Below are 72,089 nucleotides of genomic sequence, written 5' to 3'. Positions count from 1 at the left end.
TAGCTGTGTCAGGCAATGCTTCTCTACCCACACTTTTCTGAAGTGTGGATATTCCCAGCCTGTTCCCGGTTTTTTCCTCCTGAGTCAGAGAAGAATGGTCCTCATGTGGGGTGCTCCACAGGATCATATAAATCTCAGGGCAGAGAGGGAGTGGAGAGGGGGAAGTCAAGCAAGAAGAAGATGGCAGGAGAGCCAGAGCCCTAGCAGCCATAAAGGAGGAGTGAAGTGTCTTTCAGGAACGTGGATGTGACCAGAGACCATCCCATCACAGGGAGCCAGTTAAGAAGGACAAATAGTGTATTCTCTCTCAGGTGCTACTCCTAATTTTTCGAAGGGATATAAAATCATGTATGTAAATATAAAATAAGAGTATATGAAAAACTATGTAGGTTCTAAAGGGAGGGGAGAGAGAGGGGTTGGGAGGGTTTGAGGGAGAATAAACCTAACATACAATAGATACAGGATGCAGTTTCCCAACTTCATGATTTAAGAATTCTTGCCTTTAATCCTAGCACTCAGGAGGCAGAGGCAGGTGTATCTCTGTGGGTTGGAGGCCAGCCTGATCTACATAGGGAATTCCAGGGTTACACAGTGAGACCCTGGCTCAAAAAAAAAAACAAACCAACCAACCAAACAACAAAATCCACCACAAAAATTCCAGACTTCTTTGTGTGTAAGTACATGTACAGTGTGTGCATCCCATATATGTACAGGTGTGTGCACTCCTACACATGCACAGAGGCCTAAGAAGGACACTATGTTCAGCTTTATCACTTTCCATCCATTCTTTTGAGGCAAGGTATCTCACTGAAACTGGAGTGAGGTTGGTACCCAGCACCCTCAGAGATCCTCTTGTCTCCACACCCCTCTCCTAGCACTGGGCTCACAGGCATACATAAAGGCTATGTGGATGCTGGAGATTTGAACCCTGGTCCTCGTGGTTATGCAGCACTAGTTACAGCCTGTACACATTTAAAATATAAGGGCTCAATTTAAAGGCTGGCGTTCTTGCCAAGTGGAGGTGTATGTCTATAAACTTCAGCATGTGGGAACCTGTGGCAGAACCGTCAGATAGACTCCTCCCGCTTTTTATGGCATTGTCTCTGACTGAAGCTCAGGGTGTGGTTATGTTGCTGGGCTTTGTCCTTCTACTTTGCATTGTTTTAGGAAGAAATGCTTGAGAGACAAGAGGCTGTGTGTTAAAGTAGACATTAGTACCTTCACCCTCATGAGATCCTGGAGATTTTATGTGTGTGAAGTGTATGTATGTATCTATGCTTACATCGTGTGCGTGTGTGTCTGTGTGCATGCGTGCATGTGGAGGCCAGGGATTGATATCACTGTCTATCTTTTTTTTTCTATCTTAGTTTTTGAGACATGGTTTCTGAATGAACCCAGAGTTCACTGTTCCTGCTGGGCTGTCTGACCAGTAGGCGCCAGGCCTTCCCTGGCCCAGTGATTACAGCTGCTGCTGCATCCTGCTTCTCACATAGGTGATGGGGATCAGAACTCAGCTGCTTGTGTTACACAGCAAACACTTCACTGAGTCAACCACTTCTCCAGCACTGCACAAGAATCTTTGTAGAGGACCGCGAGGGGTGCACCCACACACGGAGACAATGGGGATGTCCTATTGGGAATTCACCAAGGCCAGCTGGCCTGGGTCTGAAAAAGCATGGGATAAAACCGGACTAGCTGAACAAAGCAGACAATGAGGACTACTGAGAACTCAAGAACAATGGCAGTGGGTTTTTGATCCTACTGCACATACTGGCTTTGGGGGAGCCTAGGCAGTTTGGATGCTCACCTTACTAGACCTAGATAGAGGTGGGCGGTCCTTGGGCTTCCCACAGGTCAGGGAACCCTGATTGCTCTTCGAGCTGATGAGGGAGGGGGACTTGATCGGGGGAGGGGGAGGGAAAGGTGAGGCGGTGGCGGGGAGGAGGTGGCGGGGAGGAGGCAGAAATCCTTAATAAATAAATAAATTAAAAAAAATAAAAAAAGAATCTTTGTAGAACACTTCATACCCAAACCATGTCTCCCAAACAGAGAAAATCTTAGGGAAACTGAGGTAAATGAGGAGGTTTTTATTAAGAGGAAAAGAGATGCAGGGGCAGTGTTTTGGTTGGGTTCACCATAGGGACAAAACCAAGGGGATGAACAAGAGCAGAATTTATTAACCAATCTTTACAACAGTAACAAAGCCAGGTGGTGGTGGTGCATGCCTTTAATCCCAGCACTCGGGAGGCAGAGACAGGCGGATCTCTGTGAGTTCGAGGCCAGCCTGGTCTAAAAAGTGAGTTTCAAGACAGCCAGGACTGTTTCACAGAGAAACCCTGTCTTGATTCCCGCTCCCCCAAAAAGAAATAAAATAAAAAATATAAAAAAATAGTAACGATAGCCAAATCACATTGGAGATGCTGAGAGTCCCATAGAAACTAAGTCTACAAGGTGGATGCCTCAGTGGTACCAATCTGGTGTTGGAAGCCTGGAAATTCCTGGAGAGCTTTAGGTCCCTGCTCCATGATGAAAGCTGGAAGACGCTGACTCTGTTGTCAGTGATGGAAGCAGCAGCAACAGCAACAGGTAAATCAGTTTGGTGCAAGAGGGAGGCCTAATGAGCAATGGGCGGCCACATGTCCCTCTGACACACCCTCGTTATCTGGGCTGCTTCCCTCATCAATTAAGGCAATCAGAGAGGTTCTTTAGGGGAGGCTTCCTCCTCATGGCCATATGTATCAACTGTCATAGGCTGCTGAAGGTCTTTGTCAGAGTCCCCACCACTTTCCTTCTGGAGTAGCCAAAGGTAACAGCTGACTTCGCCTCTTCGGGCGGTTCCTGTCATTTCCTGGAGAGTTCACGATTTCTTGCAACATTCTTCCTGAAAGAACAAACTGTGCAAGTCCCCGCCTTGCACTTGGATGTTGGAGATGCCAGATGTTTGGACTCTGAACTAGTCAGAGATGATGGATTAGATTCTGTTCTGGTTTTGGGACTGGTGCCTATCAAGGCCTTTTCCAGTAGCACTCCCCATGAGCAGCTTGCTCTGTCAGTTATCCAAAAGCCATTTCCTTTTTCTCAATATGTACAGTTCTTGGCAAAAGGGAGCAGAAAAAGAACAGAGAACAAACAAAGTCGCACATTTGCAATATAGAGCTGACGTAAAATAGAGACTGGTTAGATGGCGGAGTAAGCAGAGCCCAGCTGTGCAAGTATGAGGACCAAGGCTCAGATCCCTAGCATCCACCCAGGGCAAAGCTGGGTGAGGCGGTGAGTTTCTGTAATTCTAGTGCTGAGAGGGGACAGGTGGGGCTCTGGGATTCCCGGCCAGCAGGCCGAGCCGAAGCAGTGAGGTGCAGGTTCAGCAAAATTCAGGCTCAGGAAGAGACCTGTCTCAAAGGTGGAGAGCAGCTGAGGAAGACACCTGACATTGGCTTCCACTCTCCACATGTACATGCATGAACGTGAACATGTCCACATAAATATATACGCATCATACCCACCCCCATACACACAAAGAGAGAGGGACAGACAGAGAGAGGGAAAATAATCTAAACTAGGCTGGCATATAAGGAGAGAGTGTTGCCATTATTTCTGAGGCCAGGTTTTGTTCAGTTGGTGTCATAAAACACTGACTAAAATCAACTTAGAGGAAGAAAGGGTGAATTTTGTTATTGTTTCCAGGTCACAACCTATAGCTGAGGGGAGTCAGGGCAGAAACTTGAAGGTAGGTAGGTTTGCTTGCTATTCCATGGAGCATAACCCCTCTTCCCACCAGGAAACTCACCCACAGTGAGAAAGCCCAGCAGGAGCTATATAAGAGCTGCAGGTTCACTGGCCGGCTCTCTGGCTCAATCTCAGGCTTAGTTAGCTTTCTTATACTGTCCTGGCCCAGCTGCCTAGGGATGCTGCCACCCATTGGTGAGAGAGGAGTGTTGAAATCTCCTACTATTAGTGTGTGGGGTTTGATGTGTGATTTGAGTTTTAGTAATGTTTCTTTACATATGTGGGTGCTTTTATATGAGGGGCACAGATATTCATGGTTGAGACTTCATCTTGATGAATTGTTCCTGTTATGAGTATAAAGCGTCTGTCTCCATCTCTTCTAATTGATTTTAGTTTGAAATCAATTTTGTTAGATACTAGGATAGCCACACTCGCTCATTTCTTAGATCTGTTTGATTGGAAAGACTTTCCCCAACCCTTTACTCTAAGGTAATGTCTGTCTTTGAGGTTGAGGTGTGTTTCTTGTAAACAGCAGATTGTTGGATCCTGTTTTCTTATCCATTCTCTTAACCTGTGCATTTTTTTTTTTTTTTTTGGTTTTTCGAGACAGGGTTTCTCTGTGGTTTTTGGAGCCTGTCCTGGAACTAGCTCTTGTAGACCAGGCTGGTCTCGAACTCCCAGAGATCCGCCTGCCTCTGCCTCCCAAGTGCTGGGATTAAAGGCGTGCGCCACCACTGCCTGGCTTAACCTGTGCCTTTTTATAGGTGAATTGAATCCATTGATATTAAGCAATATTAATGACCAGTGGTTGGTAACTCTGGTTATTTTTTGATGGTAGTGTTTGTGTGTTTCCCTCTTTGAGTTTTGTTGGTGGAGGGTTATCAGATGTCTGTGCTATTGTGGGTGTTGTTAGCTTCCTTTGGTTGAGGTGTTCCTTCTAGAACTGTCTGTAAGGCTGGGTTTGTGGATACATATTGTTTAAATCTGTTTTTGTCATGGAATATCTTGTTGTCTCCATCGATGGTGAATGAAAGCTTTGCTGTGTATAGTAGTCTGGGCTTGCATCCATGGTCTCTTAGTGTCTGCAGCACATCTATCCAAGACCTTCTGGATTTCATAGTTTCCAATGAGAAGGCAGGTGTAATTCTGATAGCTTTACCTTTATATCTTACTTAACCCCCTTTTTTTGCAGCTCTTAAAATTCTTTATTCTGTATGTTTTGTGTTTTGATTATTATATGACAAGGGATTTTTTTTTGGAATCCTGTCTATTTGGTGTTCTGTAAGCTTCTTGTACCTTCATTGGGATATCCTTCTTTATGTTGGGGGAGTTTTCTTCTATAATTCTGGGCCTTTGATGAGGAGTTCTTCTCCTTCTTTTACCCTTATTATTCTTAGGTTTGGCTTTTCATAGTGTCCCAGATTTCCTGGATGTTTTGTGTTAAGAATTTGTTGGATTTGCTGTTTTCTTTGATCAATGAGTCTATTTACTCTATAGTATCTTCAGTGCCTGAGATTCTTTCTTCTATCTCTCGTATTCTGTTGGTTATACTTCTCTCTGTGGTTCCTGCTCATTTACCCAGATTTCCCATATCCAGCCTTCCCTTGGTTTGTGTTTTCTTTATTACCTACCTCCATTTTGGGCTTCAAGTCTTGCACTGTTTCCTTTACCTGTTCCATTGCTCTTTCTTGATTTTCTTGGGTATCTTTGAGGGATTTATTAATTTCTTCTAACTTTTTGTTTGTCTTCTCTTCTATTTCTTTAAGGTAGTTTTTCACTTCCTGTTTAAAGTCTCCATCATTTTCATAAGGTTACATTTAAAGTCATTTTCTTCTACTTTTTCTGGGTTAGGATGTTCAAGTCTTCCTGTTGAGTGTTTGCTGGATTGTGGTGTTACCATGTTGCTTTTCAGGCTGTTGGAGGAATTCTTGCATTGGCACCTACTCATCTCTTTTTTCAAATGAGGCCAGTAGAGTCTTGGCGTCTTGGTAAATCCTTGCTGTGACTGAGTACTTGGGAGTTTTTCTTGGTCTGACCTCTCTTAGATCTCCTCAGAACTGGAACAGGCTCTTAGATTCCCCTCAGCACTGACACAGACAAGGGTCTCAAGTACCTCACAGGTGAAAAGGCAGGCTCTCCAGTCCTCTCAGCAAGGGAGCAGGGTCTCTTGCAGGTTTCCAAGGACCTAGTGGAGGAAAAGGCAGGCCTGGGGGCAGGGTGAGATGGGAGAAAGGGCCCAGCAGCAGGAGCACTCCCCACTTGTAACACGAATGGGGGCCTGTTTGTTGTTGGGGTATTTGTTCCACCAGGTACCCCACAACTGTTTAGCTCCAAAGAAAAATCACACATAAATTATAAGCTGATTGACTCATTAGCTCTAGTCTCTCACTGGCTAACTCTCACATCTTGATTAACTCATTTTTTTTCTGATCTATGTTAGCCATGTGGCTCAGTACCTTTTTCAGTGGGGCAGATCACAACCTTCTGCTTAGGTGATCTGGGCAGGAGTGAGAGGAATCAACTTCCTCCTTTCCAGAATTCTCCTGTTCTCATTGTATCATTTCTACTTCCTGTCTGGTTTTCCTGCCTATACTTCCTGCCTGGCCAATCAGTGTTTATTTAAAACATGATTGACAGAATGCAGACAATTCTCCCACACCACCCGCTGGCTTTTTGGTCCCCTCAGCCCTGCAGCAGGGTTTTCTGGGGGTTCCAAGGAGCTTGTGAAAGAAAAGAATTGCTTGGGGGCAGGGTGGGATGGGGTAAAGAAAGTCAGCAGCAGGAACATACCTCCCTGGATGGTTAGAAAAGCTTAGGGAATTGTGGGTTCCTGGGTTTCGTCTCCCTGGAAAGGTCCCAGAGAATGGTACTTCTGGCTGTCTGGCTGTGTGGCCACCGACTTACCTCTTTCGTCCCCTCACCATGGGAGCAGAGTTTCTTGTAGGGTTCTAAGGACCTCACAGACAAAAAGGCGGGCTTGGGGGCAGAGTGGGATGGGAGAAAGAAGGCCCAGTGGCAGGAGCACTCCCCTCTGGCTTTCAGGTCCCCTCAGCCACAAGATCAAGTCAGACAAAATCCCATCTTGGACTTGGGAGGGTATCATGAAGCCCCCCCCCCCCCCAACTAGCTGAAAATGTATGTGCAATTTTAGGCTTCTGAGGGAGGAAGAGTCTTTTTTCTTCAGATATTTGGACCCTGAAAAGCTATCCATGCACTGGTAGATGGTTCTAAACCCATGCTTATACAGCCAAGCACTAAATGGTGTCAGCTTGTGTTAAAAAAAAAAATGAAAAAAAGCACATGTAGCCGGGAGGGGAAGTGGTGGCAGGGATAGAGGGGAATTGGAGGAAAAGGAACAGTATATGTATGTGTGAAATCATCAAACAATAAAACAATTAATAGATGAAGAAGAGGATAAAGAGTAGAATCAGAGGAAGATAAAAAGAAGAAAGAGAAAGAGACAAATTTAAAGGAAAGGGTGTGACAAGAAATAACTCCTAGGTATGTGCCCAATGACCTACTTCCTCCAACTAGGTCCCATCTCATAACTTCTTTTTTTTTTCCCCTGAGAGTTAATGGTTTGTTTAGTGTATGTTACATGTTAGTCACAGACTTAACCACTTAGTCTCTCTGATGTGTTGTGGTAACACATACAGTATGGTCCATATTTAGAGAGATCAAATAACACATCTCATAGGAACAGCAGCATTACAAACCATCTCATAACTTTTAATTCAGCAACAAATTAATCAATGTACTAATACTTTTGTCAAATTAAAGTTCTTATTACTTAATTACCTTTAGAGAAGCACCTCTGATCACTGCCGCTGCACTGAGTACCAGCATTTAATATAGACTTCTTTCAAGGATGTTTATTATCTGAGAAATAAAGCTCCAAATGAAGGCTTTTTAAGGGAGCTAAAGTAGACAGATGAGCCTTAAAGGAAGATATGGAGCTTCAGTGGACAGTGGGTAGAATGGCCACCTGATGCTCAGTGTCTTTATCATCATTTCCCTATATTAGTTTTTCCATCTACTTCAGTATTTTTGGGACAACTTATCCCAGTTTGGATTCCTGTTACTATGATAAAAAAAATACCCTCCAAAAGGAACTTCCTGGGGGAAGGTGTCTTACTGGATCACAGTTCCATGTTTCAGTCCATCAGAGCAGAGAGTTACAATGGCATGAGCTTTCAGAGATTGATCACGTCACATCCACAATCAGGAACAGAACGGTGAACACATGAATGGTTGTAGTCAGCTTGTTTTCTACTCTTTCACAGTTTGGAATCCTCTGCTTAGGGAATGGTGGGTCTTCTGACATCAATTAAGACAATCAACACAAGACATGGACACAGGCCAACCTGATTGAAACACTCTCTCACTGAGACTGGTGATTCTAAAATTGTCGACAGAGGTTTCTTCCCGTCTGGTCCCACAGCTGTTTAGCCCCAAAGAAACACACAGAGGTCTACATTAATTATAAATTGGTTGGACAATTAGGTCAGGCTTCTTATAACTCTTATAACTTATATTAGCCAGTAATTCTTGTCTGTGTTAGCCACGTGGCTTGGTACCTTTTATCAGTGAGGCATTCTCATCTTGCTTCCTCTGTATCTAGGTGACAACTGCAGACTGACTCTTTCCTCTTCCCAGAATTCTCCTGTCCTGGGTTTCCCTGCCTCTACTTCCTGCCTGGCTACTGGCCAATCAGCATTTTATTAAAATAATACAAGTGACAGAATAAAAGACCATTTCCCACAGCATAGAATGTGTAAAGTTGACAATAAAAACAAACGATCACAGAATTGATCTTCATCTCTTAGGTCAGTCCCTCCAATTCTTCAGAAAAATTTATTATTTCTCTGTAAGTTAAACATTATTCCACTCTCTCAGTGTGTGCAGTGCAAAGTATGCACACATGTACAGTGCGTGCTCAGGGTGACAAAAAGAGAATGCCAGGTATCGTGTCCTCTCACTTTCCAGCTTATTCCCTTGAGATTGGGTCTCTGACTGAACTTAAAGCTTTGCTGGCAGCCAAACAGTCTCACTCGACTCCTGTCACCAAACATACACACACACAGTGCCTGGACTACCGATGTGGCCTCACCCTTTCTTCTTCATGGAAACTCAGATCCACTCTTACCCCCCTGAAGCAACTCCCCAACTCTTAAACAGAACTTTAAAATATCAAGATTAGCAGGTCCCTGGCCTGTTCTCTGATGTGATCTGAAGACCATTACAGGTTCTGAGATCTGAAGATCTAGAGAAACATTCTGACAAAGCAATCTTGTGGCCAGGATTTATCTATTTCCTTTTCCTGTAATACTCCACACCAGCAGTTAGACTGTCTATCACTCACAGGCAGTTTTCTTTAGAATTTACAATCTTGGTGAAAGGGAGAGACAAGGAATTATTTTAAAAGGTCAATTTGCAAAGCAGAAAGGATCTAAAGAAGGGTAGTGTAATCCACGATGGCTCTGGTGTTATCTGAGTTATACAGGTGACAGACACAAGTTGGACAACTCTGGTGTGTTGTGTTTTTTTTGTCCAATTATATTTTATCATATTTTCTTTTATTTTTATCCCCTAGAAGCCTTTTTGTTTTCTAATGAGACAGAAATGGAGTGAAACCGTATAAGGGGGAGGTGGGGAGAAACTTGGAGAAGTAGAGGGAGCAGAAATGTGTAATCAGGATATATTGATTAAAAATCCATTTTAGATAAAAGAAAAAAGTGAAGATGTAGTGGGGCTGTACCTTTAATTCAAGCAATTTGGAAGGGGGGCAGGCCAATCTGTCAGTGGCCAACCTAAACTACATAGCAAGTTCTAGGACATTCATGGCTACATAGTAAGAATTATTCTCAAAAACAATAAAGAAGGAGGGTAGTGAGGTGGTAGAGGGAACTCTCAGGAGTTAGAAGAAGAGTGGCAGTAGGATGAGATAAAAACACATTGAATAAAAGTTTCAAAAATTAATTAATGTATTTTTATTTGACGGTGGGGTGCATGCAAATGAGTGTGCAGATGTGTGCACTATATGAGCACATACAGAAGTCAGAAAAAGACATCATGTCTCCTCTGCTGTTGCTTCCTGCCTTGTTGCCTTCAGACAGGGTCTCTCACTGAACTGGAACGTCACCATGTGAGCTAGTCTCCCTACCCAACAAGCTTTCAGACTTCTGTCTCTACTTTAACCCACAATGTAGTAGTTACAGGCACCTGTAGGCATACCTGGCTTTGTATGTGGGTGCTGGAAATTCTAACTCAAGGCCTTATGCTTAGGACCAAGCACTCTCACATATAGATCTATCTTCCCTGCTCAAATAAAATTTCTATATTGGATAAATGAATGATTTATTTGTTCCCAACAAAGGTGAGCCAGTTGACTAAATTTTTGTCCTATTGTAGGGGTGGCCAATATGTAGTAACTCTCAGTCTGTAAACATTCTTCCTTACATCTTTGATTATCTGGTAAAAATATGAAAGTCCATAAAATGATTGGTTTGATTTATCAATTTGACATAATCTAGAAACACCTGAGGAGGGAATTTTAAGGTTATTGATGTATTGATTAGGTTAGCCTGTGTATATCTATGGGGATTGTCTTGACTGCAAGCATTAAAAAATGAGGGAAGACCCAGTCCACTGTGAGTGGCACCATTCCCTATGTGGCTGAGTAGTCATGAGTGTGCTCATTCTCTTTCTGGTCTTGACTGGAGGTGACTAGCTACTTCAGTCTCCTATATCCTTGTCTCCCCCACAATTATGGACTGTAACCAGGAACTGTAAGCTGAATAACACTTCTTTTCTATAAGCCTCCTTATCTTGGGGTGTTTTGTCATAGCAATAGAAATAAAACCAGTACAGTTTGTACAACAAAGACATAATTGAAGGTTAACTACTCAGAAGGCTTGGGAGTTAAGTTACTGCTAAAGAAAATTTTTTCTTGCAGCTAGACTGATAAACAGTAACATTTGTTGGCCATAGAGAACATGCTCTTGGGATATTTTTCCTCTTGAGTTGTCCAGCGTCAATATGAGGGTTTCTTCTTGTTTTATTGTATTTTGTTTCATCCTGTTTGATTGTTACCTCTTGGAGGCATGCTCTATTCTGAAGAGGAAAGGGAGGGGAAGTTGATTTGGGGGATCTTGGGGAATGAGTGAGGGAAACAGTGGCCAGGGTGTGTTATATGAGAGAAGAATCTATTTTCTATTAAAAATGTGTAGCCTTTGCTATGAAGCACCACAATAAGCAGCATGGCTTGATAACACTAAGCGAGCAGTAGGGGCACGAATACCTTGACAACCAACAGCTCACTAATTGGACTTGAGACCCCTTAAAAAGAGATAAACCATGCCTGATATTGGAACCCATCCACTACCCAGGGCTAGTGAAATCATATATCTTTGAGTAAAAACTACAACCAAAACTTTACCAAACCATCATAATACCTAACTACACTCTAAGTATTTGTTATTATGCCCATGGATAATGTAGTTCTTACCCCTCATCAAGGAAAGTCCTCAATGTAATAGACACTGACCATTAAAGAAACCACAACCAACCAAAATGCATAGTTGTGGAGCCCAGTCCCAAAGGATGCATCTACAGAAACAAACAAACAAACAAACACAAAACCCTGGACCTAATGCTCAGGGAACATCATGAAAGAGGGCCATAAATATTGTAAGCGACCAGAAGAACAAGTAGTTTGTTGTGAGGTTATGTCTCCAAGTGATGTCAGAAGTTATACACATAAAGTCTCACAAACACGACCACCTAAACATGAGCTGAACAGGTACAACAACAGACATGCCAAAGTGGATTGAGGAAAGACCATGAGATCTCAACCCTGATCAAAGTACTAGAGGCAAACTAATGAATACTGTGAGCAGAAGAAATAGTCTCAATAGAAGAGCTCACCAATTGGTTATCCAAGACCAACTACTCAGCCTTGAAACCATATACACAACTAATATTAAACAAACTGAGAAGGTTATATTCATGTATTTAGGAATATGTGTATATGTATATATGATATTTTTTGTAAAAATAATTAAAGAAAAAGAAGCTGTGAGTTTGAAATAATCAAGGAGGAGTCTATGAGAGGATTTGGAAGGAAAGAGGGGAAGGAAAATGATGCAATTGTATTATAATCTCAATTTTTTCTTTTTTTATTTTTTTCATTAAAAAATTTCCACTTCCTCCCCTGCTCCCATTCCCCTTTTGCTTCCCCACTTCCCCTCCTCTCTCCCCCTTAAGAGAGTCTTAAGAGAGGACAGGGTACCCTGGCCTGTGGGAAGTCCAAGGCACCCCCCCCACATCCAGGCCAAGGAAGGTGTGCATCCAAATAGACTAGGGTCCCCAAAAGCCAGTACATGCAGTAGAAACAAGTTCCAGTGCCATTATCAGTGGCTTCTTAGTCAGCCCCCATGTTAGCCACATTCAGAGAATCCAGTTTGATCACATACTCATTCAGTCCCAGTCCAGCTGGATTTGGTGAGCTCCCATTAGATCAGGCATACTATCTCAGTGGGTGGACCAACCCCTTGCGGTCCTGACTTCCTTGCTCATCTTCTCCCTCCTTCTACTCTTCAGCTGGACCTTGGGAGCTCAGTCCAGTGCTCTGATGTGGGTCTCTGTCTTTATCTCCATCCATCACTGGACAAAGGTTCACATTCATCTTTTTGGGTCTAGGTTATCTCACTCAGGATAGTGTTTTCTATTTCCTTCCATTTGCATGCAAAATTCATGATGTCATTGTTTCTTACTGCTGAGTAGTACTCTAATGTGTATATGTGCCACACTTTCTTTATCCATTCTTCCCTTGAGGGGCATCTATGTTGTTTCTAGGTTCTGGCTATTACAAATAATGCTGCTATGAACATAGTTGAATAAATGCTTTTGTAGTATGATTTGGCATCTTTTGGGTATATTCCCAAGAGTGGTATTGCTGGATCCTGAGGTATATTGACTCCCATTTCCCTGAGAAACCGCCACACTGATTTCCAAAGTGGTTGCACAATTTTGCATTCCTGCCAGCAATGGATGAGTATTTTCCACACTCCACGTCCTCTCCAGCATAGGCTATTATTGGTGTTTTATATTTTAGCCATTCTGACAGGTGTAAGATGGTATCTCAAAGTTGTTTTGATTTGCATTTCCCTGATAGCTAAGGAAGTTGAACATGACCTTAAGTATCTTTTGGCCATTTGAACTTCTTCTGTTGAGAATTCTCTGTTCAGTTTGGTACTCCATTTTTTAAATTTGGTTATTTAGAATTTTAGGCCTTTGTCTGATGTGGGGTTGGTAAAGATCTTCTCCCATTCCTCTTTGTCTTAATGACTGTGTCCTTTGCTTTACAGAAGCTTTTCAGTTTTAGGACATCCCATTTATTCATTGTTAAATGACAAATCTTTACAGTGTACAAGAGCATTATCCCACACTTACTCCCTTTTTTTCTTTTGAAACTAAGAACACTGAGTTTAATCGCCTTTGATTAGATTTTTTCCTGACCATTATTCATAACAACTTGTAATCAACAAGCTAAAAAGACAAATATGTATAATCCACTTTTTTGGGGGGGGAATGTGATGTAGTTTTCTAGGTTACTTCCTGATGATTGGGGGTATGGTGTGGGACCATGGTCTGTATTGTGTCAATTATATTTTAAATAAATGCTGATTGGTGAGTAGCTAGGCAGGAAGTATAGGTGGGACAACCAGACAGGAAGTAGAGGTGGGTCAATGAGAACAGGAGCATACTAGGAAGAAGAAAGCTCTTTCTGCAGTTCTTACCAGCCAAAGAAGAAGCAAGATGTGACTGCCTTACTGAACAAGGTATTGAGCCATGTGGCTAACATATGTAGTAATAGGAATGGCAGGGCTGCGTCCCCAGCACCCCAGCCACCTGGCTAGCTTATGCCCTGAAATAACAACACACAAACTGTATTCATTCAAATACTGCTTGGCCCATTAGCTCTAGCCCTTACTGGCTAATTCTGATATCCCAATCAACCCATCTCTAATAAACTGTGTAGCACCGGTCTTACTGGGAAAGATTCAGCATGTCTGACCTGGCGGCTTGCTTCATCGTGTTTGCCTCAGAGAGCAGAGCTATCGCGTCTGCCCGGGAGAGGGGAGCATGGCATCTCTAAGCTCACTTCCTCTTCCTCCCAGCATTCTGTTCTGTTTACTCCATCCACCTATGTTCTAACCTATTAGGGCAAGCAGTTTCTTTATTTAATTAACCAATGACCTTCCTCCATCAAACATATACCAGAATAATGGGCTAATATAAGTTACAAGAGTTAATAAGAAGCCTGAGCTAATGAGCCAATCAGTTTATAACTAATGTAGACTCTGATTTTTTGGGACTTAATGCTTGTGGGAACTGGGCAGAAAGAAAACCCCAACAACAGGGGTACTGATAGTCTTATGGGCATCCAGAGAAAATTTAGGATCATGGTCTAGTCCTGAATGGAATATTCTGCAAGACTTGATCATCTCAACCAACAGCCTTGAAGGTGTTCTGGATGCAGAATTCAGAAAAAACTGCAACAGAGTTGCATCCATTCTCATTGGTGATTTTTCAGGGGTGGGGGTCTTCTTCAATCAAACCTTACTTTTCTTAACCAAGAATGAATCCATAGCCTCTCATTTCCTGTTGAAAGAAAAACAATTCTTTTTCTCCAAAGTAACATATCTTTTGACTGAAATTTTGAAGTCAAGGTATTTTCAAAATATATAGGTTGGATTAATCCACCAGCATTTATAATAAAATGTCTTTTAGCTGCTGTTGATCCTTCCTCAACAGTCAGATTCAAAGACAACACAATAACATATGGTATCCACATTATCTGTGTATTCCATCTTTATGTGACATTTTAAAACTCTAATTCTTTTATTTTTAATTTTTGTTTTCTTTTTAGACAGGGTTTCTCTGTGTATCTTTGGCTGTCCTGGATCTCACTCTATAGACCAGTTTGACCTCTAACTCACAGAGATCTGCCTGCTTCTACCTCCCAAGTACTGGGATTAAAGTCATGTGCCATCATGCCTGGCTATTCTATTTCATTTTTAGAGGACTTTCTCTATCCTTTTTCTTTTATCTCCCAAGCCTACATATATTTTGAAGCACACTATAAACTGCTTACAGTTTTTTCTTTACTGCATATCTCTATTTTTTTCTGACCACATGAGTCTTTATTCTACCAAGCGGCATGGCTAGGATTAAGGCATCAGCTTTGATGGCAGGGTCTACCCCATTTCTTGGATTTCTGAGAGTCTAGCTTCATGATGGAGGTACTGGTGGGAGTCACGTTTATTGTCACAACTCTGTGAAGTCACTATGTCCATGCCATCACCAAGAAGCATGCTACTAGCTTCTCATAAAAATCATTTAAGTGTTGGGTAGCAGGGCCTCTTAAAAAATTTGCATTTTTTTGCCATTAATGCTGAGTCAGGAAGCCTCTCTTAAAGGAGTTGCACCTCTGCTTGCTACCAGCAAAAAGAAGTCACTGGAGAAAAGAAGGTTACCAAGAAGTTCCACTTGACTCTGTTCTTGTCTTTCTAGAACTCTTTAAAAAAAGTTTCTCAGGCTTTATAGACAGAAGTTTTTGTCCCACTCAGCCACACAACCATTTAGTCCCAATAAACACACAGACACTTATATTGAATTGAAACTATTTGGTCTATTGCTCAGCTTATTACTAACTGGCTCTTAAAACTTAAATTCATCCATAATTCTTATCTATGGTTAGTCACAAGGCTTGGCACCTTTTCTCAGTAAGTCATTCTCATCTGGCTTCCTCTGTGTCTGACTTGCAACTTTCTCTCTGCATTTTCCCTTTCCAGAACTCTCCTAGGCTGGTCACCACACCTATACTTCCTACCTGACTATTAGCCAATCAGTGTTTTATTAACATTCTGTTTCTGAGGTAGCAGGACTACAGTCATGTCCACAGCTCTATCACTAGGTTGGAATTGACTCCTCTTCTCAGGAGATCTACATAATTACAAACCAAGGGGCAGCTTATCCTTAGCTTTTTGTTAGGGCAGCATCAGCCTGTCTGAAAGGGTACCTGACTGCTCCAGAAACTATGGCCTGAGATCCTAGCTGGCACACCATGTAGAAATATGGGCCTATAGAATATTTACCCTTATTTGGGAGCAACTCTGGGCTGGGGTGGACAACACAAAAAAGGAGAAATGGAGTTGTGTACCTGCTTTATTCTCCCTCTCTGTTTTCTACAATTGTATTAAGAGCAGCTTCCTTAAGTTCTGATCAGTCTCACTTGTCACTGGGAGGGACTCTACCTTGTGTTTCTTTGAGCTGACTTTTGTCATGTATTTGATTGCAGCAATGAAGAATACTTAAGCCATAAACCACCTTCATAGCCCTCCCCTAAATTCATGGAAAATCCTGCTGGGTCAGATGCTCAGTACCTCCCTCCAGTCTCTTCCGGTCCTTGTTCAGACTTCCCCTTTTCTCTTTGTGAGTTCAGATTCAGAGAGTGAGGAACCGATGTGTGGAAGATAAAAGCTGATGTAGCTGGCAGTCAAGAACACTGAAGCACAGCAGCAATGATGACCATCTATGTGGAAGCAAACAAGCAGCAGCAGCAGCCAGGATTCCTGGGTGAGGTGGGGAAGGGGCTTGGTAGTTTGGTGGGTCACAGCTTGGATCTCAAAGTGTTCACATCTGATCTCCACATGCAGTTACACAAGTGTGCACACATACACACATACATATACATACACTAGTGTGTGTGTGTGTGTGTGTGTATTCATGAACTCTGGAGACAAGCCTGGGTCAGGAGCCAAGAAGAAGCAGAAGTCTTTTCTTAAACTCTTGGATCCTGGAGAATTGGGGTTCTCTGGGTTACTGAATCCAAAGGCTCAGGCCTAGAGACTGGACTCTGATCTCCAGAGCACCAGAAAGGTGAAGGCTGGAACCTGAATTGCCGTTCTGTTTTCTGGGGCAGAGGTGATTGGCAGCCTTGTTGTGAAACAGCCCCTCTCCCACAGGGTGGCTGAGCCATAGAAATGGGCTCCTGATGCTGCATCTGTTCTCCATCGTGCTCCTGACTGGGCTGCTGGTAGCTGTTCTTGTTCAAGGTGAGGCAGGGATGGGATTTACAATTCTGTGGTCTGGGCCACTTACTGTGCAGGGGTACTGAGCACTGAAGAGGGAAAATGTTGAGAGTGGGTCATATTGCAGTCTCCAGGGACTTGCCCACACTGGAGCAGAAGAGCGAGGGTTGGGGAAGGGGAGGGAGAGGGGCCCTGATTCTTTTCTTGTGGTTCAGTCATCTCTGTGCCATTTTCTTCTGTTTAAGTGTGATGAAAGGCATTCTGCTGTGGGAATTCAGTGCAGGCTGTAACACACAATAAGTGTTTTATAGTTTTAGTTTCTGGTTTCTTTTGGTGTAGGTTTCAAGAGCCCCAGCTCCCCAGGGAATGAGAAAATCTATAAACAATTGATGCAGCTGAAGGTTGGAGTGGGTAAGTGACCAGAAATCAGGCCTCCAAGGGCCTACAAAGGTCTTTTGTGAACACATTACATTTGAGGCACTGGCACTGGCCCTCTCCAGGCCTCAGTTTCCACTTCTGTGGGAACTTGTTGTCTCAGTGGGTAAAGTGCTTGCCATGCAGAATCTGAGTTCCAGGCACAGAATCTATGTATTGAACAAGAAGGCGTGGGGATGCACGCTTCTACTTCCAGCACTGGGGAAATGGAGACTGGTGGATTCCCTCAGGCTCACTGGCCAGCCAGCTTAGGGTACTTAATACACTTTTACACGCACACATGCATGTATCAATGCAATAAGCAAAGAAATTAATAGGAACACAGGACAACAGTCAGGGAATGATTTTGTGGTCTCAGGGAATGACACACACAGTAGGTGCTCAGTATTCACAGAGGTCGGACAAATCAGCAGCACTCAATGTCTCCAGGGCTGTGCACACAGTAGGCATTCAGAGTTCACCCTGGCCATGGGCACAGTAGTCAAGATAGTTACCCGGCCCTGTTTGGATCTCTGAAGTTCCTACTTCCTCCAGGACACACTGTCAAGTGAGGGAAGGCTAGAGCAGATGCGGGATCATGGGCACCCAAGTGTGGATCCCCCCTGATTCACCTCCCCCAATAGACAGCCTTTGCCTTCCTTGCCCTTGGGATTGGAAATTCTTCAATGGAAAGTGTTACTTCTTCTCCAAGTCCCAGCGTACCTGGAATGATTCCGTCACTGCCTGCCAGGAGGTAGAGGCCCAACTAGTCATCATTGATAATGACGAAGAACAGGTATGCCTGATGGGCTTCCTCATCCCGGGACAGGGCACTGGCTGAGTGTGATTGAGTGTGAATGTGATGGTTGGCCAGAATGGGCTTCTGGTTAAGATCTGTCTACTGCACTTGGAAAGGGGGAGAAGAGGTGGGAGTGAGGGTCCCTGTCACCCTCTGAGTGGCTGCACCAAGTCTGAACATACTTGAATGCATCAGAACCTAGCTATCTATATATATGAATAAAAGCATCTTAAAGGGGCTGGAGGGATGACCCAGTGCTTAAGAATACTTGCTGTTTTTATGAGGACCCCAGTTCAGTTTCTAGCACCCATGTGGGCCGTCCACAACTATCTGTAACTCCATCTCCAAGGGTTCCATTGCCTTCTCTGGCCTCTGTGGGCACCTGCTCTCACGTGTGCATCTACCGGCACATGGACACAAACACATAATGTGAATAATAAAAATAAAATTTTTAAAGGCAACTTAAGGGAAAGACAAATTTCTTGGCTCAGTTCTGTGTTTTGGGCTGGGGGAGTCACATCCACAGGAGCCTGAGTGATCCAGTCACATGTTATCCACAGACAAGAAGCAGAGAATGATGAACACTGGCGCCCAGCTCACTTCCTCTATTTTCCATAGTCCAGGATCCTTGATCATGAAATGGCTCTGCACACAGTTAAAATGGGTCATCCCACTTCAATTTATCTGCATAATACCCCACAAGTGGGTCATGAGGTGGATCTCAGAGGTGGATCTTTGTTCTGTCAAGTTGACCATTGAAACTATCACCTCATCCCATGTAGATGCTAGCTAGGAGACAGCAAATTGCTCCCTTGCTGGAAAAATACCCGTGTGTATATTTTGTCAGTTTCTCTGGTATAAATTGTGCAATCACTTACTCATGGGTTGCCACGTGACAGAGATAATGTTGCTGCACACCGCTAGCCATCCCGAACACATTAGACCTTGTGGGTGAGTCTGTGTGGGCATGCTCATCACAGGTAGAGGTCACACATTCAGGAACATGTGTGCAACCTCCAGCTGTGGAAAAACTGTAAATCAGACATCATCTGGCCATAAGATAAAGTTACAGGAGGGACTCAGGGTCCAGAGCATGCCTCAGGGGTTCCTCTCAGGTGTGAGTCAATGCTGGGGAACTACTAGGTGAACACATGGGGAATGAAGTAGACATCCTCTTGACTTCTCTCCTTCCCTTCCAGACATTCCTGAGTGCGATTTCTGAGAATGAGGTATCTGCCTGGCTGGGTCTCTCCTATGTGAAAGAAGAAGGCATTTGGAAGTGGGTAGATCACTCACCCATGGACGACAGGTAGCCCCAGGAGCCCAGAACATCACAGAGAGTGGGATGGGGCTGTGAAACTCTGACCCCAGCTGTCCTCCAGGTTCCTTGCCACACTTTTGCTCCCTTAGGCTTAAGTGTCAATGATATTCATTGAGAGCGGGGGGGGGGGAGGTTCTTCATATCCATATTGGTGAGTCTTTTAAATTCCAAAAGCAGTTGGCAATTTGTTTGGATTGTTTAAATACAGTGTATTAAATAACTAAGGAGGGAGAAACCTCAGCCAATAAAGTGTTGGCTTCGCAAGAATGAGAACCTGAGTTTCATCCCCAGAACCTTCTTTAAAAAGAGCTGGTGTCACATAACACCAGCAGTTACTTGAGGATGACGAGGGTTGGTCATGAGGCAAAACGTGAAGGAGATGTTATCAAGAGACTGTGGGAAAAGGGTTTACCACACAAGATCTGAGTTCATATTTCCAACACCAACATTAAAAAAAAAACTGATATGTTCACATGGACCTGTAGTACTAGTGCTGGGGAGGGAATTTCTTTCTGAACAATTCCTAGATCCTATTGGCCAGCTAGTTTAGCTTCATCAGTGAACTTCTGGTTCAGTGAGGAACCCTTTCTTTAAAAATACAATGAGGAGGCTGGTGAGGTGGCTCGTTTGGTAAAGTGCCTGACAAGCAAGTATGAGGGCCTGAGTGTAGCTCTCCCACAAAACACCACCACCACCACCATCACCACCACCAACAACAACAACGACGACAAACCAAGGCCATAGCAAGCATCTGTTATCCTAGCACTGGAGAACACAGACAGTCAGATCCCTAGAGCCAACTCTGACTAGCTCACCAGCCCAGGCAATCAGTGACCTCAGATTCAGCAAGGTACCCTGTTTCAAATGCAAAGAGCATCCATATGTGGTGGCACACACCTTTATTTCCTGCACTCATGATACAGAGGCAGGCAGATCTGTGAGTTCGTGGCCAGCCTGCTCTACAAAGAGAGTTCCAGGACAGCCAGAGCTATACAGAGGAATCCTATTTCAAAATAAATATAGAAAAAAAGAGCAAGAGATAAAGTGGGGAAAAACCAAGGATGATAGCCTACATCAGCTTCTGGCCTCCAAATGCACACATACCTGCATGTCTTCACACAATCACACAAGCATATATGCACCACTCACACTGAAATGAGGAATAATTGATGAAGACACCACACATTGGCCTGCACTCATGCACAGACACAGCCATACACAAACACGTACTTATGCTAGTGTCACACACAGCAAACATACTCACTTACACACAGAGAGAAGGGAAGGGAAGGAGGAAGAGAGAGAGAGAGAGGGAGAGAGAGAGAGAGAGAGAGAGAGAGAGAGAGAGAGAGAGGTCTTACAATTACCTCAGGAAGACATAAATAATGCAGAGATATGAAAGATTATCTCTTTTAAGCCAGTTAGTGGGTTCTTTGTAAGGGAGTGCCCATAATGTGCTACATAGGATGTAGCTTAAGGACAGCCTCACATTATCATGGGTGTGAAGTATGTGTTCACGTGTGTCATGAGTATGTGAAGATGCATATGACTATGTGTGTACATGCATGAATCCAGAGATTGATGCCTGGTATCTTCCTCTATCACTCTCTGAGCTATGTCTTATTACATTTTTAAAAGTCTTTCATGTGTGTGTGTGTTTGTGTGAATTCAGTGTTATATGCCTATAGAGGCCAGAAGAGGGAACTGGGTCCCCTGGAGCTGGAGTTACAGGCTATTTGAGTCACCCTACGTAAGTTCTGGAAACCTAACTTAGGTGTTCTAGAAGAGCAGCAAGTCCTCTCTCTGTCTGTCTATCTCTCTGTCACTCTGCCTCTTTCTCTTTCTCTCTCCATGTGTGTGATATGTGTGATGTGTAGTATATATTCAGGTATGTCTACATGCACGGGCTCATGTGTGTGAATGTGGGCATGTGTGCTCCATGCTGCTCAGAGGACAACCTCAGGTATTGGTCCTTGTCTTCCATCTCATGTGAAGCAGGCTCACTTGCTGTTCACTGTTGTGTACTCCAGGCTAGCTGCTCGAAGTTTCCATAGGTTCCCCTATCTCTGCCTCCCACCTCACTTGGATTACAGATGAGTACTACCCTGCTATGCTCTTCTTGGCTAGCAGAGATCTGAATTCAGGTCCTCACACGTACACAGTGAGCACTTAACCCCTTGAGTGATCTCCTCAGCTCCTCTCTCTCATGGATTTTACAGATTCAAGAAGTGTCAGAGGGTAAATCAAGGTGAAAATCTAGTCTGTGCAAAAGTTACAGAAGGCTTATGGACTGCTGACAGATGTGACCTTAATAAATTTTGGATCTGCGAGAAGTCTGCAGCCCCTTGTCCGGCATGTAAAGTCTGATCTTTCTACAGTCCCTGAAGCTGGATATCCCTGGTCGATGGCAGCAACTTACCCATATTGGTGATATTTGAGCAGTAGCTCTGGGATGCTTCATGCCAGAGACCTCACACCCGACAGCAGTTGTTCTCGATCTTCCTAGTGCTGTGACCCTTTAATACAGTTCCTCATGTTGTGGTGACCTGGAAAATATAATTATTGCTACTTCATAACTAATTTTGCTTCTGTTAGAAATTGTAAGGTAAATATCTGATATGCAGCCCCCTGTGGGGATTGTGACCCGTAGGTTGAGAACCCTGGCCCCATGGCATTGGATCATTTATATACTTCCACCAATGTTTCCATATGTTATGCAGGAATTTCATCCTCTTGAAACATTCTACCCTAGAATCACTGAGACGTTAGGAGAACTTTGGAGTACACATACGCTTCAGCAGTTAGGCGCACTTGCTGCTCTTGTCGCCAACAGGGTCTCACGAACTGTTGGATCAGTAGAATAGAGTTCTGGGGGCTCTTGCAGAGGACAGGGGTTGGATGGTCCAAAACTACCTGTAACTCCAGCTCCAAGGGATCTTGCACAGACTTCTGGACTCTGTGGGTATCTGCACTTAGGTGCACATATCTACACAAAGTCACACACACACACACATAATTAAAAATAAAAGTTAAATATTTTTCTAAAAAGACACAGGAAGTTCTATAGGGAGCTCCATTAACACTCAGGAAGAAAAAACAGTGCACAAGTCTCATGGATTCCCTGAAACCAGATTGACAAAGGGCCTCCCTCCCTAAAATTATATATAAATAGCAGTGAGGAGTGCCTAGGAAAGGAGACTTTCTCGTGTGTGGAGCTGCCTACATATTACAGATTTTGTGAGTTATCACTTATGTGCTAGCACAGCAGTCTTTGGGTCTTCTTTCTTCATGTAAGCCACTCTCTATCCACACCACTGTAGTAACCCCAATAAACTTACTGGTTCACAAGCTACACTCTGGGGATATCCTTACTGTTGTCAGTTCTGTTTGAAGGGTGGGAATACAACTTTCACGTCTCCCCAGGAAGAGTGTTACACAGCACCAGGTTCTCCTTGGCTCTGAGGGTGTGGTTGTGAGACATCATTGCATTTTATGTGGGATGCATTCAGCAGCTGGGCATATTCTACTATCTCCTTGAGATGCCAGAACATTTTCAAGCCATATGTATCTGACTCTTCCCCAGGGCTCAATCCCACCCCCACATAACTTTCTGCATGAGCTACTTGTCTTGCTGCTACAGCATAAACCTTGAGAAGAGAATCTAAAGGGACAAAAGGCTGACAATTGCTCCACAGTGTGAGGTAAATCCACCATGGCTGGGAGGACATGGCAGCAGCAACATGAGGCACCTATAGTATTGCATCCACAGTCAGGAGGCAGAAAGAGGTGAGTGTTTCTGCTCAGCTTATTATCCATTTCATTCAGCCTAGGATATAAGTTTATAGAATGGGACTACATATACCCAGCATGAATCTTATCATCTCATTTACCTCTCTTCATAATTGCTCATAAAATTGTCTAAAAGACAGTTCCCATGGTGACTCTAAATCCCATCAAGTTGACAACCTAAGTAAAAAGGAAGTGCATTGGAAGCAACTTCCAAAATTCTAGAACTGACAGAGACATCTTGCTGCCTGGACAGTCACCCAAAGTTCTTCTGTACCATTGGGGCATCCAATCTTCAGTTCATAGGCCCATAGTATCAAGCAGACTTTTCCATGAAGCAGGACAGTTCTGCCTCTATTGGCAATTTGCCAGTCATTTTCTTCTGTATCCTGCAGAATATTTGGCAGACTCTTTCATGAAGTGGGAACCCTGAAGGTTTGTCTCACCTTTAGGCAAGTTTAGCAGTCATTTCTCTGTGGGTCCTGCATGTCCAGTGAAGCAGTCCAGGCAAGAGCAGTTTCTTGCCCAAATGGCTAATCTACTCCATAAGGAGCCTCTTCAATGCCCATCATTCTTTTGAAGTAGTTTGGTGCTGCCAGGAGCAGATGTGTCTCATTGTCATGAAAAGTCCTAAATTTTTAAAACATTTAAGTGCCATATTCTGAAGATCTCTGAAAGATTTGAAGAATACCTAACTAACTTAAATATATATCTATATATCTAGAAAACCTAAATAACATGACTACAATCTTGACTATTATAGATGATTATTTATTAACATATATTTCTTAATTATACATTACATTTTTAAATGAACTACACAATCATAATACCTTAGTCAAGAACAGAAATATACATATACATATAAGATAATTTGTATCAATAGAGCGAGATCCATACCAATGCAAAGTATCCATCTCTATATCATATCCCCTTTAAATGTAAACAAACATTTATAGATAATATTTTATAGATAATATATGGGTGTAGATTTGTCCATACTGTTTCCTGCTTTTTGGGGGACACTGTTAATCAGGTCTTTCATGGTGTATCTTGTGTGTTAGGTTCATCTCAGTCAGCAGTTGGGTGAAGTAATTTTTTGAGGCTGTTCATGGTGACCTTTAAGGGGGCTTTGGTCCATGAAACCATATCCACAGGTTCTCATCTTCTGTGAAAACAAAAGAAGAACCTCTTTTCCCATGCAACTTGTCCAAATTCTAAAGTCAAGATACCTTTACAATATAGATTCTGGTTTAGCTTAGCAGCCTATACAATGAAATGTCTCTCTGTACTTAGCTCCTTCACAGTCAAAAAATTCATACAAAACACAATAATATACATAATCTAAACTGTGAATTTTCCATCTTTATGTGGCTTATTTTTCTTACTCCCTTTAATCTATGATTATCTGTACTCTGTCTCTTTAAAGACTTTACCTTTTTAAAAAAGTATTAATTTTATTTTATGATTCTTTATACTCTTTTTCTTCTCTCTTCCAAGCCAATGTACATTTATCCAACACTGTGACCCATTTAGAGGTCTTTTATGTCCGAATCTGTCATATTGTGAATCTGTAATTCTTGACTGTCCAGGAGAACTTCTTAAAATGCTAAGCACTTTTTAAAAACTTCAGCTGCACCCTGAGGCAAGGAACTCCACCTTAGGCAACAAATTCCACAGGAGTAGGACTGAATGAGCTATATAGCACAGAGAGGGACTAAGGAAACAAGCTCCACTGGGAGTAGAAGCCAGGAGCAAATCCAGTCCTGGAAACCAACCCAGTCCCAAGACACTGGCGGACCAAGACTGATCCAGCAACCTGACTCAGAGTCAGTGATCTCCATCGAAACCAGAGTGGGACTGAACCAGCTACCTAGGACAGATAGGGACTGAGGAAACAAGCTCCACTGGGAGCAGAAGCTAGGAGCAAATCCAGTCCCAGGAGCCAACCCAGTCCCAGGACACTGGTGGATCAAGATTGAGCCAGCCACCCGAACTAGAGTCAACAATCTCCACCAAAACAGGTACAGGGGAGTAACCACTGAGCAAGTCAGACAGAGCCAGAGACTGCGGAGGATCTGGATGTAAATCTGGGACCGACAAGGGAGTAAACCTAAGCCAGGACCCTGGTGGGTCTGGGCATGAGTCTAGGACCTCCCAGGAACTTGGCCTGAGCCAAGACCTCTGCCAGTCTGGGAGTGAATAAACCTGGGAACTCTGAGGGAACAGGCAGGAACCAGAGATCTCAGTGGGGCCAGGCATGAGTCTGGGACCTTAGAGGGAGTAGGCCTGACCCAGGACCTCTGTGGGTCTGGGTATTGGTCTGGGACATCAAAGGGAATAGATAGGAACCCAGAAACTCTGTGGGTCTGAGCGTGAGTCTGTGACCTCTCAGGGAGTAAGCAGGTCCTTACTGCCCCCGAGCCGTGGACCTCTGAGGCAGAAGACCAGAGCCAGAAAACTTTCCAGATCCAACTCCAAGCCAAGGACTCCCACAGGAGGGGATCTAGACCAGGATTTACAGAAACGGGAAAGCCGGCAACCCAGGCCAAAGTAGGCCTGAGACAGCAAACTCTAAGGGAGCAGAGCAAAGCACAGAAGCACTGAGTTATCTCCAAGAACATGGAGTAACCAACAGGGTAACTAGAACTGTGACACTGAGTGTACCTCAAGGAACAATCATCTGAGTTTTGGATTCACTGCCACCTAGAAGATTATTCAACAGACTCTCAGACAGCCCAACCACACCTATTAAAAGGAAAAGATGAGTAGAAAAGTAAGAACAGATACAACACCACAAAGAGCAACACAACAACAGTAAAACCTAAAGACCCTACAAAAGCAAGACCTGAACAATCAAATATGGATGAAGCAGAAGAAAACAACCTAAAAAATAACTTCAACAGAATGTTTGAAACTCTTAAAGAGGAAATGAGAAATTCCCTTAAAGAAATGGAGGAAAAGACAAACAAAAAATTGGAAGACATCAACAAATCACTCAAAGAAAACCAAGAAAAAGAAATCAAACATATGAGAGAAACTATTCAGGACTTGGGGGATAGAGACAATAAAGAAAACACAAGTCAAGGGAATTATAGAAACAGAAATCATGAGAAAATGATCAGGAACTACAAACAGAAGCATGAATGGCAGAATACAAGAGATGGAAGAAAGACTCTCAAGTGCTGAAGATACAATAGAGGAAATAGACCCATCATTTAAAGAAAACATTAAATCTAACAAAAGCTTAACCCAAAATATTCAGGAAATATGAGACATCATGAAAAGGTCAAATCTAAGAATAATAGGTCTAGAAAAAGGAGAAGTTCAACTCAAAAGCACAGAAAATATATTTAACAAAATCATAGAAGAAAACTTTCACAACCTAAAGAAAGATATGCCTATGAAGATACAAGAAGCTTACAGAACACCAAATAGACTGGATCCAAGTAAAAAGGCCTCTTACCACATACTAATCAAAACAATAATCATACAGAATAAAGAAAGAATAGTAAGAGCTTCAAAGGAAAAAGGCCAAGTAACATATAAAGTTAGAGCTATCAAAATTACACCTAACTTCTCATTGAAGACAATAAAAACCAGAAGGTCATGGTCAAGTGTTATGCAGACATTAAGAGACCACAGATGCCAATCCAGACTACTATACCCAGCAAAACCTTCAATCACCATAGAAGGAAAAAACAAGATATTCTATGACAAATCTAGATTTCATCAATACCTAGCCACAAACCCAGCCCTACACAAAGTACTAGAAGGAAAACTCCAACCCAAGGAAATTGACTACACCAAAAAAAAACAACAACAACAAAAAAAACCCCAGACAAACATTTGATGATCTCATAGCAGCAAATCCCAAAGAAGGGAAAAACTCACAAATTAACATCACCAACAATGGAAACTAAATTAACAGGAGATAGCAATCACTGGTCATTAATATCCCTTAATGTAAATGAACTCAATGCACCTATAAAAAGGCACAGGCTAGTAGATTAGATATGAAAACAGAATCTATCCTTCTTCTTCATATAAGAAACACATCTCAACCTCAAAGCCAGGCATTGTCTCAGAGTAAAGGGTTGGGAAAATTTTTTCCAATCAAATGGACCTAGGAAACAAGCAGGTGTAGCTAACCTAATATCTAGCAAAATAGACTTCAAGCTAAAATCAGTCAAAACAGACAAAAAAGGTCATTTAGTCACAGGAAAAATCCATCAAGAGGAAATTTCAATACTGAACATCTATGCCCCAAATACAAGGGCACCCTCGTATGCGAAAGAAACACTTATAAAGTTAAAATCATGCATTAAACCCCATACACTAATAGTGGGAGACTTCAACACTCCCCTCTTACCACTGGACAGGTCAATCAGACAAAAATGAACAGCGAAATAAGAGACCAAACAGATGTTATGACTCAAATGAACTTAACAGACGTCTATAGAACATTCCATTCAAACAGAAAAGAAAAATCTTCTTTTCAGCACCTCATGAAACCTTCTCAAATATTGACCACATACTTGGTAGCAAAACAAACCTCAACAAATATAAAAAATTTGCAATAACCCAATGCAACTTATCAAATCACCATGGTATAAAACTAGAAGTCAACAGCAATACTAATTCCAGAAAACCCACAAACACCTGGAAATTAAGCAATGCTCACCTGAATCATCATTGGGTCAAGGAAGAAATAAAGGGAAAAATTAAAGACTTCCAAAAATTCAATGAAAATGACCACACAACATATCCAAATTTATGGGACACAATGGAAGCAGTGTTAAGAGGAAAGTCATAGCACTAAATGCCTTCATAAAGAAGCTGGAAAAGTCCCACACTAGTGAATTAACAGAACATTTGAAAACTTTAGAACAAAAAGAAGCAAACTCACCTAAGAGAACTAGATGTCAGGAAATAATCAAACTGAGAGCTGAAATAAAAAAATAGAAACAAAGAAAACAATACAAAGAATCAATGAGACAAAGAGTTGGTTCTTTGAGAAAATCAACAAAATAGACAAACCTTTATCCAAAGTAAACAAAAGGCAGAGAGAGAATATCCAAATTAACAAAATCAGAAAAGAAATGGAAGACATAACAACATATATGGAAGAAACACAGAGAATTATCAGGTCATAATTCAAAAACCTGTACTCCACAGAATTGGAACACTTAAAGGAAATGGACAATTTTTTGGATAAATATCACTTATCAAAATTAAGTCAAGACTGATAAGCAAATTAAATAGACCTATAACTGCTGAAGAAATAGAAATAGTCATCAAAAGTCTCCCAACCAAAAAAAAAAAAAAAAAAAAAGCCCAGGACCAGATGGTTTCAGTTCAGATTCTAAAAGACTTTCAAGGAAGAACTACTACCAATACTCCTCAAATTATTCTACACAATAGAAACAGGAACATTGCCAAACTCTTTCTATGAGGCTACAATTACCCTGATACCCAAACCATATAAAGACATTACTAAGAAAGAATCACAGGCCAATCTCACTCTTGAACATTGATGCAAAAATACTAAATAAAATACTGTCAAATCAAACCCAAGAACACATCAGAACCATCATCCACCATGATCAAGTCGGCTTCATCCCACAGATGCAGGGATGGTTCAACATACAAAAAAATCTGTGGTTTCTATCGCCTGCCTGCACCAAGCAGGGTAGGCGCTTTGTTTGCAACCTGCCCACCAGCACGGAGGCCTGATCTCTCAGCGCCAGGAGAGACAGCATTGGGGTGAGTTTCTGGCCCCTGGGCGCCAGCCTCCGAAGGGGAGCTTAGAGGTTCCTTGGTCCCCTATCCTTCTTGGGCTCTCTGCAGGGCCCCCACTCCCTGCATACCTCCTCTTTCTTCCTAGCCCACCCAGCTCCCATCCAGAACCCTCCCCACTTTGGCCCCACTGTCCTCTTTCTGCAAATAACATCACCCAGCCCAGCCTTTCTGGGCACTGGGTCCGAATCCTTGGGGTACTCAAGCGGGCGGGACTCCCTTTGCCTGCACCAAGCAGGGTAGGTGCTTTGTTTGCGACCTGCCCACCAGCACTGAGGCCTGATCTCTCAGCGCCAGGAGAAACAGCATTGGGGAGAGCCAACGTTGGGGAGAGCCAGCGTTGGGTAGGCAAGGAGACCTGATCCGGTAAAAGAAGATTCATAAGGGAGCATTTGGAAGAAGAGATGGGCAGACGCCAAGGCAAGAATTCGCCCAACAAGCTGAAAATCAACATGAAGCCACCAGAAACCAGCGACCTCACAACGGGAGGACATGAACACCTTAATCAAGAAGAAGTAGAAAAGATTGACTTCATGAAAGTGATTGATGCCCTTAAACAGCATGTAAAAAACGCCCTTATAGAAATGGATGAGAAATATAACAGAAAGTTTGAAGAATTGAATAAATCAGTGAATGATACCCTAGAAAACCAAGGAAAAACAATCAAACAAATAATGGAAACAGTTCAAGACTTGAAAACTGAACTGGAGGCAAAGAAGAAAACACAAACAGAGGGCCGGCTGGACATGGAAAATTTAAGTAAACAACAGAGTTTACAGAAACAAGCATAACCAACAGAATACAAGAGTTAGAAGAAAGAATCTCAGATTCTGAAGATACCATAGAGAAAATAAACACACTGATCAAAGAAAACAGCAAGTCCAACAAACTCTCATCACAAAATATTCAGGAAATATGGGACACAATAAAAAGACCAAACCTAAGAATAATAGGAGTAGAAGAAGGAGAAGAAGTGCAGCTCAATGGTCCAGAAAATATATTTAATAAAATTATAGAAGAAAACTTTCCCAACCTAGAGAAAGATATACCTATGAAGGTTCAAGAAGCATACAGAACACCGAATAGGCTGGATCAAAAAAAAAATCCCCTCGCCATATAATTATCAAAACACAAAGCATACAGAATAAGGAAAGAATATTAAGAGCTGCAAAGGAAAAAGGCCAAATTACTTATAAAGGTAAACCTATCAGACTTACACCTGACTTCTCCATGGAAACCATGAAAGCCAGAAGGTCCTGGATAGATGTACTACAGAAACTAAGAGACCATGGATGCAAGCCCAGATTACTATACCCAGCCAAGCTTTCGTTCACTATAAATGGAGAAAATAAAATTTTCCACGATAAAAACAAATTTAAACAATACGCAGCCAAAAATGCAGCCTTACAGAAAGTAATAGAAGGAAAATCACTAACCAAGGAGTCCAAAAATGACCACAATAACTCAGACATCTAGAGACCCTTCACAAACACAAATCAAAGAAGGGAAACACACAAACTCTACTTCTAAAAAAATGACCGGCGTTAACAACCACTGGTCATTAATATCACTTAATGTCAATGGACTTAACTCACCTATTAAAAGGCATAGGCTAAGCCGGGCGGTGGTGGCACACGTCTTTAATCCCAGCACTCGGGAGGCAGAGGCAGGCGGATCTCTGTGAGTTCGAGACCAGCCTGGTCTACAAGAGCTAGTTCCAGGACAGGCTCCAAAACCACAGAGATACCCTGTCTCGAAAAAAAAAAAAGGCATAGGCTAAGAGATTGGATACAAAAACAGGATCTAACATTCTGCTGTTTACAAGAAACACACCTCAACCACAAAGACAGGCACCTACTCAGAGTAAAGGGCTGGGAAAAGGCTTATCAAGCGAATGGACCTAAGAAACAAGCAGGTGTGGCCATACTAATCTCTAACAAAGTAGACTTCAAACTTAAATCAATCAGAAGAGATGGAGAAGGGCATTTTATACTCATAACAGGAACAGCTCATCAGGATGAAGTCTCAATCCTGAACATCTATGCCCCTAATATAAAAGCACCCACGTACATAAAAGAAACATTGCTAAAACTCAAGGCAGCCATCAAACCGCACACACTAATAGTAGGAGACTTCAACACTCCTCACTCACCAATGGACAGGTCAATCAGACAGAAACCTAACAGAGAAATAAGAGAATTAATGGAGGTAATGAATCAAATGGACTTAACAGACATCTATAGAACTTTTCACCCAAAGAGGAAAGAATATACCTTCTTCTCTGCAGCTCATGGAACCTTCTCAAAAATCGACCACATAGTCGGTAACAAAGCAAACATTCACAGTTACAAAAAAATATTAGTAACCACCTGTGTCTTATCAGATCACCATGGATTAAAGTTAGAATTCAACAACAATGCTACCCCCAGAAAGCCTACAAACTCATGGAAACTGAACAGTCAACTACTGAACCATACCTGGATTAAGGAAGAAATAAAGAAAGAAATTAAAGTCTTTCTGGAATTCAATGAAAATAAAGAAACAACATACTTAAACTTATGGGACACTATGAAAGCAGTGCTAAGAGGAAAGTTCATAGCACTAAGTGCCCACTTAAAGAAAACAGAGAAAGCTCACATTGGAGACTTAACAGCCCACCTGAAAGCTCTAGAAAAAAAAGAAGCAGACTCACCTAGGAGGAGTAGAAGACTGGAAATAATCAAACTAAGGGCTGAAATAAACAAAATAGAAACATGGAAAACAATACAAAGAATCAACGAAACAAAAAGCTGGTTCCTGGAGAAAATCAACAAGATTGACAAACCCCTATCCAAACTAATCAAACGGCAGAGAGAGAATTTGCAAATTAATAAGATCAGAAATGAAAAGGGGGACATAACCACAGACACAGAGGAAATTCAGAGAATCATTAGATCTTACTACAAAAGCCTATATGCCACAAAACTGGAAAATGTAAAGGAAATGGACACTTTTTTAGATAAATACCATATACCAAAGTTAAACCAGGACCAGGTGAACAATCTAAATAGACCTGTTAGTCGCGAAGAATTAGAAGAGGTTATCAAAAACCTCCCTACCAAAAAAAGCCCAGAACCAGATGGTTTCAATGCGGAATTCTACCAGAACTTCCAAGAAGAACTAATACCTATACTCCTTAATGTATTTCACAACATAGAAACAGAAGAGTCATTGCCAAATTCCTTTTATGAAGCTACAGTCACTGATACCAAAACCACACAAAGACTCAACCAAGAAAGAGAATTACAGGCCAATCTCACTCATGAACATCGAAGCAAAAATCCTCAATAAAATACTGGCAAACCGTATCCAAGAACATATTAGAAAAATTATCCATTATGATCAAGTAGGCTTCATCCCAGAGATGCAGGGCTGGTTCAACATATGAAAATCTATCAATGTAATCCATCATATAAATAAACTGAAAGAAAAAAACCATATGATCATTTCATTAGATGCTGAAAAAGCATTTGAAAAAATTCAACATCCCTTTATGATAAAAGTATTGGAGAGATTAGGGATACAAGGGTCATACCTAAATATAATAAAAGCTATATACAGCAAGCTGACAGCTAACATCAAATTAAATGGAGAGAAACTTAAAGCCATCCCACTAAACTCAGGAACACGACAAGGCTGTCCACTCTCGCCATACCTCTTCAATATAGTGCTTTAAGTTCTAGCAATAGCAATAAGACAACATAATGGGATCAAGGGGATTCGAATTGGAAAGGAAGAAGTGAAACTTTCGTTATTTGCAGATGATATGATAGTGTACATAAGCGACCCCCAAAACTCCACCAAAAAACTTTTACAGCTGATAAACAGCTTTAGTAATGTGGCAGGATACAAGATCAATTCCAAAACATCAGTCACCCTCTTATACACAAAGGATATGGAAGCAGAGAGGGAAATCAGAGAAGCTTCACCTTTCACGATAGCCACAAACAGCATAAAATATCTTGGGGTAACTCTAACCAAGGAAGTGAAAGATCTATTTGACAAGAACTTTAAGGCATTGAAGAAAGAAACTGAGGAGTATACCAGAAAATGGAAGGACCTCCCTTGCTCTTGGATTGGGAGGATCAACATAGTAAAAATGGCAATTCTACCAAAGGCAATTTATAGATTCAATGCAATCCCCATCAAGGTCCCATCAAAATTCTTCACAGAGCTTGAGAGGACAATAATCAACTTTATATGGAAAAACAAAAAACCCAGGATAGCCAAAACAATCCTATACAATAAAGGATTGTCTGGAGGCATTACCATCCCTGACTTCAAACTCTATTACAGAGCTACAGTGATGAAAACAGTGTGGTACTGGCATAAAAACAGAGAAGTCGACCAATGGAATCGTATAGAAGACCCAGATTTTAACCCACAAACCTATGAACAACTCATTTTTGATAAAGGAGCCAAAAGTATACAATGGAAGAAAGAAAGCATCTTCAACAAATAGTGCTGGCATAACTGGATGTCAACCTGTAGAAGAATGAAAATAGACCCATATCTATCACCATGCACAAAACTCAAGTCCAAATGGATTAAAGACCTTACTATCAGTCAGAACACATTGAACCTGATAGAAGAGAAAGTGTGAAGTACCCTACAGCAGATGAGCACAGGAGATCGCTTCCTATGTATAACCCCAACAGCACAGACATTAAGGGCAACATTGAATAAATGGGACCTACTTAAACTGAGAAGCTTCTGTAAAGCAAAGGACACTGTCACCAAGACAAAAAGGCAACCTACTGACTGGGAGAAGATCTTCACCAACCCCGCAACAGACAAAGGTCTGATCTCCAAAATATATACAGAACTCAAGAAACTAGACTTTAAAATGCTAATTAACCCAATTAAAAAATGGGGCACTGAACTGAACAGAGAATTCTCAGCAGAGGAAGTTCAAATGGCCAAGAGACACTTAAGGTCATGCTCAACCTCCTTAGCGATCAGAGAAATGCAAATCAAAACATCTTTGAGATATCATCTTACACCTGTCAGAATGGCTAAAATAAAAATCTCCAATGATAGCCTTTGCTGGAGAGGCTGTGGAGGAACGGGTACCCTCATCCATTGCTGGTGGGAATGCAATCTTGTGCAACCACTTTGGAAATTGGTGTTTCGGTTTCTCAGGAAATTCGGGATCAACCTACCCCTGGACCCAGCAATACCACTCCTGGGAATATACCCAAGAGATGCCCGATCATATGACAAGAGCATTTGTTCAACTATGTTCATAGCAGTATTATTTGTAATAGCCAGAACCTGGAAACAACCTAGATGCCCTTCAATGGAAGAATGGATGAAGAAAGTGTGGAATATATACACATTAGAGTACTACGCTGCGGTAAAAAACAATGACTTCTCGAATTTTGCATGCAAATGGATGGAAAGAGAAAACACTATCCTGAGTGAGGTAACCCAGACCCAAAAAGATGAATATGGGATGTACTCACTCATAATTGGTTTCTAGCCATAACCAAGGGTCACAGAGTCTACAATTGGTGAACCTAAAGAAGCTAAATAAGAAGGTGAACCAAAGGAAAAACATATAGTTGTCCTCTTGCCTATGGGAAGTAGACAAAATGGCCGGAGAGAAAATTGAGATCTTGGGGGTGGGGTGGGATGGTGGTAAGGGGAGATGGGGAGAGAAAAGGGAGAAGGGGAGAAGGGGGGGAACTTGGGGAAAAAGGAGGATTGGGATAAAGGAAGGTTGGATAGGGGAGCACGGAAGCACAATTCTTAGTTAAGGGAGCCACCTTAGAGTTGGCAAGAGACTTGAACCTGGAGTGGCTCCCAGATGCCCAAGCCAAGGTCCCCAAGGTTCCTTGGGCAGCTGAGGATAGGGAACCTGAAATGACCCTATCCTATAGCAATACTGACGAATATCTTGCATATCATCATAGAACCTTCATCTGGTGATGGATGGAGATAAAGACAGAGACCCACACTGGAACACTGGACTGAGCTCCCAAGGTCCCAATGAGGAGCAGAAGGAGGGAGAACATGAGCAAAGAAGTCGGGACCACGAGGGGTGCACCCACCCACTGAGACAGTGGAGCTGATCTATTGGGAGCTCACCAAGGCCAGCTGGACTGTGACTGAAAAAGCATGGGATAAAACTGGACTCTCTGAGCATGGCGAACAATGAGGGCTGATAAGAAGCCAAGGACAATGGCACGGGGTTTTGATCCTACGTAATGTGCTGGCTTTGTGGAAGCCTAGCCAGTTTGGATGTTCACCTTCCTAGAAATGGACGGAGAGGGGAGGACCTAGGACTTACCACAGGGCAGGGAACCCTGACTGCTCTTTGGACGGGAGAAGGAGAGGGAGAGGGAGAGGAATGTGGGGAGGGGGAGAAGGGTGGGAGGAGGGGGAGAAGGGTGGGAGGAGGGGGAGGTAAATGGGAGGCTGGGAGGAGGTGGAAACTTCTTTGTTTTTTTTCTCCTCTTCTCAATAAAAAAATGGAAAAAAAATCTGTCAACATAATCTACCATATAAACAAGCTAAAAAAATAAAAACCACATGATCATCTCATTAGATGCTGAAAAAGCATTTGACAAAATACAACATCCCTTTATGATAAAGGTCTTGGAGAGAGCAGGGATACAAGGAACATAGCTAAATATAGTAAAGGCAATATACAGCAAGCCAACAGCCGACATCAAACTAAATGGAGAGAAACTCTCAGTGATTTCACTGAAATCAGTAACAAGACAAGGTTGTACACTCTCTCCATACCTATTCAATATAGTTCTTGAGGGCTGGGTGGTGGTGGCGCACACCTTTAATCCCAGCACTCGGGAGGCTGAGGCAGGTGGATCTCTGTGAGTTCGAGACCAGCCTGGTCTACAAGAGCTAGTTCCAGGACAGGTTCCAAAACCACAGAGAAACCCTGTCTCAAAAAACCAATATATATATATATATATATATATATATATATATATATATATTTCTTGAGGTCCTAGCTAGAGCAATAAAACACAAAGAGGAGATCAAGGGGATACAAATTGGAAAAGAAGAAGTCAAACTCTCACTGATTGCTGATGATATGATAGTTTATATAAGTGATTCCAAAAATTCTACCAAGGGACTTCTACAACTCATAAATACTTTCAGTAATGTAGCAGGAGATAAGATTAACTCAAAAAAACTCAGTAGCCCTCGTGTTCACAGATGATAAAAGGGTTGGGGAAGAAATCAGAGAATCAACACCCTTCACAATAGCCACAAATAGCATAAAATATCTTGGAGTAACTCTAACCAAACAAGTGGAAGACTCGTGTGACAAGAACTTTAAATCTTTGAAGAAAGAAATTGAAGAAGACACCAGAAAGTGAAAAGATCTCCCATGCTCCTGGGTAAGCAGAATTAACATAGTAAAAATGGCAATCTTACCAAAAGCAACCTACAGATTCAACACAATGCCTATCAAAATCCCAGCAAAATTCTTCAAAGACCTCAAAACAATGATACTCAACTTCATATGGAAAAGCAAAAAACCCAGAATCAAAACAATCCTCTGTAATAAAAGTACTTCTGGTGGCGTCACAATCCCTGACTTCAAACTCTATTACAGAGCTATAGTACTGAAAACAAGCTGGTGTTGGCCTAAGTACAGACAGAAGGACCAATGGAACTGAATAGAAGACCTGGATATCAATCCACATATCATCAAAAACATGATTTTGACAAAGAAGCAAAAAATATCAAATGGAAAAAAGAAAGCATATTTAACAAGTTTTGCTGGCATAACTGGATATCAACATGTAGAATAATGAAAATAGATCCATATCTATCACCATGCACAAAACTCAAGTCCAAATGGATCAAAGACCTCAACATAAAGCCAGTCACACTGAACCTTATAGAAGAGAAAGTGGGAAATACACTTGAATGCATTGGCACAGGAGACCATTTCCTAAATATAACCCCAGCAACACAAACACTGAGAGAAACAATTAGTAAATGGGACCTCCTGATACTGAAAAGGTTCTGTAAAACAAAGGACACAGTAAACAAGACAAAATGACAGCCTACAGAATGGGAAAAGATCTTCACTAACCCCACATCAGACAGAGGTCTTATCTCCAAAATTGGTCATCAAAAGAAGATACAATTCAATAAAAAATGGAGTACAGACCTAAACAGAGAACTTTCAACAGAGGAATCTAGAATGGTTCAACATCCTTAGTAATCAGAGAAATGCAAATCAAAACAACTTTGAGATTCCATCATCTTACACCTGTAAGAATGACCAAGATCAAAAACACTGATGACAACTTATGCTGGAGAGGTTGTGGGGTAAAAGGAACACTCCTACATTGTTGGTGGGAATGCAAGCTGCTACAGTCCCTTTGGATGTCAGTGTGGTGATTTCTCAGAAAATTAGGGAACAACCTTCCTCAAAACCCAGAAGTACCACTTTTGGGCATATATCCAAATGATGCTCAATTTTGCCACAAGGACATGTGCTCAGCTTTGCTTATAGCAGCATTGTTTGTCATAGCCAGAACCCGGAAACAACCTAAATGCCTCTCAGCCAAAGAATGGATATGAAAAATGTGATACATTTACACAATGGAGTACTACACAACAGAAAAAAATGGCATCTTGAAATTTGCAGGCAAATGAATGCAGCTAGAAAACATCATTTTGAGTGAGGTAACCCAGACCTAAAAAGACAATTATCACAAATGCTTACTCATAAATGGTTTTTAAACATAAGCAAAGCAAAGCAGCCTACAAATAACAATCCCAGAGAACCTAGACAACAATGAGGACTCTAAGAGAGACATACATGGATCTATTCTTCATGGGAAGTAGGAAAAGACAATACCTCCTGAATAAATTGGGAGCATGGGGACCTTGGGGGAGAGTTGAAGGGGAGGGGACAGGCTGGGAGTGGAGCAGAGAAAAATATAGAGCTCAATATAATCAATAAAAAAGAAAGATACCAGTCCACTTGGGCATGGTCTCTTTTACTATAAATGCAGCTGTTAAGTGTGTTCTCACACTTTCACTTCTGGCTCTTGCTTTCAGCTTCTAGATTCGGTTCCTGTTCCCTTTTCGTGCAGAGGACTGTGATCTAGGACTGTGATTCTTCTACCCTTAAATAAATAACCTTTTATCACACATAATTCTGAACTAGTGTGGGATTATTTTGTAATTTCTGTCATCATTAAAGTCTAATAAAGGATAGAGCAATGGAAAAATATTTAAATAATTCACCATATGGATATAGTCAAGGATAAATACCACACAATGACGTCTTTAGATGTAGAAAAAGCATTTGACAAAATTCAACATCCTTCCATGATAAAAAGAACCCTACAGAGACTGAGGATGGAGGCAACATAGCTCCACATAATAAAGTCAGTATACAACAAACCCACAGCAAAAATAATTCTAAATGGATAAAAACTTGAAGCATTTCCACTAAAATGAGAAACAATACAAAGATATTACTCTCTCTATTCCTGTTCAAGACAGTGGTCTGGCTCCTTCTCTGAGGACTTCTAATTGCTGGTTTCCACCCAGCAATTAAGGAAGTTAAAGTATTCTTTAAAGAGTACTTCTAGCTTTTATCCATTTGGGATTATTCTTTATAGAATATTTTAAGTTCCCTAACTGTTGGACCCCATCCACCCTAAAGAGAAAAAACCCATTTCTGGACATGAAATCCCACCAATCTCCACCTAGGAAAGCTCCACCCTGAAAAGTTCCACCCCCTTTCCAAGAAACTCTATATAAACCCTGTATCCTGTTCAGTTTGCTACTGTTTCTTGTCTGAGTGGAGGCAGCCACCTTCCTGGTTTTCCCCTCCCAATACATCTCTTGTGTGAGGTATGATGTTCAGTGTGACTTTTTGGTAATTCTTGGCTCCCAGCTGCCAGGATACTTTTCCGTCACTGCTGTAATGCTTACAGTTACACAGCTCCCAGAAATGGATGATAAGACCCCATTGTTGAAGAGACCACATCTGTGAGACATAGAACTTGGAGAAAGCAAGCTGATGCTCACCTGGAAGTTTCACCTGCAGGGACATGTTTGATGGCATTGGAAGATGCTGTGATGGTACCAGCGGGGGAAAGTAGCCTTCAATCTCACCCAGCTGTGAATTCTGAGAGCTTCAGTTACGGCTGGCCTCAAAAGATATGCCCTTTGGCACAATAGAAACATGAATGTCATAGGAATAACAAAATACTTTCTGATTTTATGCCTACTCCACAAGAGGGCATCGTTATTTGTACCACAATGGCACCATTATTGGAACCAATTACTTGTGACTAGATAGGTCATAGACCTACAAGAGAACCTAATACTAACTTTCTGCTAAATAGACATAGTATTAACCTGCCATCTAAGCCCTTACCTTTATAAATTAGTGCATCTTTCAATGGGGAGATTGTGTTTTCTTTCATGGATAGATTGTGTTAATACAAAGAAATACAACAGGTAAATACGCAGAGAGTAAGAGTCTATTGTACTCAGATAAAAATGGAACATCAATTTCATGCCCCCACATAAAGCTTAGGGATCATCATCAACAAAGGGGCAGAAAGATTGTAAGAGTCACAGGTAGTGAACGTCTGCAGCAAAACATCATTTGACCAACACGACAGAACTGCTGCACCTATGAACTCGAGCAACTGTGACTGCATGCATGCATGGATTGAGCCAGCCAAAATCCCATCTTGGACAGGGGAGGGGATCATGAAGTCCCAAGGCTATCTGAGAATGTGTGGGGAACTGAAGGCTGCTGAAGAAGGGTCTTTTTTTTTTTTATTCAGGTTCTCTCTAATAGATGGCTCTGAACCCATGCACATACAATCAAACCCTAAGTGCAGCCAGTTGGTTTTAAATAGCAAGGAGAGCACATGAAGTAGGAAGGGGAAAGTGGTGTGAGAGATAGAGGGGAATTTGAGGGGAAGTAATGGATAGACTTGATTAAAATGCAGTATATGTATGTGTTTAATTAAGGAATGAAGAAGAGGATAAAGAGTAGAAACAGAAGAAGATCAAAAGAAGAGGAAGAGACAAGAGGAAACAGACTGACCAGAAAAACTTCTATGTATATATCCAGTGATCCACTTTCTCTAACTAGGTCCTACCTCATAATTTCCAATTCAGTAACAAATTGATCAACCCATTAATATATTTATCAAATTAAAGTTCTTATTATTGGATCACCTCTTAAAGAAACACCTCTGATCACTGTTGCTGTATCGAGTACCAGCCTTAAATATATACTTCTTCGGAGGGATTTTATATCTGAAAAATAATAACCTCCAAATGAAGGCTTTCTAAGGGAACTAAAGTGGACAGATGAGCCTTAAATGAAGATATAGAACTTCAGTGGACAGTGGGTAGGATGGCCACCTGCTGCTCAGTGTCTTTATCATCATTTCCCTACATCAGTTTGCCCTTCTACTTTAATATTCTTGGGACATATTCAAAGTTTGGCTTCCTGTCACTATGATAAAATACCCTCCAACAGCAACTTCCTGCGGGGGGAAGGTGTCTTACTGGATCACAGTTCCATGTTACAGTCCATCAGAGCAGAGAGTTACAATGACACGAGCTTTCAGAGATTGATCACGTCACATCCACAGTCAGGAACAGAACAGTGAACACATGAATGGTTGTAGTCAGCTCGTTTTCTACTCTTTCACAGTTCAAGATCCTCTGCTTAGGGAATAGTGGGTCTTCCATAGTAGGTGGGTCTTCCCACATCAATTAAGGCAACCAAGACAAACAAGATGTGGACCCAAGACAACCTAATTGAAACACTCTCTCATTGAGACTGGTGATTATAGATTGTGTCAAGTTGACAATAAAAACACACAATTGATCTTCATCTCCTAGGTCAGTCCCTACAATTCTTCAGACAAATTTATTATTTCTCTGTAAGTTAAACATTATTCCACTCTCTCAGTGTGTGCAGTGCAGAGTATGCACACATGTACAGTGCATGCTCAGGGTGACAAAAAGAGGATGCCAGGTATCGTGTCCTGTCACATTCCTTCCAGTTTATTCCCTTGAGACTGGGTCTCTGACTGAACTTAAAGCTTTGCTGGCAGCCAAACAGTCTCACTAGACTCCTGTCACCACACACAGACACACATATGTGTGCAAGTCCGCCCGAGCCCACACGTGTGCACACACACACACACACACACACACACACACGCGTGCGCGCGCGCGCGCGCGCACACACACACACACACACACACACACACACACACACACACACTGTCTGGACTACCAATGTGGCCTCACCATTTCTTCTTCATGGAAATGCAGATCCACTCTTACCCCCTGAGGCAACTCCCCAACTCTTTTTTTTTTTTTTGGGTTGTTTGCTTTCTTTTTTTTTTTTTTTATTGAGAAAAGGAAAAAAAAAAACAAGTTTCCGCCTCCTCCCAGACTCCCATTTCCTTCCCCCTCCTCCCACCCTTCTCCCCCTCCTCCCACCCTTTTCCCCCTCCCCCCACTCCTCTCCCCCTCCCTCTCCAGTCCAAAGAGCAGTCAGGGTTCCCTACCCTGTGGTAAGTCCTAGGTCCTCCCCCCTCCGTCCATATCTAGGAAGGTGAACATCCAAACTGACTAGGCTCCCACCAAGCCAGCACATTAAGTAGGATCAAAACACCGTGCCATTGTCCTTGACTTCTCATCAGTCCTCATTGTTCGCCTTGTTCAGAGAGTCCAGCCCTATCCCATGCTTTTTCAGTCACAGTCCAGCTGGCCTTGGTGAGCTCCCAATAGATCAGCCCCACTGTCTCAGTGGGTGGGTGCACCCCTTGCGGTCCCGCAACTCCCCAACTCTTACACAGAACTTTAAAATATCAAGATTAGCAGGTCCCTGGCCTGTTCTCTGATGTGATCTGAAGACTATTACAAGTTATGAGATCTGAAGATCTAGAGAAACATTCTGACAAAGCAATCTTGTGACCAGGACTTAACTATTTCCTTTTCCTGTAATACTCCACACCAGCAGTTAGACTGTCTATCACTCACAGGCAGTTTTCTTTAGAATTTATAATCCTGGTGAAAGGGAGAGACAAAGAATTATTTTAAAAGGTCAATTTGCAAAGCAGAAAAGATCTAAAGTAAAGTAGTGTAATCCATGATGGCATTGGTGTTATCCAAGTGATACAGGTGATAGACACAAGTTAGTTGTCCAGCCCTGGTGTGTTAGGTTTTTTTTTTGTCTAATTATATTCTATCATATTTCATTTTATAATTATCTCTTAAAAGCCCATTTGTTTTCTAATGAGATAGAAAGGGAGTGAAATCATGTAAGAGGGGAGTGTGGAGTAACTGGGAGGAGTAGAGTGAACAGAAACCTTTAATCAGGATATATTATATTAAAAATCCATTTTAAATAAAAGAAAAAAGTGGGGATGTGATAGTGTATAGCTTTAACCCAAACACTTTGGAGGAGGCAGGCCAATCTGTCAGTTAGAGGTTAGCCTGGACTACATAGCATGTTCCATGACAACAAGGGCTACATACTAAGATCTCTTCTCAAAAACAGTAATTGAAGAAGAGACATAATTGGAGGATAGTGAGGAGGTAGAAGGAACTACCAGGAATTCGAAGAATGGAATCAGGATAGGATCACAACACATTCTATGAAAGTCTCAAAGAGTTAATTAAGGTATTTTTCTTTGACGGTGGGGTGCATGCAAATGAGTGTGCAGATGTGTGCACTACATGTGCACATGCAGAGGTCAGAAGACTTCGTGTCACCTCCGCTATTGTCTTCTGCCTTATTGCCATCAGACAGGGTCTCTCACTGAACTGGAAGGTCACCATTTGAGCTAGTCTCCCTACCCAACAAGATTTCAGGCTTCTCTGGTCTCCACTTCACAATGTTGTGGTTATAGGTACATGTAGTCATTCCTGGCTGTGTAAGTCAGTGCTGGGGATCTTTTCTTTTCTTTCTTTCTTTCTTTCTTTCTTTCTTTCTTTCTTTCTAATTTATTAGATATTTTTTTAAAAAAATATCAATCAAAATTCCCACTCTCTCCCCTCCTCCCATTCCCTCCATACACCCTTCCACCCACCCTCATCTAATCCTAAGAGAGTGTAAGGCACTTTGCTTTGTGGAAGGTCCAAGGCCCACTCTACTACATCTAGGCTGAGGAAGGTATATATCCAAAGAGAATAGAATCCAAAAAAGCCAATACATTCAGTAGAGATAATTCCCAGTGCCACTGCCAGTGCCCCCCAGTCTGCTCCAGCAATTCACCTGTCAGCCACATTCAGAGGGACTAGTTTGATCCTATGCTTGTTCCTTCCCAGTCCAGCTGGAGTTGGTGTACTCCCATTAGCTTAGGTAAACTAAGTGAATAAACCTTTCATGGTCTTGACCTCTTTGCTCATATTCTCATTCGTTCCACTCTTCAACTGGACCTTGGGAACTCAGTCTAGTGCTCTGATATGGGTCTGTGCCTCTGTTTCATCTGTCATTGGATGAAGGTTCTATGATGATATTTAAGATAATCATCAGTTTGACTACAGGACAAGGCCAGTTTGGGTACCCTCTCCTTTACTGCTTAGAGTCTTAGCTGGATTCATGCTTGTGGATTCCTGGGTATTTTTCTAGAGCCAGGTTTCTTGCTAATCCCATAATGGCTTCCTCAATCAAGATATCTCTTTCCTTGCTCTCACATCTGTCCTTCCTCCATCTTGACTATCCCATTTCCTCAAGTTTTCCTCAACTCTCCCCTTCTCTCCTTATCTTCCCTTTTACCCTTCCCTCTCTGCCCATGCCTATGCCCCCAATTTTGTCAGGCAATCTTGTCTGTTTTCAATTTTCAGGTGGGTCTATATATGCTTTTCTTTGGGTTCATCTTATTACTTAGCTTGTCTAGGACCATGAACCATAGGCTCAACGTCCTTTGTTTATAGTTAGTATCTACTTATAAGTGAGTACATACCATATTCATCATTTTGGGTCTAGGTTACCTCACTGTTGGGTCCCTTGAGGACAGGCCTTTGCAACCCCACTTGATCTGTTTTGCACTCTTATGGTTGGTTGTTCCAAAAACAAGAACAAAAACAAGAACAATCTGTTGTTTTCAGCAATGTTTCTAAAGATGTTTACCCCTACGGTGATGAGCTTCTTGCTTTTGCTGGCTCGGCCTCCCCTGCTGAGGGCTATATATACTGTGTGAGAAAGTGGAATAAGAACTTGTCTGCAGAACCTGAAGTTGTGCTGTGTGTTAATCCTGATGTCCCTCGCTCAGAGAACTACAGTTGCCATGCTGGTGTGGCACCTCACTCAGGATAGTGTTTTCTAATTCCATCTCTTTGCATGTAAAATACAAGATGTCATTGTTTATTACTATTGAGTAGTACACTAAAGTGTAAAAAGCACCACATTTTCTTTATCTATTCTTAAGTTGAATTACAAATAACGCTGCTATGAACATATTTGAACAAATGATTTTGTAGTATGATTGAGCATCTTTTGGGTATATGGCCAGGGGTCGTATTGCTGGATCCCGAGGTAGGTTGGTTCCTAATTTTCTGAGAAACCACCATACTGATTTCCAAAGTGGTTGTACAAGATTGCATTCCCAAATTGGATGAGTTTTCCTCCTGTTCCACATCCTCTCCAGCATAAGCTATCATTAACGTTTTTGATTTTAGCAATTCTGACAGGTGTAAGATGGTGTCTCAGTGTTATTTTGTTTTGCATATCCCTGATAGCAAGGATGTTGACCAGCTCCTTAAATATCTTTTGGTCATTTGAAATTCTTCTGTTGAGAATTCTCTGTTTAGTTCAGCACTCCATTTTATAATTGGGTTATTTAGAATTTTAATGTCCAATTTCTTGAGTTCCTTATATATTTTGGAGATCAGTCCTTTGTCTGATGTGGGGTTGGTGAAGATCTTTTCCCACTCAGTAGGCTGACTTTCTGTCTTATTGACTGTGTCCTTTGCTTTACAGAAGCTTCTCAGTTTCGGGAGATCCCATTTATTCATTGTTTCTCTCAGTGTCTGTGCTACTAGGGTTATATTTAGGAAGTAGTCACCTGTGCCCATGCATTGAAGGCTACTTAACACTTTCTCATTTATCAGGTTCAATGTGGTTGGATTTATATTGAGGTCTTTAATCCATTTGGACTTGAGTTTTGTGCATGGTGATAGATATGGATCTATTTTGATCATTCTAAATGTTGACATCCAGTTATGCCAGCACCATTTGTCAAAGATGCTTTCCTTTTTTCATTGCATAATTTTAGCTTCTTTGTCAAAAATCAGGTGTTTTTATGTGTGTGGATTGATATCCCAGTCTTCAATTTGATTCTATTGGTCAATGTCTCTGGTTTTATGCCAATACCAAGCTGTTTTCATTACTGTAGCTCTGTAATAGAGCTTGATGTCAGGGATGGTAATTCCTCCAGAAGTTCCTTTATTGTTCAAGATTGTTTTGGCTATCCTAGGTTTTTTGTTTTTCCAAATGAAGTTGATTATTGTTCTTTCAAGGTCTGTGAAAAATTTTGTTGGTATTTTGATTTGTATTGCATTGAATCTATATATTGCTTTTGGTAGGATTGCCATTTTACTCTGTTGATCCTACCAATCCAAGAGCATGGGAGATTTTTCCAATTTCTGGTGTCTTCTTCAATTTCTTTCTTCAGAGACTTGAAGTTCTTGTCAAATAGGCCTTTCACTTCTTATTTATTTATTTATTTATTTATTTATTGAGAAAAAAGGAAAAAAAAAGTTTCCCCCTCCTCCTAGCCTCCCATTTCCCTCCCCAACCTCCCACCCTTCTCCCCCTGCCCCTCTCCTCTCCCCCTCCCTCTCCAGTCCAAAGAGCAGTCAGGGTTCCCTGCCCTGTGGAAAGTCCAAGGTCCTCCCCCCTCTGTCCACGTCTAGGAAGGTAAACATCCAAACTGGCTAGGCTCCCACAAAGCCAGAACATGAAGTAGGATCAAAACCCCGTAAGCCGGGCGGTGGTGGCACACGCCTTTAATGCCAGCACTCGGGAGGCAGAGGCAGGTGGATCTCTGTGAGTTCGAGACCAGCCTGGTCTACAAGAGCTAGTTCCAGGATAGGCTCCAAAACCACAGAGAAACCCTGTCTCAAAAAAACAAAAAAACAAAAAAACAAAAAACAAAAAAAAACCAAACAAACCCATGTCATTGTCCTTGGCTTCTCATCAGCCCTCATTGTTCGCCATGTTCAGAGAGTCCGGTTTTATCCCATGCTTTTTCAGTCATAGTCCAGCTGGCCTTGGTGCGCTCCCAATAGATCAGCTCCACTGTCTCAGTGGGTGGGTGCACCCCTCGTGGTCCTGACTTCCTTGCTCATGTTCTCCCTCCTTCTGCTCCTCCTTGGGACCTTGGGAGCTCAGTCCAGTGTTCCAGTGTGGGTCTCTGTCTCTATCTCTATCCATCACTGATGAAGGTTCTATGGTGATATGCAAGATATTCGTCAGTATTGCTATAGGATAGGGTCGTTTCAGGTTCCCTATCCTCATCTGCCCAAGGAACTAACTGGGGACATCGCCTTGGGCTCCTGGGAGCCACTCTAGGTTCAAGTCTCTTGCCAGCCCTAAGGTGGCTCCCTTAACTAAGAATTGTGCTTCCGTGCTCCCCTATCCAGCCTTCCTTTATCCCAATCATCCTGTTTCCCCAAGTTCCCCCCATCCTCCCCTTATCACTTTTCTCTCCCCATCTCCCCTTACCCCCAACCCACCCCACCCCCAAGATCTCAATTTTCTCCCCGGCCATTTTGTCTACTTCCCATAGGCAAGAGGACAACTATATGTTTTTCCTTGGGTTCACCTTCTTATTTAGCTTCTTTAGGTTCACCAATTGTAGCCTCCGTGACCCTATTTGTGGCTAGAAACCAATTATGAGTGAGTATATCCCATGTTCATTTTTTTGGGTCTGGGTTACCTCACTCAGGATAGTGTTTTCTATTTCCATCCATTTGCATGCAAAATTCGAGAAGTCATTGTTTTTTACCGCAGCGTAGTACTCTAATGTGTATATATTCCACACTTTCTTCATCCATTCTTCTATTGAAGGACATCTAGGTTGTTTCCAGGTTCTGGCTATTACAAATAATACTGCTATGAACATAGTTGAACAAATGCTTTTGTCATATGATAGGGCATCTCTTGGGTATATTCCCAAGAGTGGTATTGCTGGGTCTAGGGGTAGGTTGATCCCGAATTTCCTGAGAAATCGCCACACTGATTTCCAAAGTGGTTGCACAAGATTGAATTCCCACCAGCAATGGATGAGTGTACCCTTTCCTCCACAGCCTCTCCAGCAAAGGCTATCATTGGTGTTTTTTATTTTAGCCATTCTGACAGGTGTAAGATGATATCTCACATTTGTTTTGATTTGCATTTCCCTGATTTCTAAGGAGGTTGAGCATGACCTTAAGTGTCTTTTGGCCATTTGAACTTCTTCTGTTGAGAATTCTCTGTTCAGTTTAGTGCCCCATTTTTTAATTGGGTTAATTAGCATTTTAAAGTCTAGTTTCTTGAGTTCTCTATATATTTTGGAGATCAGACCTTTGTCTGTTGTGGGGTTGGTGAAAATCTTCTCCCAGTCAGTAGGTTGCCTTTTTGTCTTAATGACAGTGTCCTTTGCTTTACAGAAGCTTCTCAGTTTTAGTAGGTCCCATTTATTTAATGTTGCCCTTAATGCCTGTGCTGCTGGGGTAATACCTAGGAAGCGATCTTCTGTGCCCATCTGTTGTAGGGTACTTCCCACTTTCTCTTCTATCAGGTTCAGTGTGTTCGGACTGATATTGAGGTCTCCAAGGGCAGGGAACCCTGACTGCTCTTTGGACTGGAGAGGGAGGAGGAGAGGAGTGGGGGGAGGGGAAGAAGGGTGGGAGGAGGGGGAGGGAAATGGGAGGCTGGGAGGAGGCTGAAACTTTTTTCTTCCTTTTCTCAATAAAAAGAAATAAATAAATAAAGAGCAAAGAAAAAAAAAAGAAATAGATTAAAATGCCTTCCAAGAAGAACTAAAAGAACAAACACCTACTTCCTCAGAGGCAAGGACAGGGGCGCAGTGTAATCACTGATCATGACTCCAAAGATTTGGAGGAATCGTTAGAATTCAGGCACTGCTCAAACTATACCGGATGATTGCCATTTGAAAGACTATCTACAAGAAGGGGTGGGAAATCACAAAATTAAAAAATACTAGGGTACGTTTTAACCTTCTCTCAAGTAACTAGCTCCTCCCTAAACTACTGCCTCTCTGTCTGTCTCTGTTTCTACATTTATATTTCTAATGCCAACTGCTGTTCTTCTCTGAGGGGGTATCCAGCAAGGACTACTCTGTTCTAATAGTAGAAACAAACTGTAAATTATAATGGAAATAGAAAATCCCTATTTTATGGCTTCAACTTGTCACGCATTTATTCATTCATTTAGAATAAAAGAACACCCCATGCTAGAAACTTAAAAAAAAAAAAGAAAAAGAAAAAGAAAAAAAAACCCAGCTTAAACAGAGAGGCTGACCAATGGAATAGAATTGAAGATCTGGATATTAATCCACAAACCTATGAACACCTGATTTTTGACAAAGAAGCTAAAACTATACAATGGAAAAAGAAAACATATTCAACAAATGGTGTTGGTGTAATTGGATGTCAACATGTAGAATAATGAAAATGGATCCACATCTATACCCATGCACAAAACTCAGTTTAAATGGTTTATAGACCTCAATATAAATCTGAAAAGAGGCAGAGTACAGAAAATTAATAGAGTCAAAATAAATAAGCCATGTAAAGGTGGAAAATTCACGCAGAGTCTGGATTATGTATATTATTGTGTCTTCTTTGAATTTTTTTGACTATGAAGGCAATAAGTATAGAGAGACATTTCATTGTAAAGGCTGCTAAGTTAAACCAACAAAAAGGTATCTTGACTTTAAAATTTGAGTCTAAGGATATGTTGCTTTGAAAAAGAGGTTCTGCTTTTGTTTCTACAGAGGATGAGAACCTATGGAATCCTTCTAGACAAATGTGGTTTGATGGACCAAGACCCCTTTGAAACATTTCCTTGAATACCCCCAAAAATTACTTTGCCCAATAAACAGCAGGAAGAAGTTTCAACAGAACTACGCCCATATTCTCAAATATTGTCTATAATCGTTTTTTTACATTTAAAAAGATGTTATGCTATAGAAATATGCATTGATGTGGATCTTTGTTTATTGATACAAATTTAAGATCATTTTTGTTATACTGTGTATATGTATATGTATTTCTAATCTTGATTAAGGTATTATGTTTGTTCAGCTCATTTAAAAAATGTAATGTATTGGAGCAATGGACTGAGCTCCCAAGGTCCAAATGAGGAACAGAAGGAGGGAGAACATGAGCAAGGAAGTCAAGACTGCGAGGGGGGCACCCACCCACTGAGATGGTGGGGCTGATCTATTAGGAGATCACTAAGACCAGCTGGACTGGGACTGAAAATGCATGGGATAAAACCGGACTCATTGAATATGGTGGACAATGAGGACTGCTGAGAAGCCAAGGACAATGGCACTGAGTTTTGACCCTACTGCATGTACTGGCTTTGTGGGAGCCTAGCCAGTTTGGATGCTCACCTTCCTAGACCTGGATGGAGGGGGGGGGACCTTGGACTGCTCACAGGGCAGGGAACCCTGACAGCTCTTTGAACGGGAAAGGGAAGGGGAGGGGAATGGGGTGTGGGGAGTGGAGGGAAGGGGAGGGAAAAAGGAGGCGGGGAGGAGGAGGAAATTTTTAATTAAAAAAATTAATAAAAAAATTTTAATACAAAAATGTAATGTATAATTAAGAAATATAGGCTAATAGAAAATCATCTATAATAGTCAAGCTAGTTAGATTTTCTAGATGTACAGAGATGTATTTCAGATAAATAGGTATTTGTCAAACCTTTCAAAGACCACAGAATATGACATTTAAAATATTTTAAGCATTTAGAACTTATCATGATAAGGAGACACATCTGTTCCTGGCAGCACCAATCTACTTCAAGAAGAAGATGGGCATCGAAGAGGCTCCTTATGGAGTGGTTAGCCATTTGGGCAAGAAACTGCTCTTGCCTGGACTGCTTGAACTTGCCTAAAGGTGAGACAAACCTTCAGGGCTCCTGCTTCATGAAAGAGTCTGCCAGACATTCTGCCAGGACATTCTGCAGAAGAAAGTGACTGACAACTTCTAATTTAGGCAGAACTGTCTTTGAAATTTCCTGCTTCGTGGAAAAGCCGGACAGATACTATGGGCCTGTAGGCTGAAGATGGATGCCCCAATGGTACAGAAGAACTTTGGGTGACTGTCCAGGCAGTGAGATGTCTTTGCCATTTCTAGAGTTTTGGAAGTTGCTTTCAATGCACTTCCAGTTTACTTAGGTAATATTATATCCTTCTGGAGTCTCTGATGGAATTGTAGAATTGATAGTTATAGTTTTACTTAGTTATGATAAAAGATAAAGTAGATATACATACTGTAACTGTAATTCTTACTTGATACCTGTTTTGTTATATGTAATTTTACTATGTTGAAGATAAAGCCTTCCTTTTCATTTAAACAGAAAAGAGGATGTGATGAGGGATTCCCCTCTGTATGCTATGAATATCATTGGTTAACAAAGAAAGTGCTTTGGGCCTAGAGCAGAGCTATAGGGGAACAATCTAGGTAGGGGAAAACTAAACAGAATGCTGGAGTCAGAGAGAAGCCATGGAGCCACTTCCAGAGATAACGCTGGATGGAATCTTGCCAGCAAGCCACAGCCACATGGTGATACGCAGATTAATAGAAATGGGTTAAATTAAGATGTAAGAGTTAGCCAATAAGAAGCTAGAGTTAATGGGCCAAGCATCATTTTAAACAATACAGTTTCTGTGTAATTATTTTGGGGCTTAGCAGCTGGAAACTAACAAGTGGCCTGCTGCTACACTTATATTCTTTGGATGGATACCTTGCTCAGTCTAGATATAGTAGGGAAGGCTTTGGATCTTTCTCAAAGGAATGTGTCTTACCCTCTCTGAAGAGTGGATGGGGGTGGATTTGGGGGTTATGTGGAGGCAATGGGAGGAGGGCAGGATGTGGGAACTTGGATTGGTATGTTTAATAAAAAAGATAGTTTGTGGACTTAAAAAGAAGCTTTGAGAGACGCACAGAGGCAGAGCGGCGGCGGCCAGATGTGGCGGAGCAACACCGCATACAGGAAGAGGCTTTCGGGGACCAGCGCAGCGGCAGACCCAAGCGGCGGGGACAGGCGTGCAATAAGGAGAGCAGATCGCCCTACTACAATTGAATCAAAGAGGTAGGCCTTTGGTTGGCCAGGTCACTGGCACAAGGGGAGCCTGGTCCTGTCCTGAAGATCCTTCGGAGGGGTGAGAGGGTTCTTGGCCTGCAGCAGGAACCACGAAAGAGAGTGAGGGCATTTTGTAAGCGGAGCCCTTGGCCAGCAGGGAAACCTGATCCGGTCTTTAAAGGACCCATTGGATAGGATCAATAGGAGGAGATGGGCAGGCGCCAAGGCAAGAATTCACCCAATAATCTGAAAAACAACATGAAAACATCAGAACCCAATGATCTTACAACAGAAGTATTTGAACAACCTAACACAGAAGAAGTGGAAAAAATCGACTTTATGAAGATAATAGAGTCCCTTAAACAACATGTAAAAAATGCCCTTATAGAAATGGATGAGAAGTATAACAAAAAGTTTGAAGAAATGAGTAAATACGTACATGATACCCTGGGAAACCAAGAAAAAACCATCAAACAGGTAATGGAAACAGTTCAAGAATTGAAAACTGAAATGAAGGCAAAGAAGAAAATACAAACTGAGGACCAGCTGGATATGGAAAATCTAGGCCAACGAGCAGAGTCTACAGAAACAAGCATAATCAATAGAATACAAGAGCTAGAAGAAAGACTCTCAGATGCTGAGGACACCATAGAGAAAATAAACGAACAGATCAAAGAAAACAGCAAAGCCAACAAATTCTCAACACAAAACATTCAGGAACTATGGGACACAATAAAAAAACCAAACCTAAGAATAATAGGAATAGAAGAAGGAGAAGAGTCACAGCTCAAAGGCCCAGAAAATATTTTCAACAAAATTATGGAAGAAAACTTTCCCAACTTAAAGAAAGATATTCATTTAAATATTCAAGAAGCATACAGAACACCAAACAGACTGGATCAAAGAAAAACATCTCCTCGCCATATAATAATCAAAACACAAAATATACAGGTTAAAGAAAGAATATTAAGAGCTGCAAAAGAAAAAGGGCAAGTAACTTATAAAGGTAAACCAATCAGACTTACACCTGACTTCTCGATGGAAACTATGAAAGCCAGAAGGTCCTGGATAGAGGTTCTGCAGAAGCTAAGAGACCATGGATGCAAACCCAAACTACTATACCCAGCCAAGCTATCGTTCATTATCAATGGAGAAAACAAGACATTCCAGGATAAGAACAAATTTAAACAATATGTAGCCACAAATCCAGCCCTACAGAAAGTAATAGAAGGAAAATCGCAACCCAAGGAATCCAACACTACCAACACTGCCTACAATAACCCAGGCATCTAATGACCCTTCACGAGCACATCTCAAAGAAGGGAGACACACAATCTCTACTACCAAAAGCAATAAGAATAACCGGAGTAAACAACCACTGGTCATTAATATCACTTAATATTAATGGGCTCAATTCACCTATAAAAAGGCACAGGCTAAAAGATTGGATACGAAAACAGGATCCAACATTTTGCTGTTTGCAAGAAACACATCTCAACCACAAAGACAGGCACCTACTCAGAGTAAAGGGTTGGGAAAAGGTGTTTCAAGCAAATGGTCCTAAGAAAAAAGCAGGTGTGGCCATACTAATTTCTAACAAAACTGACTTCAAACTAAAATCAATCAGAAGAGATGGAGACGGTCACTTTATACTCATAAAAGGAACAATTCATCAGGAGGACGTCTCAATCCTGAATATATACGCCCCCAATATAAAAGCACCTACTTATGTAAAAGAAATATTACTAGAACTCAAGGCAGACATCAAACCACACACACTAGTAGTAGGAGACTTCAACACACCTCTCTCTCCAAGGGACAGGTCAATCAGACAGAAACCTAATAGAGAATTAAGAGAATTATTGGAGGTAATGAAGCAAATGGACTTAACAGACATCTATAGAACATTCCACCCAAAGAGGAAAGAATATACCTTCTTCTCTGCAGCTCATGGAACCTTCTCAAAAATTGACCACATACTCGGAAACAAAGGAAACCTCCACAGATACAAAAAAATATCAGTGTCCACCTGTGTCTTATCAGATCATCACGGATTAAAGTTAGAAGGCAACAACCACGCTGCCCCCAAAAAACCGACAAACTCATGGAAACTGAACAGTCAACTACTGAACCACACCTGGGTCAAGGAAGAAATCAAGAAAGAAATTAAAGTCTTCCTTGAATTTAATGAAAATAAAGGGACAACATACTCAAAACTATGGGACACAATGAAAGCAGTGCTAAGAGGAAAGTTCATAGCACTAAGTGCCCACTTAAAGAAAACGGAGAATGCATACATTGGGGACTTAAAAACACACCTGAAAGCTCTAGAAAAAAAAGAAGCAGACGCGCCCAGGAGAAGTAGAAGACTGGAAATAATAAAACTGAGGGCTGAAATCAACAAAATAGAAACACAGAAAACAGTCCAAAGAATCAATGAAACAAAAAGCTGGTTCTTGGAGAAAATCAACAAGATCGACAAACCCCTATCCAAACTAATTAAACGACAGAGAGAGAACACGCAAATAAATAAGATCAGAAATGAAAAGGGGGACATAACCACAGACACAGAGGAAATTCAGAGAATCATTAGATCTTACTACAAAAGCCTGTATGCCACAAAACTGGAAAATACAAAAGAAATGGACATTTTTTTAAATAAGTATCATATACCAAAGCTAAACCAAGACCAGGTGAATGATCTAAATAGACCGGTTTCTCGCGAAGAATTAGAAATGGTTATCAAAAATCTCCCTTCGAAAAAAAGCCCAGGACCAGATGGTTTCAATGCAGAATTCTACCAGAACTTCCAAGAAGAACTAATACCTATACTCCTTAATGTATTTCACAATATAGAATCAGAAGAGTCATTGCCAAATTCCTTTTATGAAGCTACAGTTACCCTGATACCAAAACCACAAAAAGACCCAACCAAGAAAGAGAATTACAGACCGATCTCACTCATGAACATCGACGCAAAAATTTTCAATAAAATACTGGCAAACCGAATCCAAGAACACATAAGAAAAATTATCCATTATGATCAAGTAGGCTTCATCCCAGAGATGCAGGGCTGGTTCAACATACGCAAATCTATCAATGTAATCCACCATATAAATAAACTGAAAGAAAAAAACCATATGATCATTTCACTAGATGCTGAAAAAGCATTTGACAAAATTCAACACCCCTTTATGATAAAGGTCTTGGAGAGAATAGGGATACAAGGGTCCTACCTAAATATAATAAAAGCTATTTACAGCAAGCCAACAGCTAACATTAAATTAAATGGAGAAAAACTCAAAGCCATCCCACTAAAATCAGGAACACGACAAGGATGTCCACTCTCTCCATACCTCTTCAATATAGTGCTTGAAATTCTAGCAATAGCAATAAGACAACATAAGGAGATCAAGGGGATTCGTATTGGAAAGGAAGAAGTTAAGCTTTCGTTATTTGCAGATGATATGATAGTGTACATAAGCGACCCCCAAAACTCCACCAAAAAACTTTTACAGCTGATAAACAGCTTTAGTAATGTGGCAGGATACAAGATCAACTCCAAAAAATCAGTTGCCTTCCTATACACTAAGGATAAGGAAGCAGAGAGGGAAATCAGAGAAACATCACCTTTCACGATAGCCACAAATAGCATAAAATACCTTGGGGTAACCCTGACCAAGGAAGTGAAAGATCTACTTGACAAGAACTATAAGTCCTTGAAGAAAGAAATTGAAGAAGACACCAGAAAATGGAAAGACCTCCCTTGCTCTTGGATTGGGAGGATCAACATAGTAAAAATGGCAATTCTACCAAAAGCAATCTATAGATTCAATGCAATCCCCATCAAAATCCCATCAAAATTCTTCACAGATCTGGAGAAGACAATAATCAACTTTATATGGAAAAACAAAAAACCCAGGATAGCCAAAACAATCTTATACAATAAAGGATTTTCTGGAGGCATTACCATCCCTGACTTCAAACTCTATTACAGAGCTACAGTATTGAAAACAGCTTGGTATTGGCATAAAAACAGAGAAGTCGACCAATGGAATCGAATAGAAGACCCTGACATTAACCCACAAACCTATGAACACCTGATCTTCGATAAAGGAGCTAAAAGTATACAATGGAAAAAAGAGAGCATCTTCAACAAATGGTGCTGGCAAAACTGGATGTCAATCTGTAGAAGAATGAAAATAGATCCATATCTATCACCATGCACAAAACTCAAATCCAAATGGATTAAAGACCTCAATATCAGTCCGAACACACTGAACCTGATAGAAGAGAAAGTGGGAAGTACTCTACAGCACATGGGCACAGGAGACCACTTCCTATGTATAACCCCAGCAGCACAGACACTAAGGGCATCATTGAATAAATGGGACTTCCTGAGGCTGAGAAGCTTCTGTAAAGCAAAGGACACTGTCACTAAGACAAAAAGACAACCCACTGACTGGGAGAAGATCTTCACCAACCCTGCAACTGACAAAGGTTTGATCTCCAAAATATATAAAGAACTCAAGAAACTAGACCGTAAAAGGCTAATCAACCCAATTATAAAATGGGGCACTGATCTGAACAGAGAATTCTCAACAGAAGAACTTCAAATGGCCAAAAGACACTTAAGGTCATGCTCAACTTCCTTAGCGATCAGGGAAATGCAAATCAAGACAACTTTAAGATACCACCTTACACCTGTCAGAATGGCTAAAATAAAAAACACCAATGATAGCCTTTGCTGGAGAGGTTGTGGAGAAAGGGGTACACTCACCCATTGCTGGTGGGAATGCAAACTTGTGCAACCACTCTGGAAAGCAGTGTTTTGGTTTCTCAGGAAATTCGGGATCAACCTACCCCTGGATCCAGCAATACCACTCTTGGGAATATACCCAAGAGAGGCCCTATCATACAACAAAAGTATATGCTCAACTATGTTCATGGCAGCATTGTTTGTAATAGCCAGAACCTGGAAACAACCTAGATGCCCTTCAACGGAAGAATGGATGAAGAAAGTATGGAATATATACATATTAGAGTATTACTCAGCAGTAAAAAACAAGGACTTCTTGAATTTTGCATACAAATGGATGGAAATAGAAAACACTATCCTGAGTGAGGTAAGCCAGACCCAAAAAGAGGAACATGGGATGTACTCACTCATATTTGGTTTCTAGCCATAAATAAAGGATATTGAGCTTATAATTCATGTTCCTAGAGAAGCTAAATAAGGTGAATCCAAAGACAAACACATAGGCATCCTCAGGAATATTAACCTTCATCAGGCAATGAAAGGAGACAGAGACAGAGACCCACACGGGAGCACCGGACAGAAATCTCAAGGTCCAAATCAGGAGCAGAAGGAGACGGAGCACGAGCAAGGAACTCAGGACCACGAGGGGTGCACCCACACACTAAGACAATGGGGATGTTCTATTGGGATCTCACCAAGGCCAGCTGGCCTAGGTTTGAAAAAGCATGGAATAAATCCGGACTAGCTGAACATAGCGGACAATGAGGAATACTGAGAATTCAAGAACAATTGCAGTGGGTTTTTGATCCTACTGCACGTACTGGCTTTGTGGGAGCCTAGGCAGTTTGAATGCTCACCTTACGAGACCTGGATAGAGGTGGGCAGTCCTTGGGCTTCCCACAGGTCAGGGAACCCTGATTGCTCTTCGAGCAGATGAGGGAGGGGGACTTGATCGGGGGAGGGGGAGGGAAATGGGAAGCGGTTGTGGGGACGAGGCAGAAATCCTTAATAAATAAATAAATTAAAAAAAAAGATAGTTTGTTTTATTTATAAAAAATAAAATAATAAAAAAGAAACACAACTCAGCTTGATAGATATTACTTTGTTCTTAAGTTTTTCTGCATCAAAGTCATGGACCTGGTGTCACACCAGGTGAATCCCAAAAAGATGAAGAGAATTGCTCCAGCTGCTGCGGCTGAGAACACCGAGCTTTGTCAGTTTCTATATTCTTGGTTATTTTCATCACAAGTATTAAAGAAATGTAAATAGAGATGATCCATTGTCAAGCACTAGCAATTTCCGTGAATGAGGACATTGGAAAAATAAGACAGTACACCTGGGGACAGTTAAGATTGAGTTTCCAGGGAAAGTTGTGGAAGAACTTCCTGCAATTCACTACTGGGTCCAGGAGTCATAGCAAAGCAGGCTTATTTTGTAAGTTCAAAATTTTTCTTTTCATTTTAGTGTGCTGACAAGGAGGGTGTGCCTAGGACATTTGCATGTGTCTGGACTGTTGGTATGTGGGGGAGCAGGTACATGTGGAGGCCTGAGGTGGACATTGGGAGCCATCCTTGACTGTTCTTGCATTTGAGTCCCTGAGTCACAGTTTCTCAATCAAATCCAGAGCTCACCAATTGGCCAGTCTTTCTACTTAGCCTGCTCTAGGATCTACTGTCTCTACTTTCCAAGGATATACTTTTACACATGCAACTGTATACACACAAAAGACATTAAAATAAGCATAACATTCAATGGGAATAACTACATGCATAGGGACGTGTAAAGCCATTACCTTATGCATTCATTAGTCAACAGGCATCTTGCTGCTTCTGTTTCCCAGCTATTGTGAGCCCAGCAGCAATGAACATGGATGAATAGATACCTCTGTAGTAGATTATAGAGAGCTCTGTGTAGCTCCCAGGAGTAGTATACCTGGGTGGGGATATTTCTGATAAAGGCATCAAAGAGGATGGTCATGCTAAGAATGGACCCATGCTTTCCACTCTGGGTTTCTAAATGTCTCATTGCTCTGAAAACTTGTCCACTTTATCCTATATTTAATCCTCAGCTGCCTTCCGGCAGCTCATCTGGTGACAGTCACTACTTCTCTTTTTTTCTTCCTGGTTGAAAATAGGTTCAAGGGGTGATAAAAAAAAAGGAGTGGCAAAGAAAAACTGCTCCCCAGAATTTCTACACATTGTTGGACAGCAGTGACCATGGGCGACTCCAAGGAAGAGAGAGAAAAACATTTATGCTCCTTGGGTGAGGCTGACCTAGGATTCAGCGCTCAGGAACAGTTGAGAGAGGCAGCTCAGGTTTCAGCCTTCCCAGGCTCTGACAGTTGATCCATTCAGAGATGGAGCTTGTGACCAGGAGCACCAGCAATTTCTAAGAAACTTTAAACTACAGTCTACTCATGGCTTCAAGAGCTTTTGAAGTAGACAAGTGTTTAGGAGGTACTGAGGAGAGGACAGAAGTGGTAGTCCTTAGTCCTGGGGCCAGGGAGACAGAGTTTGTGGATCCCTGGGTTCTGGGAAGATTGGGGCTGCTGGTCTATATTCTTATGTCTGGGAACAGAAACTGTGACATTGGAAAGAAGGGTTTTGAAGACATAAACTTTTTAAGAACATTGAGTCTGAAAACCTGGAATCCTGGATCCTATGAAGGTGGAACTGACGGTCTAGGTTTCTGTCATAAAGAGCAGAGGGTTAGAAGCTGTTTTACTGGCTCCTACAAAGGAGGAGGTTGAGTACTTGATTCCTGGTTCTGAGAGAGGTGAAGGGTGAATCTGACCTCCTGTGTCTTGGGAAAGTGGAGTCTAGGAGGTGAAGTACTGTTTAGATGAGGTGTATACTGGGAAACAGGAATCCTCAGCCCTATGGGGTAAAAGAGGGTACTGAATGCCCCAGTCATAAGAAATAGAGCTGAGGTCTGTAGTCCTGATTCTGTGAAAGTGGCACCTGGGAGCTGATCTCCTGGGAGCTGATCTATTTCACGAAGTAGTAGGGAGTGAGGATCTTCGCTATTGTTGCCAGAGAGTTTGAAACTGGAGGATTGAAATGCAGGGTCCTGTGACAGCTGAGGCTGGAAACAGACATCTGATGCTCCTATGGCAGATGATGGACAGGAAAGCATAGGCAGTGGAAGAATGACCGAGAGTCTGTAATCCTGTGTTCAGAAAGGGAAAGAGAGGACTAGACTATCCCGGTTCAGGGTGACTAGGGACAATGGCCTGATGGAGAACTCAACTCTCTTTCCTCAGGGTGTCGGGACTGCAATCCTTTCTTCCCTACACTGCAGCTCATCTCCCTCGTGCTCTTGGCTGCTCTACTCGCGGCTTTCCTTGTCAAAGGTCAGGAAACTTCAAGTTTGGGGCTTTTCCCTCTAACCTTTCACCTTTGGGGTGGTGACACCGAAGCTGTGACTGAGGTCTTACACACCTTCCAGGAGCTAGTCATGGGTCTTCTCACGACTCCTGTTTGGTAGGAAGGAAGTAGAGTCACTGGCATGCTCTGATTCCATTTGCCTTGTGGTTCATACTTCCCTGGGCATCAGGAAGATGGTTTCAAATAAGATGGTGGGACTCAGCATGATGTTTCTGGGAATCCAGTACATTTTAATTAGATCATGGTCTCCTCTGCCTTTAAATTTTATTATTTGAGAATTTCATACATGAATATAATGTTTTGATCTAGTCCACTACCTCCTCCCTGCCCTTCAACTCCTCCCCTGTGCTCCACCACTTTTCCCTCCCAACCTCATGCTCCTTTGTTTTCATACTCCACTAAGTCCACTTCCTGCTATCCATATACATGGGTATAAGACCATCTACTGAAGCATGAGTAATGAGTAGGCTCTAGGGGTCAAAGAGAACTGCTTTCCCTCCCACAGCAGCCATCCATTACTGACAGTTATTCACCAGGGTTGAGGATTCATGTGTCCCTTCTCCATCTATTTTTGGATGTTTTCTGCCTCAGCTTGTGCAGGTTTGAGCCACAGTCACAGCACTGTGAGTTCGTGTGAGCAGCAGCCTGTCGGGTCCAGAAAATACAGTTAATACAATTTTGTAGCGGTCCTTCACTGCCTCTAGCTGTTACAATCTTTCTGCCCCTTCCATGATGATCCCTGAGCTTGCAGGAAAGGGTTTGTTAGAGATGTCCCAGCTGTGATGAGATCTTCATAGGATCGTATTCTTTGAACACTGAGCCTGTGTGAGTGTCTATGTCAATCACAAAGAACTGCAGAAAAGAGCTTCCTGGTAAGTACTGGGAGCTTCTGGTCACTCTAAAGGCTGGACCCCACAGCCTGAAGCAATCAGACCTAACTCCTAATTGCTCTCCTTCTCTGGGTCAGAATGTTAAACAGCAAACAGCATCTGTGTGTGGTTTAACAGCCTCCAGTGTGTGGTACCTGGCTCCTCTGTGCTCTTTGTCACCTATGCTATGTTGAACAAATCCTGTGCTGTGACCCTTCCTGTGACTCCCTGGAAGTGGAAGAAAGTCAGATATTTCCTGTATTTGGAGAATTTACCTGAAGGTTGCTGTGATCTTGCCCGGCCATCTTTTCATGAAAGCTCTCTCTCTTACACTTACTTGAAACTCTTTTAAAGGTGAAGGGAAGCCTTCCTTTTGCTTTAAGTACCTGTTACATTGCTTTTTTCCATATAGTAGTGTTTTCTTTCTAATATTCTGGTTATAGTCTTGAGATTATATACCTCTAAATATATACAGAGTTTATATACCTCTGATAGAACTAATCACTGAAAGCTGATTTTGCGTCATCTCCTTTACTGAACCAATAGCTTTTCCTCTCATCACCATTTAATGTTTTCATCTTCACTTTCTTGACACAGGCTCTGAAGTTCATAGCTTCCAGGAGCAGGAGCAGGAAAAGCAACGCATACACCAGGAACTGGAACAGTTGAAGGCTGGACTAGGTCAGTGACCAGAAAATGGATCTTCAAGAGTATGACAAGGTTTCCTTGTGGTATGAAGTGACTTTAGAGACTGGACCTCCAGTCCCTCAGCTTCTCTATCTGTTGATTGGGAACACAGAGTAACATTAAAGCCAGCACTCACTAGACACACGGGGCAGTGCACACAGAAGACAATCAACTGAACCAGGCTCCTGACTCTGTTGTGACATTTAAAGTCCCTGCTAACTATTCTATGTAGTTATGTGATGTGGTCACGGCTTCTGGGTTACCCTGGAGGGAAAAGACTCAGGGAGTTAAGAGGGGAATGGCTGTGTCTGGGGAGACTGCTCAGTGAGTCCAGTGCTTACTCAGCAATCATGAGGACCTTGGTTTGGATCCCTCACACTCACGTAGAAGCTGAGTATAGACGCACACACCTATAACTCAGGAATGCTGGGAAGATAGGCAGATTCCAGGGCTTGCTTGATAGTTTGACCAAAACAGGAGGCTCTAGGTTCAGTGAGAGAACCCGTTTCAAAGAAAGGATGGATGGAAGGAAGGAAGGAACAAAAGAAGAAAGGGAAGGGAGGACAGAGAGGAAGGGGTGGGGAAGCCATGCATAAATACATAGACACACTGACTGATAGTAACTTGTTTCACTCAAAATGCTAGAACAATAGTCCATAAAGTTGGCAGGGTCATTTTGATAGGAGTTGCATCATTTTGACAGGAGGAGTAAGAAGGGAGAGAGCAATAGATTTGATCAAAAGAATTGAATGTATACAGATATGTTTGCAATAACAGTCAGCTCCATGAATTTCAAGGAGAATGGAGAGGGATACTTAAGTTTGTTTGGAGGGTGAAAAGGGAAGGGAGGAATGTTACAATGAAATTATAATCTCAAAGTTAACAAGCCAAAAATTGTATTTTCATGTATCAAATGTTCAAAATTAAATAAATAACACATTTTTAATTAAAATTTTTGATTAAAATGTAATTATGTAATTTTCCTCCCTCTTATTGTCACCCATTCTCATGACATCCCCTATCTCTCTCATATTGATTTTTTTCTTTAATTTTTTTTATTTCATACATGTAAGACATTTTAAAAAACAAAGAGAGCAATGTGGGAAGATGTCCAAGAAGCACTTCAACCTCTACTTGACACCCAACGGAGCACTGCACACACTTGCATGCACACTTGTGCACACACACGAATGGCACACACAAGGAAAGATAAAGGAACTTACTTCCTCATATCCATTTTCAAGGGAGGGCGCCAACTCTCCAGGGCCTGAAGGCTGATGCATGGATACCTCTATGTGTCCAACTTTAACCATTGCCTCAACAGACCGCCTGTGCCGCCTCTGCCCTTGGGACTGGACCCTCTTCCAAGGAAACTGTTACTTCTTCTCCACATTCCAGCAGACCTGGATGGAATCTGTCACTGCCTGCCAGGAAGTAGGGGCCCAACTCGTTGTCATCAAGAATGATAAGGAACAGGTCTGTTGAGCTGCGACTTTGCACTTGTGTGGGCATGACTCTAGCTAGATAGAAATTTTCAGATGCGTGTTCTTTACTACACTTGAAAAGGGAAGATAACGTGGCTATGGATAGGGAGGGGCTGGTCTAAGAATGTGCACCCGGATTAAATACAAGTGGTAACAATGATGCATGCTTTAGGGAACACTTAATATGAAGGGAACACATTTTGAGTGCTGGCCACTTTAACAAGTACTTTTGTAGGTATTCAAAGCCCTGATCTGGGTCCTGTAGGGATGACTTGGCAGGTAAAAGTTGTTACCAAGCCCAGAGACCTGAATTGAATCTCTGAGACCCACATGATAGGAAGAGAACCATTTCCTACAAGTTGCCCTCTGCTTACACACACACACACACACACACACACACACACACACACACACACACACATGCGTGCACACGAGCAAAGTTTATTACTCTGAAAAGATAATCCCTAGAGATGTCCAGAACCTAGGAAACATCAGATTTTATGTTTGGGAAGCTGATAGCAAATTTCATATCATATTATTTTAGTTCAACATAGCATATGAGAACAAGGTGGGGAGCAGATGCCAAAAATCAGGATCTGTCAAGTCACAAAACACATTGTTTCTTAATTTTCTGTCTCAGAGAGAACTTGTGTGAGATTGGACCTGATCTCTTCATATCTGTGCCTGTGCATGTGTGTGTGCATATATCTAAGCATATATGTGGGTTTGTTGATACACTAGAATGGTGAAGGTCTGACTGCATGCAGAACTATGGGCTTGGAGACTGAGAGAACAAAAGTATAAAATGACAGAAGAACCCCATTGTGACTTCTCTTTTACCCCCCAGAGCTTCCTGCAGCAGTCTGCTAAGAAGAAAGGTGATACCTGGATGGGGCTTTCAGACTTAAAAAAGGAAGGCAAATGGCGGTGGGTGGATGATTCATCACTGAAAATGAGGTAATACAGTGTGTTGGGGATGAAACTATGCTCCAAGAAGTAGTTGTAGTTCCTCCCTACTCCTTGGTCTCTAAGGCATGACAGTTTGCTTATTAGGGCTTATATCTAGATGAGTTCAGAGATGACTTTTCAGTTCCACCACCTGATCTGCAGGAGGAGTTAACAGTGCGGTAGACATTGCAGGAGTTCTTCCCAATGAGAGTGTGAATAGTTTCTATTCACTGGAGGGATAGCTGGAAACTCAGGTGAGGATACAATGGCCTCCGCCAACTCTTTCTAATACAACATGTGAACTGTCCACAAGAACAATCGACATGCAAGCAAAAACATCCGACTAAATAAAAATGGAGATTGTTTTTCTCAAAAGGTTTAGTTCTGAGGCAACAAATGATCTAATGCTGGGTACTCAAAGAATCTGAAAGATAGGCATATGCCTGCCTTCAAAATAGAGCTGTCTGATCTGAGCTTGTGGGAGCTCAAGACTCGAGACCAACATTTAGAGAGTCTGAATGGGATTGTCATAGACCCTTTGCATGTGAGTGACAGTTGTGTAGCTTGGTATGCTTGTGGGTCCCCTAACAGTGGGACCAGAATGTGTCCCTGGTGCATGAGCTGTCTTTTTGGAACCTAATCCCTGTAGTGGGATGCCTTATTCAGTCTTGATGCAGGGGAGAGGAGTTTGGTTGTTTGTCAACTTCATATGCCATGGTTTTTTTTTCTTTTTTTAAAAAATATTTATTTATTATGTGTACAATATTCTGTCTGCGTGTATGTCTGCAGGCCAGAAGAGGGCACCAGACTTCATTACAGATGGTTGTGAGCCACCATGTGGTTGCCGGGAATTGAACTCAAGACCTTTGGAAGAGCAGGCAATGCTCTTAACCACTGAGCCATCTCTCCAGCCCCCACTTTATATGCCATGTTGACTCCCATGGGAGGCCTTACCCTTACTGAGGAGTGTATGGGGGTGGGGTAGAAAGGAGGTATGGGGGAGTGAACAGGAGGAGAGGAAGAATGGGGAACTGTGGTTGGTCTGTTAAATAAATCAAAATTTAATAATAAAAAATATAAAAAATACAGCTTGTCATACTTTAAGATCCATGATATCATGAGAGCCACACAGGAGTTGCCCTGTACCGTGGAGAACATGAAAAGAAACAGACAGAAGCATGAAGGTTAATGCTTTTCTCTTGACGTCCATGGAAGGAAACGTGGAATATTGTAAACCGGGCTAGTTTGAAATGTCTGTAGGTGATGAGATGTTTTGATGCTCTATTTTCAGTATGAGGCATGCTTAGAGATTATCAGCAAATCACAGATAAGCAGAAGGCACTGGGCCTCTGATTGCCCCAGCTGGCACTTGCTTGTTAGGAGATCTCTGTTTATATTATGCTTAGAAAGTTATGGAGAAGTTGCTCTGTGACTGAGTCCATGAATCAGGGATAGTGGAGAGGGAATATCAAGGCCCAGAGTATTTGTTAGACAAGGATTAGAATTTGAGAAGGAGGCCATGGTAGACACTGGGAAAATTGTTCCATGCCGGAGGACTTAGATAATAAGGACTATAGGGGACAGAAAAATGAGGTAAGCACTGTAAAAACCACTGCTATGCATCAAATTTACATGGCAGCCATTCTTTGTCTCTTGTCTAAACTGACATCCTGATTCTGCAAAACAAGACATAAAATTGCCTCAACTTCACAATTTGAAGTATCTTGATTCTGTACTGCAGAATAAGGGTTTCTCATATGAGTAACTTAGGCATGCCATTAGGTTCTGGGTGAGTTATGGCTACCGTATGCACATGGGATAACATTCTATGTCAAAAGTTAGAAATATTGACAGCATATAGCTGGGACAGAGACTCATCTTATTTGGGAATTTTCATTTTCAGGAAATATTGGTCTCCAGGGGAACCCAGTGCCATACATGAAGAAGACTGTGTAGGGTTTTCAGAAAATGGGTAGGATGATAGCGGATGTTTCTTAGAGAAATTCTGGATCTGCAAGAAGCCAGCATCTCCCTGCTCTAGGTGAAATCTATCCACCTCCATAGTCATTGTATGTCTAACCTGTTTATCACTTAGTCAGATTTTAAGTACATTCATTTTAGTTCCTTCTGCCTTTCTATGGGTATTGGGCTCTCAACAATAGACCTGAACTCTACTTTTCCATACACCTTGTCCCCAAAGGTTTGGGCCACCTCTCTTCCCTCTCCCATGGCTACAGTTTGCTTAGGTTGAGACTATGGTTCTGACTCATATTTTCAACATTCTTCCTGGATAAAATTCTGGGTTACCATTATTAGTGGTTTGACCAAGAATGTTCCCCAGAGGTTCGCATATTTGAAACCTTGGTCTCCAGTAGGTGGTGTTGTTTGAGGAGTCTATGGAACCTTTAGCAGTTAGACCCCTGCTAGAGAAAGCACATCATTAGGGATAGGTTTTGGAGTTTACATTCTCACCTCACTTACTGTTCTCACTCTGTGTCTAGTGTGTAGATGGAAATATGATCAGCCAGCTTCCTGTTTCTGCTACCGTGCTTTACCTTCCCCTGCCTGTTACTGTGCCACTGTAACCATGATGAACTCTATCTCTTTGGAGCCATAAGCCAAAATAAACTCTTCCTTAGCTATAATGCTTTCTGTCTGGTATTTTATCATAGCATCAGAAAACTTTATCAATCAGATCAAATGCTTAAGAGATGAGAATCGGTACAAAGGAATGAGATGTATTGAGCATTTGGCTTCCTGGAACGTACAGCGTTTTCACCACCTAAGGTTGATCTTGGGGAACCCAAATATGCTAATGTCTTTTATTAGATGAGGAAGGAGTTATAGGGAAAGCATAAGCAGTATCTGCAACACGTTTCCTTTGTCCTCCTAACTGGAGTGTTTTGAAGTTTATCCTGACAATATATATCTATATCTATAATACATATTTAGTTTTCTTTAAACAAATATGTTACTTTTCAGAAAGTTAAAACATGGCAGCTACTCATAAGCCCTTCATACATGAAGTTTAGGAATAGACTAGAGAAGGCATTAAAAAAGTATTCTTACAATGATCAGCAGTGAATTCAGAGGCTGATAATTGTCAAAGATGCTGAGAATAAGAGATAGTTGAGGGCTCGACCCTAACAAGACCTATAGGCATCCCCTTCTAAAACTCAGGTAATATTTCAGGAGATGGTATAGAAAGCATGGAAGAGACAGAAGAAGGTAGGGTCAAAGGCTCCACAATGCCATTCTATGGGACCCATACAATATTGTAATCTTTAACTCACAACAACAGTTTCCTGTACTAGACCCATGCAAGACTTGCCATGTCAGTCAAGAAATGTGCAGGTGCTAACATGGCCCTATGCATTACCTCAGATCAGCCATTAATAGATTCTGAGACAGGAAAATCATTGTCTCTGGTTGTGTACCCACTGCTGAGCCCATAAAATCCAGTGGAGAGTACCAGTCAGAGAGTCACACAAATGATCCTGGCTAAATTCAGTATGTCATTGAAGTGGACAGAGGTGGTAGGGAGATGGAAGAGACTGAAAATGAGAGGGGTCAGTATGTACTTTATACATGTGGTGAATTGGAACAAATTTAATTAATAGTTACAAAAGAAAGCCATCAGGGACTGGAGAGATGATTCAGTAGTCAAGAGCTTATTCCTCTTGAAGAGGACCTAAGATTTGTCATAAGTACCCATATTGGGTGGTCCCACATAAACTGTAACTTCAGTTCCAGAAGATGAACACCCTCTTATGATGGCTTCAGGCATCCATGGGCACATGGTGCTCATAAACTCATACAGACAACAGACACACATACTTACACATGAATAGGAAGGAAGGAAGTGAGGGAGAGAGGAAGTCACCAGATGTTTTAGGCTCTGAAGGTCTAAAGAGAGATTATTTAGTAGTGAGCTTCTTAATCGTTTAGGCCTCAAGTTATTTCATTTTGCCACATTATGAATAAAATTTCTGGGAGACTTTTTGTTTCCTTTTCAGATTATTTGACTCTCCTTGGTCCATGTGTCAACTGTGAAGGCTTGTTCTCTGTGTTCAGAAATCCTACTGACACTGTTAAGAGGCTCTAACTGGGGACCAGTGTTTCCATTTCCAGAATATATAAAAATGCCCACTGCTTCTCATGAGACGCCAGTGACAAACTAAAGTACAGCTCCATAAAAGTGTAACTTTGGGGATCAGCGAGTGTGTTGGGCTTTCTTACATAGTGTGGGTGAAGGGTTATCCTAAGGAGTGTGGGTGACTTTAAAGTAGCTGTACCACTAAAGAGTCTCACCCCATCATGGTGGATGGCTTCCCACAGCTGCATAGACAGACTTTCCTCTCCAGTTAACCTCCTTCTGTCTGACATCTGCTAAGGCCTTGAGGCCACAAGCAGTTAGGTCTGCAATGCATGCAAAGGACTGAAAGGTGTGGCGAGAAGCTCATGAATCGTAGATGTGGGCCCAACAAATTCCCCAACCTCTCCATCTATGAAAGAATGTCAACAGCCAACAGACTTGAAGGTGAGGGTCTCTTTAAAGTTGTCACCTCTATTATGATGAAGATAGCAGCTGTTGCACTCTGAGTATGGTGTTATAGAATAGCTCAGAACCAATTTCTGTGCTGACAGCAGATCATCTACCTTGGCATATCAGATTAACACAGACAAGATAGACTAGAGCATATATAGCAAAAACAAACAAACAAAAAAAAAACATTTGCCTGCCAATAGCAGTGGGTCCCTGGTTTTATTTCTACTTATGTGATAAAAATAGCCCAACAAAGTCAATTTACCAGTGAATGAATTCATTTTACCTACAACTCCAGGTTATAGTCCATCACAGAATAGAAGCCAAAGCAGCAAAACTTGAAGCAGTTAGTCACATCCACAGTCAAAAGCTAAGAGAATGAATGCTTGCATATTTACTATTTGGATCACTTATTTCCCTATTCTTACACAGTTCAGGACAAATCAGGAAATGATCAAGAATATCCCCAACATAGGTCTCCTACTGGTGAGCCTGATTTAGACAATCTCTCACTGGGCATTTTCCCCAAATGATAATGGATAATGCCAACTTAGTAACTAAAACTAACCATCACACCGTGTTGGTGGAGTCTGTTCATTCATTCCTGTCAGCCCAGACCCCAAATAATCACACGGAAACTGTATTATTACAACACTGCTTGGCCTAGTAGCTCATGTTTCTTATTGGTTATCTCTTATATCTTAAATTAACCCATTCCTATTATTTATATTTTACCATGAGGCTTATGGCTTACTGGTACTGGCTTGCTGGTGTCTTTCTCCTTGGGTGGCTACATGGCATCTCTCTGAGCTGACCTACTCTCTCTGTACATCTCTGTTTGGGTTTTCTGCCTGGTTTTATTTAAGCCATTGGCCAAAAGCAACTTCTTTATTAAGCGATGGCAATAAAACATATTAATAGCATATAGAGGGAAATTACACATCACCTTCCCCTCTCTGTTTAATTAAAAAGGAAGGGTTTAACTTTACCATAGCAAGATTACGTACAACAAAAACGGTCATCAAACCAGAATTACAGTTACAATATTTATTTTATCTTTTATCATAACTAAGGAAAACTATAATTATAACTACCTATTCTTCAACTCCATCAAAGACTCCAGAAGGATACAATATTGCCTAAGTTAACAGAAAGTGCAATGTAAGCAGCTTCCATAACTCAAGAATTGACAGAGATATCTCACCGCCTGCACAGTCACGCAAAGTTTTTCTGTAAATTTGGGGATTTACAGTCTTCAGCCTACAAGCCTATAGTACCTGGCAGACTTTCCCATGAAGCAGGAAATTTGAAGATCTGTTATGCCTTGTCCTAGAAAAGTTTATCAATTGTTTTCTTCTGTGCCCTGGAAAATGTCTGGTAGTTCTCTCATGAAACAGGAACCCTGAAGGACTGTCTCACCTTCTTTAAGCAACTTTAGCAGTCATTTTTCTGTGGGTCCTGCATGACCACCTTATATAGCATACCAGGCAAAAGTAGTTTCTTGCCCAATGGCTAACAAACTCCATTAGGAGCCTTTTTGATGCCTCTCATCCTCTTGAAATAGATTGGTACTGCCAGGAGCAGATGTGTCTCATTGTCATGAAAAGTCCTAAGTTCTTAAACATTTTACATGCCATATTCTGTTAGTTTTTGAAAGATTTGAAAAATAACTACCCATCTGAAAGTTATCTCTGTATATCTAGAAAACCTCACCATAATACATATATAAAACCAGGGATCAGCTATCCCATTAAGCTTACATCCAGATCCCCACACTCCCTCCCTCCTTTGGGGCATAGCGCCTCCCTGCCCAGCCTGCTAGGGCGCTGGGACCGAATCCGAACCGGGAGGACAAAGGGGTGGCCGGTAGCTCCTTTGTTCCCATAGCCTGCCCGCAGCGAGCGGGGTGGGCCCTTTGTTCGCGAGCTAACCAAGCAGCGAGGAGTTTCGATCTGGGCACCCAGTGAAACATCATTGTGGTGAGTGAGTGCTGCGGCAGCTGGGAACATACCTCAGCCTGCCCACACTTCCTGGCCATCCTACAGGGGCTATACTGCCCAAACCGCCTCTCTCTTCCTATCCCATTCAGCTTACATCCAGATCCCCACACCCCCTGTCTCCCTCCCTCCCTCCCTTCTTTGGGGCATAGCACCTCCCTGCTCAGCCTGCTAGGGTGCTGGGACCAAACCCGAACCGGGAGGACAAAGGGGTGGCCGGTAGCTCCTTTGTTCCCATAGCCTGCCCGCAGTGAGCGGGGTGGGCCCTTTGTTCGTGAGCTAACCAAGCAGCGCGGAGTTTCGATCTGGGCACCGAGTGAAACATCATTGTGGAGAAACATCTCTGGGGAGTGACATCACTGGGAAGGTACATCAGTGGGCAAGAAGACCTGATCCTGTAAAAGAAGATCCAAAGGGGAGTATTGGGAGGAAGAGAGGGGCAGACGCCAATGCAGGAATTCTCCCAACAATCTGAAAAACAACACGAAACCACCAGAAGCCAGTGACCCCACAACAGGAGGACATGAACACCTTAATCAAGAAGAAGTAGAAAAAACTGACTTCATGAAAGTGATTGACACCCTTAAACAGCATATAAAAAATGCCCTTATAGAAATGGATGAGAAGTATAATAGAAAGTTCGAGGAATTGAGTAAATCAGTGAATGATACCCTAGGAAACCAAGGAAAAACTATCAAACAGATAAAGGAAACAGTTCATGACTTGAAAACTGAAATGGAGGCAAAGAAGAAAACACAAACAGAGGGCCAGCTGGACATGGAAAATCTAGGTAAACGAATAGAGACTACAGAATCAAGTATAACCAGCAGAATACAAGAGATAGAAGAAAGAATCTCAGATTCTGAGGATAACATAGAGAAAACAAACACTCTGATCAAAGAAAACAGCAAGTCCAACAAACTCTCATCACAAAACATTCAGGAGAGCCGGGCGGTGGTGGCGCACGCCTTTAATCCCAGCACTCGGGAGGCAGAGGCAGGCGGATCTCTGTGAGTTCGAGACCAGCCTGGTCTACAAGAGCTAGTTCCAGGACAGGCTCCAAAACCACAGAGAAACCCTGTCTCGAAAAACCAAAAAAAAAAAAAAAAAACATTCAGGAAATATGGGACACAATAAAAAGACCAAACCTAAGAATAATTGGAGTAGAAGAAGGAGAAGAAGTGCAGCTCAACGGTACAGAAAATATACTTAATAAAATTATAGAAGAAAACTTTCCCAACCTGAAGACAGATGTACCTATGAAGGTTCAAGAAGCATACAGAACACCAAATAGGCTGGATCAAAAGAAAACATCCCCTCGCCATATAATAATCAAAACACAAAATATACAGAATAAAGAAAGAATATTAAGAGCCGCAAAGGAAAAAGGCCAAGTTACTTATAAAGGTAAACCTATCAGACTTACACCTGACTTCTCTATGGAAACCATGAAAGCCAGAAGGTCCTGGATAGATGTTCTCCAAAAACTAAGAGACCACGGATGCAAGCCCAGACTACTATATCCAGCCAAACTTTCATTCACTATAAATGGAGAAAACAAAATTTTCCAGGATAAAAACAAATTTAAACAATACGTAGCCACAAATCCAGCCTTACAGAAAATAATAGAAGGAAAATCACTAACCAAGGAGTCCAACAATGACCACAATAACTCAGACATCTAGAGACTCTTCACCAGCGCAAATCAAAGAAGGAAAACACACAAACCCTACTACTAAAAAAGTGACCAGAGTTAACAACCACTGGTCATTAATATCACTTAATATCAATGGGCTCAACTCACCTATAAAAAGGCACAGGCTAAGAGATTGGATAAGAAAACAGGATCCAACATTCTGCTGTCTACAAGAAACACACCTCAACCACAAAGACAGGCACCTACTCAGAGTAAAGGGCTGGGAAAAGGCTTATCAAGCAAATGGACCTAAGAAACAAGCAGGTGTGGCCGTACTAATTTCTAACAAAGTTGACGCCAAACTTAAATCAATCAGAAGAGATGGAGAGGGACATTTTATACTCATAACAGGAACAATTCATCAGGAAGAAGTCTCAATCCTGAATATCTATGCCCCTAGTATAAAAGCATCCACGTACGTAAA

At 41.8% G+C, this 72,089-nt stretch overlaps 1 pseudogene; it reads left to right on the top strand.

Moving 5' to 3' along the window:
* The first annotated feature begins 16,316 nt into the window (after positions 1-16,316).
* Positions 16,317-65,471, top strand: LOC121464695 (annotated as a pseudogene).
* The last annotated feature ends 6,618 nt before the right edge of the window (positions 65,472-72,089 follow it).

Source organism: Microtus oregoni, unplaced genomic scaffold, assembly GCF_018167655.1.
Source record: "Microtus oregoni isolate MIOR12 unplaced genomic scaffold, Mior012 000029F_ref0000214, whole genome shotgun sequence".
NCBI classification, from domain to species: domain Eukaryota; kingdom Metazoa; phylum Chordata; class Mammalia; order Rodentia; family Cricetidae; genus Microtus; species Microtus oregoni.
This window is presented reverse-complemented; position numbering and strand designations above follow the sequence as displayed.